Genomic DNA, 72089 nt, shown 5'->3' on the forward strand with positions numbered 1-72089 from the left:
ACGCCACTGTCCTTGAAAGCTGGCGAAATACTTCTAGAGTCCCAACTTCACGCTTGCTATAGCGACCGCATCCTGAGTAACCTGCTCTAAAAGGGTACAACTACGGACTACTACTCTAAACTCATGGTATGCAGATGGCATATAACTCAATCATAAGCAGGAAACATAATATTCTGACATACCCTTATTAACCTTGATGCAGTACCATAACAATAAAATCATAAAGAGAAGCTGAATTTGGAAAACATACCAGTGATCTATTGCGGCTCGATCTTGACTTCCTGCGGAATCATGGGCGTTGGAACCTGAACCCCCCCTCTCTGTCGAAGTATCTGCGATGAATCCTGAGCTGGCTTAACCCCTATACGGGGGCAGCTTGCCTGATATGTCCGGGCTGATGACAATGATGGCACAACTCTACTCCCAATGTGCATTCCCGGCGTTTGTGTCCCTTCCACCCGCACCTGCCGCACTTAGACCTAATTCAAACATTCTCATGTGTCCCTTTATCCCTTGCACACCCTTCTCGTCCACTCGGGTCTCTTGTGGCAACTATAGCAGCGTCCGACCGCTTAGATTGCTGGGCTTGAGTAGAAGTCCGCTTCCTCTTCCTTAACTGCACACCTAAACCAATCTCTTCCTCCCGAGTTACCCCAACTACTTCATCAACCGCCTACACAGTCGATGTCTGACCTTGAAACCTGGCGGTTACCCTATCAGTAACACGCTTGATAATGTCGGGTAACTCCTCACATACGGCTTGCGAAACCTCCACGGCGATCCAATCCTGTAGTGAACTCTTCTGAAAACAAGGTGCATAACCCACCTCCGACCCCTGACGACCAGAGCTAATAACTGGATCCTTTCCTCCCGAGGGATCCTAGAGATCCATAAACATCGGGCCCCAGAGGAGCCCCTAACTTCCCCGCAACAATCTCGGCCCGGAAGGCCTCGAGGCGGCTATACAAAAGCTCCAAAATTCCATCCTTGACTATACCGAAGATCAAAGGAGTCTGATCTAGAATACTACACGTAATCTCGGTTGATACAAACTCTCTCATCTGCTCCTCGAGCTGACTGACTCCTAAACCTGAGTCTGATCCCTCACCGGCACCTGAACCGCCAACTGGTCTACCCCGTAGTGTCACCACGCTGCAATATATCATAACAACCATCTAAATACTCACTACAATCAAGGGATCCCGCACACACTACTAGTTCCGTGGTTTCATCTCAGCCCTTCTTGAATCGAGTACAAATCCTCTGCTTTCAGTAGTATGGGCGCCTACTACCTTCCACATCTATCCGTACTTTCCTCAAGAATTGCCTTGACTCTACCAAGTCCCTTACTACTACTATTGCTCCCAGCACTACTCTCATCCTAGGCTTGCCCTAGGGTAACTTGCAACCCATTCCGTCCTCAGCTGCTGAAAGACTTCCCATTAATGTTAACTAGCTACCTCATAAATATACCCACATGCAACAGAGATCAAATAATCTTTCGAGTAATAGACTCATCATCCCTAGAACGGTTAGACTCAAACGAGAGCTGCGCAATAGGGTCAAATCCATCACTCTGAGATTATCCAGCCTGTGCCACATGTGACTTAGCATATTCACTTAATAGCTAGGTCACATTACTAAGAGTCCCACAAGCACAAAGCAAGCAGCATTCAGACAATGGGAAATAAACTAACAACATAATCCAATCAAACTGTTCTATCCTCCACTCAGGAATCTGTTCTAGCATGCAATTCATAAATCTCATACACATATAACAGGAACATAAGGCATCCTCCTAGATCCTTAGCCCTAATCTAGCATGTAATTCTAATAAGCATATCATAACATAACTTGTATGGGTATTTTGGGGTACTTACTTGAGCTCGGCTGATTGCATGCACCACACCCTTTTTCTTTTCAAAGTTCTTTTCTTTCTAAAATTCCTTTTCGCTTTTTCTAAAACTCTTTTCTTTCCTTTTTCTCAAAGCTCTTTTTCTAAAAATGATTTTCCTTTTGAAAATTTTCATACCAATTCCTCAGTTTGAGTCCAGACACACCCGGGCGCATGCTCGAATCCCTCAAACCAAGACTCTGATACCAACTTGTAACATCCCAAAAATCTTGACCAAAAATTTCTTTTTAAAACATTACTAAATCATAGCATCAAATCATTTCAACATACAAAAAGGGTTATATAATAAATCACAGTATCTTTTCAAAACACTTGTTCATTTTATTAGAGTAAACATCCCAGACTGAACTTCTTTGTTGTGTGTGTGTGCCATGCGATCACCCCGAGCACTTCCCTCCGCTACCGGAAGTACCTGAAACCAAAACTAAAAACTGTAAGAACGAAGCTTAGTAAGTTCCCCAACCTATCACATACCACATACTGGGCCTCGCCCACTGCATCGGGCCTTGCCTGGCATCAGACCGAAGTCCGGAACTGACTAGGGCCTTGCCCTCTGCATCAGACCGAAGTCCGGAACTAACTAGGGCCTTGCCCACTACATCGGACCGAAGTCCGGAACTAACTAGGGCCTTGCCCACTGCATCGGACCAAAGTCCGGAACTCACTAGGGCCTTGCCCACTGCATCGGACCGAAGTCCGGAACTAACTAGGGCCTTGCCCACTGCATCGGACCGAAGTCCGGAACTAACTAGGGCCTTGCCCACTGCATCGGACCGAAGTCCGGAACTGACTAAACATAGCATAACATAATCATAACATATAACAATAACACATATACTGCATACTGCATCCGACCGCAGTCCGGAACACATAACACATATCATAAAGCTAAACATACTCTACTGTACTACTGATGTAAGGCCTCGCCTATCATGGGCCCCGCCCCTGTCATGCTACTGGTGAGCCACGGAACCCCATCCACGCTCCTGCTGATAGTGAGATACGGGCCCCCGCCCACACTCACCTCTCTCCTAACTCGGGCCTCGCCCCTGCTCTGCTACTAATCAGATACGGAACCCCATCCATACTCGGCTAGTGATGAGATACAGGACCTCGCCCGACTTACCTCCCTACCAGGCACATACAAGTATCACAAAGACAACAAGTATAACTACACATCCACTACTGCCTCGGGTGCCACCCAACATCGGACCGAAGTCCGAAACATATAAACTGCACCGGGCTAACACCGGTAACGAATCTAAATCCGAACCAATCACAATAAGTGCCTAGGGCTAACCCCCGGGTCTTCCTACTACACATAACCATAAGCATAAACATAAACATAATGGGTCGGCATTGTGGCCGTAGACCCATGCACACAGTGAGGAGACTCACCTTGTACTGCTGAAACTGCTGATAACCCTCTGGCTGCTATCCAACAACTCTCCGAACTACTGCTCCTCTAGCTCCCCGAGCTACCAATACCAAATAATAGTAACACATAGCCTAACTGTCCTCAAGAAGTTAACTAAGTCAACTCTGGTTAAAGTCATGGTCAAAGTCAACCTTCCAGTTGACTCGACTCGTCGAGTTGTTCTGCCAACTCGCCGAGTCCATGCTCCTCAATTCCCAAAACAACCCCGACTCCACTCGTCGAGTCTAGCGAGAACTCGACGAGTTCTCCTTCATCTAACACTTCGGGACTATCTTCAACCAACTCGCTGAGTTCATCCTTGAACTCGTCTAATTTGTCATCATCGCATGAATGTCCAGACCATGACTCGCCGAGTTGTATGAACAACTCGTCGAGTTCATCTTCATAACTAAGAAGATTGTCTTGGACTCGCCGAGTTCCTCCGTGAACTCGTCGAGTACTAAGATCTTCATGTCCATTACGGACCCAGTCTGGCTGAATCCTTCACTAACTCCATTCACTGATACGAATCATAACAGAAGGGTTTGGGTTTACGACCCGACTCGCCGAGTCCATGAACGGACTTGTCGAGTCCACCTTGTGACATCTCTATTCAGTCGATTACAGTCCATTCCAACACTTCCAACTCATAGATCTGGACTCCTAATGCTAGCATTGCACGTAAAGTTGCTAACTTTACGTGCATGCAAGGTGCTATGAGGCTAGAACACTTAATCCAAGCTACAATGAAGGCCTAGTAATGAAATAGGACCTTAGCTGGATAAAGCCAACAACTTTGAGCCTCTAAAGCTCAAGAGTGTCCAGATCTGTTGTCCAATCCATCCTCAAAGGCTTAATACTCGGATTCTACTTGGAAATGATCAAATTGTGACAAAAAGGCAAGCTAGAAAGGGAATCTATCAATTGAAAGCTCAAGGTTCAGACTTTTTACCTCCTAACAGTTGCCAAGTCGATATGGAGGCTGGATCTACTCTTCCTTCCTTGCTCCTTTCTCTCCAAGCTTCCAAGATGCACTCTAGGGTTTTGGGTTCTGGACGAGAGAGGCTGTAAATGAACCCTAGGGAAGAGAATAAGATGCTTAAATAGGGTACCAAGTCCCGGAATTAGGGCTTCCTAACCCAGACCTGACTCGTCGAGTCCACTCTCCGACTCGTCGAGTCGGTCACTTAATCTTGCACCCGGATCCCGCTCCGACTCGTCGAGTTCTTCCTTGGACTCGACGAGTTGACCTCCTTTTGACTTAGGGTTTTCCTTCCTTTCTTGGCCTTTCTGATACTGGGTGTTACATAACCGCTCCTTCATTATCGCAGAACAGTTCCATAGGCTCATGGATGGTTGGAACAACGTCGAGATCTCGGATGAAGTTCCTCAACCAAGCTGCTTCTTTCAACGCTTCACTCGCTGCTATGTACTCTGATTCACAAGTAGAATCAGCCACCGTATCTTGCTTGGAAATTTTCCAAGTAACTGATCCTCCATTCATTAAAAATACCCAGCCTGATTGAGAACAGATGTTATCTCTATCCGTTTGAAAGCTGGCATCACTGTAACCATCTATTCTCAAAGTATATTTGCCACCAAGTACAAGGACCCAGTCCTTTGTCCTTCGCAAATACTTAAGTATATTCTTAATTGCTATCCAATGAGCTCTACCCGGCTTTCCCTGATAGCGACTGACCATGCTCAAAGCAAATGCCACATCAGGGCGAGTACATGTCATAGCATACATGATCGATCCGATAGCGGAAGCATAAGGTACACGACTCATGTCAGCTATTTCCTCATCTGTACTCGGGCATTGAGTCTTACTCAATTTGGTATTGATCTGGCTAAGTAGCTCTCCCTTCTTGGAATTTTCCATACTAAACCTGTCACACCCCAAAACCGGAACGGCAGAAACGTTCTGGGGTGGAGGACGTCATGTACAGTATCATAACAATGCATAATAGTAAAGACAAGCAACAACATCCATTGCATTAATATAATAATTTTAATACAAGCGTGTTCTGTATAGTTTGTAAGACACCAAAAGAATGATCAAAATAAAAGATGAGTCTTGTATATGCTCCATCTTCTCAAAAGCTTCATCGGTACCTGTCTACTGATGACCTGAGAATACAAGTTATTTTGAAAGAGTTTCTCAGCATAACGCTGGTGAGTTCATAAGTATTTAGTGTCCTTGCTTGTATGAAAATATATGTAACAACGTAGTGCAAAAGTTAGTAACTGATTTCAAATGTTTGTAAATAGTTATACTCCCTAGAAAACCCTATATTTTCTAGTGAAATGTAGTCTTCTACCAAGACCCCACTGTTTGTAATGTTTGTTCTTTTGCAAATGTAAGAGTTTTCCCCAGTGAAACTATCCTTATGAAAATATAGTTTAAGACCTCACTTATGCGAGATGATTTCAAATAACTGTAATAGGGGAAAATAATGTTTTACCTCAGCAGTGGCACTGCTGGCTGAAAATGATAAAAATGCAGACTCCAGGTAGTATTAAATGTACAATACACATCGGGGAGTCCGTTTGCCTTTAATTCTTAGATAGATAATTAAAGGTTTGAATGTGAACTCGTATGTAACCATGCTGATCGACGGTTGAATAACTGATGACCCTCCGGTGTCATATGTAGTGAGGTAACATTCTGTCACCCCTTGGCCTTATCGACTGGGACTGTAGCTAGCAGTCGGGATGTGGGAGTGTCTGTCCCGTATAGATCTATACACACAATGTCCGCTCTCCCTCCAGGAGACTCTGGTTACAAGGTGATACGATAATGCAGTGTCGTATCGAGAAGTAGTATGTCACATTCTGTTTATAGTATTCAAAAGTTTTGTATAGTAGGTCATAGTATAGTAATGTTTTCTCTGTACTGGTGTATAGTATATCCTCTTGTGTAGTGTATAGTATGTTCTCTTGTATAGTGTATAGTATGTTCTCTTGTATAGTGTATAGTATGTATTGTTTCTCAATGTACTACTTATGTAGTGACTCGTAAATGTACTGACTCTTGTATGTATCGTTGTAGTAGTAATAGTGGGTAGTAATCCCTTAACTATACCTATTAAAGTTAAATAGTAATGTTGTTTGTATGCCTTCGTTACACAAAGGTACTGAACTGAAACGAAAGCTTTTATATCCAACACATATATATATGATATATAACTAAGAGTTCAACGACATTCGGACAAATAACAGGATACCCTAAGTCCACAACCAAACAAGGAACATGAAATAAGGTGAGTTATCAGTCCTAAGTCCTTCAAGTCTTACTTATATAAATATATTAGTGTAGATATGAGTTTGAAAATAATGTAAGTTTAAGAAGGTTTGAAAACAGTTTTAGCATCTAAAATAGTTTGATAAAGGGTTTTGAAGTGCTTGAAATCCATAAGTTTGATAGTAATTTGAAAGTAATAGAAAGTCCTTCTGTTTGTTCTAGACATTAATCAATGTGATTAAAGCAATATCTAGAATGTTTCAACTTGTATTCCCCCCATAAAAGCATTTAAAATCATTTCAAAGGTTGATTAAGGGGTATGAACTCACCTGAATGAGTGATGCGAATGTAAGATCGGAAAAAGGATGCTAAGTGTCAAGTGAATACTTGAGCACACACGGATCCTATTTAGCATATAAAGACACATATATGCATGCAATTAGTGCTTATACAACTAATTAAGAAGGGTAACACTCTCATAGACTAGAAAACACTCTTATAGAAGTGTTACTATCATAAATGATTACATAAAATGAGTGTATGGTTACCAAACGGGGCTTTTGGTCTAAGTCGTATGTTCCTAGGAGCTTTCGGTCCTAATGGTATTTTCGGTCCAAATGGTTCTCGGTCCAAATGGTTCTCGGTCCAAATGGTTCTCGGTTTTTAGGGTTTTCGGTCCATGAGGTTATGACCAAAAACTCATGATATTTGGTGCATAAGGTGATTTTCAAGGGCTTTCAAGTATGTATAGGGGTTCTAAGTTTCATCCAAAGCCTTATGTGAGTTTAAGGTCTTAAAGGCACCTTTCTTTAGGGTTTTCGGTCAAGGGAGATGCACTTGACCGAAAACACCTATTGTTCTTGAGAAATGGATGTTTTCAAGGCCCTAAATCAAGTATCCTTACTAGATAACAAGTATAGGAGATAGATACTTAAAATATGGAAGCAAAGAAGGGTGTTTTCGGCCCAAAACACTAGTATGTTTTCTTGGTGTTCTTGGTTAAAAGAAGAACACTTGAAGATCTATGAAAACGAGAAGATTTCATGGATGAAATCATGTATAACTACTAGATGAAGTGTTGTATCAACAAATCAAGAGAAGAAACACTTACATTTTTGGAAGATTTGGAAGAAGCTCTTATGATACTTGAGAGAGAATGTGGGTGTTCTTGAGTTTGGAAGTAACAAATGAGGAAGGAAGGAGTAAACTCATGCCTTAAGCATGAGTTCTCGGTCAAAGGGGGGTTTTCGGCCCAAACCCCTCATGTTTGGCCGTAAACACCTCATTAAGGTGTTATTTGTTTTATTTGTTCCCCAATAATCCTAGAAAATACTTCCTTTCGTTTGTTCTCTCGAAGAATTAATATTAAAAACACCCAAACGGATTTTAAACCGAGCTAAAAATTAGCATAAATGAATTTGACTTTTAATTGAAGTGTTTGACTGTAGAGTTCGTACAAATGAAAATTTCGGGTTGTCACAAAACCTCTTTAGTACCTTATCCAAGTATGTGCTCTGACTAAGTCCAATTAGTCTCTTCTTTCTATCTCTCAATATTCTAATCCCAAGAATATAGGCAGCTTCTCCAAGGTCTTTCATGGAAAAACACTTTCCAAGCCAAGACTTAACATCTTTCAAGGTTGGAACGTCGTTACCAATGAGTAATATGTCATCGACATATAATACCAGAAAAGTTACTATACTCCCACTAGTATTGATATACACACAAAACTCATCTTCACTTCTAGAGAAACCAAACTCGTTGACTTTCTCATGGAAGCAAAGATTCCAGCTGCGAGATGCTTGTTTCAATCCATAAATGGATTTCTCAAGCTTGCACACTCTATTGGGAAACTTTGCATCAACAAAACCCTCTGGATGATTCATGTAAACATCCTCAGCCAACTTCCCGTTAAGGAAGGCAGTCTTGACATCCATCTGCTAGATTTCATAGTCATGAAAGGCAGCTATGGCGAGCAATATCCTAATAGATTTAATCATAGCTACTGGCGAGAAGGTCTCATCATAGTCAACCCCTGGGGTTTGAGTGAAACCTTTTGCAACCAGTCGAGCCTTGAATGTGTGCACATTTCCATCCATTTCTGTCTTCTTCTTGAAGATCCATTTGCACCCAACTGTCTTACGACCTGGTGCACTATCAACCAAATTCCAAACTTGGTTGTCATACATGGACTTAATCTCGCTGTCCATTGCCTCTTTCCACTTGGAAGCCTCTGGGCCTGCCATTGCTTCCTTGTAAGTAACTGGTTCATCTAAATTTACCAGTGTTCTATCACTGATGAATGTGTCACCATCTGAAGTAATATGAAAACCATACAACTTAGGTGGCACACTCACCCTAGTGGATCTTCGAAGAGGTAATGAGTTATCAATTGGTTCAACAGGAACTATTACCTCTGGTTGAGTGCTAGTGTCATCTAAGGTTCCTTCATTGGCTAACTCTTGAATTTCTTCAAGGTCAATGGTTCTCCCATTGTCCTCTTTGAATATGAGCTCTCTTTCTAGAAAGACTCCTCTTCGTGCTACAAAAACCACGTTTTCACTAGGTCTGTAGAACAAATATCCAAAAGACTGTTTTGGGTAACCAATGAAAACACATTTCTCACTTCTAGCTGCTAGCTTGTTGTGAGTCTCTCGTCTTACGAAAGCTTCACAACCCCAGACTTTAATATGTGCTAACGAGGGAACTTTCCCCGTCCACATTTCGTGAGGTGTTTTGGCAACCTTCTTTGTAGGGACAAGATTGAGGATGTGGGCGGCTGTCTCTAAGGCATACCCCCACAAGTGAATAGGAAGCGAAGCATGACTCATCATAGAACGAACCATGTCTAACAAGGTTCGATTACGCCTCTCAGCGACACCATTTAATTGTGTTGTCCTAGGAGGAGTTAATTGTGAGAGTATCCCACATTCTTTTAGATAGTCGTTGAACTCGATACTAAGATACTCTCCGCCTCTATCGGATCTAATTACCCTTATCTTCCTGCCCAACTAATTTTCGACCTCATGCTTAAACTCTTTGAACTTTTCAAAGGTTTCTGACTTATGTTTTATTAAGTAGATATAGCCATATCTGCTATAATCATCAGTGAAAGTCACATAGAATCGATTAGCATCCCTTGTAGTTGATCTGAAGGGCCCACATACATCTGTATGTATGAGGTCCAAGAGACCTTCACCTCTTTCACAAGACCCTGTGAATGGTGATTTCGTCATCTTTCCCAGAAGACAAGATTCACACATATCATTTGATTTTAGGTCAAATGATTCCAACACTCCGTCCTTTTGGATTTGGGCTATGCGTTTCTTGTTAATGTGTCCAAGATGACAATGCCACAAGCATGCCTTGTCTACACTATTATACAAGTCAATATTAAACACACTATTACCTAAGCTATCAACACAAGTCACTGTTTCATACACACCATCACAAGGTAAAGCTTCAAACACAAAGACACCATTCTTATAAACAGAAATTGAACCATTCAAATCATTAAAAGAATACTTAAAACCTTCTCTGAACAATGCATGAAATGAAATAATGTTTCTCGTCATCTCAGACGAATAGCAACAATTCAATAAATCTAATCTAACATCATTATTAAGCAAAAGTTGATAAACTCTGATCTTGGTTACTGGTGAAGACTTTCTGTTCCCCATGATCAAGTTTATCCTCCCTCGCTCTACCTCCTCACTTTCTTTTAGCCCCTTCAAATCAGAACAGATGTGAAAACCACATCCTGTATCAAGGACCCATGAACGAGAAGATAATGAGTTATTAGAAGAAATAGTGTAAATACCTGCTGAAGAAGGCTTCACTTTGCCATCTTTGATATCTTGCAGATATGTTGGGCAGCTTCTCTTCCAGTGCCCTTTGTCATTGCAATAAAAGCAATCAACATCCTTTGGATCAGAAACATAGGGAATTGTAGCATTGGGCTTAACCTTTGGGCCATTACTAGATGACCCAAATTGGGCCTTGCCCTTCCAATTTTGTTTAGGAGGACCTTTCCTCTTTTTACCCTTTCCCTATCCAATACCCAAGACAGGGGAACTTGCAGGAGTGGAGGCTATACTTTTAGCCTTCATCCCTGCTTCAGCTGTCTGCAACAAGTTGTGCAATTGGGCCAGTGTTTGCTCAGTGTTGTTCAAATGGTAAGTTAGGATAAACTTGTTGGGTTATGAGCATTCTAACACTCCTAAGTGTACATGCAACCCTAAATACCTTGGATCTATGTTTTCTCTATTATACATACAATTATAAAGATCCAAGGTATTATCCTAATCTAGCATACAAAATAATAAATATAACAAGATAGAATACATACCTCTTTGATGTAGAATGTCTTCATGAAGCTTGAGTGCCTAGTGCCCCAAGTGTGACACCTCAAATGGTTCACACAACACCAAATACACTTGGAATAACTTGAGAGAAACTTGAACACTCCTTGAAATCATCTAGCCCTCACACTCACACATTAGTGCACGATTTCTTGAGCCATGGGATTCTTTTATATGGTGGCTATTAGGGTTACACCATGTAACTCATAACTTTACCCATTCCTTATGCTCCATGGATTTTAACCTCCATAGAGTATCCATGGGTCACCCCATGGACTTAGTCCAACATAAGGAATCTTGGATCACAAGCCCACATATATAACAATGAATGATTTACACAATCAACCCATATATTTAATTAGTCTCCTTTTGATCACTTAATTAATTCGAAATTAATTCTTGATCAATACTAATTAAATAACCTTATTAATATATTAGAACTTATAATATATTAACCAACCTTAAGTGTTATTTCTCTCATTATAGTCTATCCAAATGCATGATGCCATGCAACCCAAATGGACCATGCCGGGTCGGGTCAAGTCTTACCAATTATAGTTATGGACTTAGACATTAATCCAACAGTCTCCCACTTGGATAAGTCTAAAACTATTATTGCGTATGACTTCAGGAACCGATCAGCAATCGTAGCTCTCAAAAGCTTCTGTCGAACTCTGACCTTGTCCATGAACTCTGACCTTTGTCAATGACTTGTCCATTAGATAGGGGATCATATATTCCTCCATTCTAGATATCATATGGACTGAGACATGGATTATCAATCATTCTCTCTGTCCATTTGTTGTTTCCTGATTTCCGATTCATGATGACTGACTGATTGAACAAATCAAATCAGTCCTGGCTTGGCCAAGCACTCACATGTATCATCTTTAAATCATCGAGGGGCCCACAGATATCGCTTTTATCCCGAAGGTAAAAGGAATGGATAAACTTCGACTCATATGGCTTGTTCTACTACTTGTTGAATCATACACAAAGGCACGTTTTATAACATCGAGTTACCAATGCGTTTTCGTGCAATCAATGTATAACCAACTCATGGTAACAACTCATATCTCTTGGTTTGAAGAATATAAGATATTATCGTCTCATGATCACTCGTGATAAAATCCATGAAGTGATTCAAATGAGCGCGGGTTGAATCGAATACTCAGAACTTATGAGCACTCATGAGTGTTGTAGCACCACTTTGTCCACCAACTTCAACCTCTACAAACCAATCCATGACAGTCTTGATTCATATCTACTTCCAACATATGACCGACTGTGGATGGTTTGAATAACTTAATCATTCAGGAAGAGCGACTTAGTTATTCTGGAAGTCAAAACATGCAAAGTGAAACACAAGAATAAATGAATCAAATATGGTATCAAACCCTATAAATATAAATAAACACTTTTATTTATCACCATACTGATTACTCATTATTCATTGTTTCGGTTTTATCAACTTTATACTTGAATTTAAAACAATAGTTGTCCCATGCTCCAAGCATGTACACTGTGTTTTCTAAACACTAGTCATGCCATACACCAAGTATGCATACTATGTTTGTCTATGATCTTTACTTTGTAAAATAGATCAATTGAACATCACTCCAATGATCCTCTTTTCACAGTCCCAAATCCTTACTACAAATGCAAGAATTCCAAATTCATGCCATTTACTGAAATCTGTTAGATTCTAAACTTATATGCATTGATCCTCTTAATGATTATGCACGAAGTCAGAAAGACTTGACAACAATCATTACAGAGCATTCCAAAGGAGATCAGCTCCTTGGAAACATCCTTCTTTCATTAAGTTTCCTAATCTTACACAGATTGAATAATTTCTAACTTTGAAACATTTCCATATTCCATTTTGACTATCACTTCTAAACAAGAGTTGCCTCCTTACAGATTATGTCAATATGGTCCTTCCAGAATTAACATTATACTTCCAACTGTCCTTGAGCAACCAATCTTTGGTAAACCTTAGATTGTCCTCGACAATTGCTTAATCATTTTAGTCATATCCAATTCTAGACCTTTTCCCTTCATAATGCCCCAGGCATTTGGAAAATTTTAGAAAGGATGAATATAGCACATGTAATCGATCCTATATCCGAAGCATATGAGACACGATTCATGATGTCTCACATAAAGACTAAACCAGTCTTTTGCTATAATATTTCCATTTCAATTTGCCAAGTTCACAAAATTCAGATTATGAAAAGGGATGCCGTAGTCATAATCGAATTTTAGAACGCAAATAATGGACCCATATATAGAATTTCCTTATGTTGAGCCATTCCAACATGAAATTCATATATATATCCTTGATTAAATACGATTAAAATCTCAATCTAAGCTTTTAGAATTGAAATGAAGTATAATTTCCTCTCCCTTAATTATAGCAAAACAACTTTTTCAACCCCTGCAACCTCACGAATTGAAACTTTTGTTTTCTATAATTAACATTGCTAACTTGCAACCTTTGTCATAATTATCATGCTCCCACTAACATGATGATTATTAGCATAACACTTATGCTCCCACTAGCTTTGACATGTACTCAGAAATCAGCTGACTTTCTTACCAAAGTTCAGATTTCTGATACTACATTGTTTTGATAAAACTTTATCAAAATCATACACCTCTCTTAGATAGCTCACATGTGTGTCTAAACAATTTTAGAACTATGAAAAGGGATGCCGTAATCATAGTCTCAATTGTTTAGGCCTTTGCCACTTCTCACAAGTCCATGTTAGTGTGCCGGTAAACCACACACGCTCCACTAACGACTTTGAGAATGCAAATATCACAATTGCTATCTAGCTAAAATCTACTTAGTGAAAGTGTTTCCTCACCATCATTTTCATGAATCGGAGAGAAACCTTATGAAACTTAGATTTAATAGTGTATGTGTTCTTATCCATGTGAATTTGTCAAAACCATAATCACAAGACAAGGTTAGTGACAAATCCAAACTCATATTGATTAAACTTGTGCAATCATAAATTCTTGCCATTTGGCAGCTCAGGTGCCTGCCATTGCTTCCAAGTAGTTGTGCAACCAATTGAGAACTCTCAGAACTCCTATGCAAAGCCAACTTGAATAGGGAAAAAAATTTCAACACGATAGGTTATAAACCTCAAGTCGTGTGCTAGTGAAGGACTTTAGGTTTTATTCTTGATTAAGTCTTGAAACTTTCAAGAGCTTTAAGACTCCCACTGTCCTCTTCACATATAAGACTTCTTTGTCAAATATTCAAGAGATAGTGCAGATTCTTTATCAAGACTAACACTTTACACAATTGGCCTAAGTTGGTCTCTGTTTTATCCAAAACATCACAACTTACCCATTTCAAATGTACAAGAGTAGATAACCTTTTACTCTTACATTTGACTAGTGTTAACAAACCCTCTTTAAGATATGTCACTCAAGTTACAATCTTGGAGTATGACTCTAAGAATTGTTTTGGAACGAAGTATGACTCATCTTTTTGATTTAACCATTTCAACAATTCATGACTCCTCTTCTTAGTCATAAGAATGCACTAAGATGACTTTAGAGGACCAATTGTGATATGGTATCTTAATCATTAAGATGATCATAAACATGATACTAAAGTACTCTCCCATCTTTTCAGATTTGAGAAACTTTTATCTTTCTGCCATACTTTGATTCTTCTTATTCGTTCTATCTCACATTGAAACTTCTCCAATGCTACAGACTTATACTTAAACTTATAAGTATAACCATATTTACTGAACTTAAGTAAATCATGACGAATAGTCTTCTTGATCTTTTGTGGTGGACTTGACCAGTGCACAAGAATGTGTACTCGATCCCTTGGTCCTTTCCTTATTCACATAAGGAATTAGTCTTAATTTTCCAAGCTGAAAGTTCTCATTCATCATACTATACAACTTGCATGATTCCAAGTTTCGGTCCAATTGAACCTTGGGTGATGAGAATCTTTCCTTATTTGGTAATATTAGACACTACCACAACCGAAAGAATCAAATCCATTTTTCCAATATTGCTATCAATGGAATCTTATAAGCAACAACTTTTCACAAATGCCATTGTAAGGATACTTAAAATAAATAAAATCAAAACCTTTTTCTTTTATTTTAAAACTTTGCGGAAAAACTTATCCTTACAATCCATATGAAAACCTTGTTGTTATCTATTCCTAAGCAATATAAATATCATAACTCTTAAGTAATAGCCCAAAATTCTGATCACCGAACCATGCGATTGAAATCCATCTTCGCGATCAGAATCAGCATGTACTTAATAGAGTTAGACAATGGACTTTACCTGAAGTAGAGCCAAACTTATTGACTTTAACATCCTTAGGTAAATTTGGCAGCTTCGTAACCAATGCCCCTTCCTTTGGCAATAGTTACCTATGGACCCTTGATAATGGGACTATCTCAGACTTTGCCTCTCTCTTTACCATTGGGTCAATCGACTTGACTATGGCCGATCCCTTTCCATTGGGAAGAGAGAGCTTTACTGGATATCCAATGTCATCATTGTCAATGTCCATAGCGTTTTAGGAAGTTGATCTTAGCAAATAGATAAGATCATTAAGGGTCTTGTCTTAGTCTGTTTCATAGGATTCCCAAAAGAACTCACTATGTGACTTAGAAAGTAGTTGAGCCACCAACTTTCTCAAGACTTTGACACCCAACTCTCCCGGCTTGTCAATATGTGACTACATCTCCAAGATGTGATCACACCTAGACCTTGCCTTGCCAATAGGGCTTGAGTGACCTTAAACTTTTTAGGAACTTGTGGGTTAGGGAGAATAATTGGAGGAGGTGAAAGAAGTATGATATCCATGGGACATCATCTTCATTTAGGAAAGCTTGTTTCAAGAGATTTGGGAAGATCATAAATGTCTAGACCAGACATCTTTTTGGGAGATATTCAAGATAGTTGATTTAAAGTCCTTAATATGACACCTAATATGAAATATTAAGGCTAGGACCCAACAAACTATTTTATAACTTAGAAGAGGGATACCGTAATCCAAGCTATAAAATATTTGAAGGTAGGTGAATGACGATTCACCAATTTCCATCATGAAAAACGAAATAATTTATTAGGTTTTAATTGGATTTGAAAGTCCTAGATCTTTGAGATTCATTGAACTGTTCAAAGGCATGTTTCAATCTCGAGTGTGCCCTTCAGGTTTTGTGAATGGGATGCCGAGGATCACAAAACAAGGTGTGAATATCCATGCAAATATACTTGGTACCCTTAATATTTACCCCTTAATCAGTGTGCCGCTTAACCACACACGCTCCACCGATACTATGATAAATATTAAGTTACCCTTTGCCTACCTTGTTAAGTCCAGGTTAGTGTGCCGGTTAACCACACACGCTCCACTAACGACTTAAGCAAAGTGCAAAGTGTAATTTCATGGGTTAGCACCAAATTCACATTTTCCTAAGTAACTAAGATTGGGTATTAATAAGAGTTTAGTTACTTAGTATTTATCATTAATACTTTTAATGAAAGGAGAATTATAGTCCTTGTCCTACCCGTTCGGCTAACGACCCTCCACCAGTCAAGGAAGCGGTGGGTGAGAGTGGACACCCATTAAACTGCCATTTTATAGGCAGTAACCTTATACCCCCCTTATAGACCGGCTTCGTGAATGAGGCCTACTAACGGTAAGACTGACTTTACTCTTATACATATATATAAATATTATTAACTTATAATATTATAAAGTATAAGGGTTAAATTTTAACTTTTAAAATTCTAAGGGCTAACTTGGAATTAAAGTATTCATAAGTGAAAACTTTTCAAATTCCAAAACTTGAGGGCAAGTTTTGAAACTATTCAAAACTAATTAATTCCATAACTTATGAGTTTAAAGTAGTTTTAGTTAAAAAAAAATAAACTCTTCAAGTTCCATAACTTGAGGACAAGTTATGGAAGACTTTAAACTAATTAATAAAAAAAATAACTTTTTTTATTGTAACTTATGGAACTAATTAAGGTTACACTTTTTTTTTAATTTAATGAAGAGACTCTTGAACCTCCATAACTTGAGGACAAGTTATGGAGTCATAAAACCATTTAATTAGAACTAGACTCTTCATTTTGTAACCTTTGCCAACTTTTATGAGTTTTATGATTCTTAAATGTGACTTTTCATATAACTTGAGGACAAGTTACAAAAACACACTTTGGAATCAACTCTTAGATTAAAATGGATTGAAAACAACTATTTCACACAACTTTTCTATTAATCTAAGAACCTCATAAGAACAAGATAATTCAAATCATCAATCTTCAAGAAATTAGCATGAACATACAAACTAATACAAATCTTGAAATTATGACAATTATCTTAGAAATTGGATTAGCATGAACATTACCACATCAAAAACAAGTTTATAAGTCCAAAAACATCTTAGGGTAATGTTCCTAGTCCAATTCCAGCCAAAACAATCGAATATATGCATCCAACTCGATTTTTCAGCTACTTTTGCAAGTATAACAAGAAAACAAGCCTAGTCTCTGATACCACTGTTGGGTTATGAGCATTCTAACACTCCTAAGTGTACATGCAACCCTAAATACCTTGGATCTATGTTTTCTCTATTATACATACAGTTATGAACATCCAAGGTATTATCCTAATCTAGCATACAAAATAATAAATATAACAAGATAGAATACATACCTCTTTGGTGTAGAATGTCTTCATGAAGCTTGAGTGCCTAGTGCCCCAAGTGTGACACCTCAAATGGTTCACACAACACCAAATACACTTGGAATAACTTGAGAGAAACTTGAACACTCCTTGAAATCGTCTAGCCCTCACACTCACACATTAGTGCACGATTTCTTGAGCCATGGGATTCTTTTATATGGTGGCTATTAGGGTTACACCATGTAACTCATAACTTTACCCATTCCTTATGCTCCATAGATTTTAACCTCCATGGAGTATCCATGGGTCACCCCATGGACTTAGTCCAACATAAGGAATCTTGGATCACAAGCCCACATATATAAGAATGAATGATTTACACAATCAACCCATATATTAAATTAGTCTCCTTTTGATCACTTAATTAATTCCAAATTAATTCTTGATCAATACTAATTAAATAACCTTATTAATATATTAGAACTTATAATATATTAACCAACATTAAGTGTTATTTCTCTCATTATAGTCTATCCAAATGCATGATGCCATGCAACCCAAATGGACCATGTCGGGTCGGGTCAAGTCTTACCAATTATAGTTATGGACTTAGACATTAATCCAACAAAACTGACCATAACAATCGGGTAATGAGTTCAAGACCATGTCAATGGCCAATTCCTCATCAAATTGAATGTTAAGCTTGACCAAACGCTCTATGTAGCGTTGCATTCTTTGCACATGACTAACAACCGACTCCCCTTCCTTCATCCTACAAGCCATGAGTGACTTGACTACCTCAAACTTTTCTTGACGAGCTCGCTTATGGTATTTCTCCATAAGGTCCTTGTTCATCTTAAAGGGCCAATAGTCCTCATAGTACCTCTGCAGTTCTGGGGACATGGTTGCGACCATGATGCGTGCCACTTTGGTGGCATCGTCATAGTGCTTCTTATAGGCAGCATATTCTTCAGGAGTAGCTTTAGATTCATCAATTTCTTTGAGCTCATTTTCAAGGACATATTCTTTGTCCTTAAAACGAAGCGCCATCTTGATGTTACGCATCCAATCGTTATAGTTAAAGCCATCCATAACGACTTTGGAGCAAATGTTGAGCAAAGAGAAGTTGTGGTTGGAGGATGATGAAGCAGAAGTGTTTCCAAGAGTAGACATCTGAAAAGAAAGATAGTTTTAGTTAGATTTCAAAATACCTTAATATAATAACCCAAAAATATAATATTAAGGTTAGGATCCAACTATGAGGATTCACAACTTAGAAATGGGATGCCGAGATCCAAGTGTGAATTTCATAAAGGTAAGTGAATGACGATTCACTAATTTCACCAAAAGACGAAACGAATGAAGTGAAATTCCTAATTCCTTTTGAGATACATTGAAACTATTCAATGGCATGTTTAAATCTCAGATTATGCTCTTCTATTTGTGACTGGGATACCGAGGATCACAAACAAGATGTGAATAACCATGCAAATGTGCTTGGTAACCTCATTGTCTTTATCATTAACTATTGATGTGCCGGTAAACCACACACGCTCCACCAAAATGATAATTATGAGATACCCATTACTACTCTTTATCAGTGCCTATTAGTGTGCTGGTAATCCACACACGCTCCACTAACGACCAAGAAAGCATAATGTGCAATTTCATGGATTACCATACTTTTCACATTTTTCCTAAAGTAACTAGAGTTGGGATTTTTGTAAAATAATGTTCTAGTACTTTCTTTAATAACATTATACTTTTAATGAGATGTAGTTGTCCTATCAAATCCGTTCTGCTAACGACCCTCCACTAATCAAGGAAGCGGTGGGTGAGAGTGAACACCCATTCAACTACCATTTTATAGGCAGTTTCCTTATACCCCCCCCCCCCTTATAGAGTAGCTTTGTGAATGAGGCATACTAGCGATTTGACTGATCATATTCTTATACATATATAATATTTAACTTTTAATTATAATACATATATAAGGTGTGTTTTAAACCTTTCAAAACTTCAAGGTTTATATAAATTTCGAAAAATTAAACTATTAATTTAAATTTAAAATAAACCAAATAACTAGATTTAATAATTATCTATTAATTAACTTTTAATTAATTTATTAAATCTTGTAAGGATTATCTAATCAAATTAAACAATTAATTTAATCCTAATCCTTATCCCTCTAGATTTCGAAAATCAGGGTAAAGGATAATTTCCTTATTTTTCTCAATTATCCAATTAGGCAATAATTATCCAATAAGGCAATAATTATCCAAAATAAGATAAAACCCTAAAATAAGAAGCAAATTTCGAAATTCAAGGGAGGAGGCTAGGGTTTTCCAAAACCCTAACCCTAATTTCGATTAGGGTTCATGGAGACTAGGGTTTTTCGAAAAACCCTTTGAACCAAAAACCCTAAAAACGAAACCATGGCCTTTTAGGGTTTAATAGCTATAAACCCTAATTTGCAAGTCAACTATTATAGCTATTCAATTTAAAACAAAACCAATGGCTCTGATACCACTGATGGGTTTTGGGTAAAACAAATAAACTAGAAAACAATTCCTAAGTTCACATGCAACCTACTTTGGATCTATGTTTTAACTATTGAACATATAACTTTGAATTGCAAAACAAGAACCCTACGGAGAGAGGCTATTTTCAAAATTAACCAACTAGGGTTTTAGAGTTACATACCTTTCAATTGTTATAGTAAACAATTGGTAATCCTTTGATCTTGATCTTTTTGGAAGCCTAGCACCACAATTGTAATGCCTCTAATGGAATCACACCCAAGAGCTAGCAAGAAGGAAACTTGTGAGGAGAGAGGCTAGGGTATGCAAAAATCAGACTAGGGTTTCTTCAAGAGAAGGAGTGCCAATTTTGGGAGCCAGGAGGCTCCTTATATAGCTGAGGGATCTAGGGTTTAGGGAAAACCCTAATGTTCCTTTGCTTGGGGCCTAAGCTTATCCAAAGGCCTTATCCAAGCCCCTTGGACGAAATCATTAGGGTTTCCCCTATAGATTTCGTCCACCCCCTTCCAAGGAGGTTCTGGAACCTTCTACTCAACTATTAGATAATTGCAAACTAGTCCCTGCACTTTATAATTAATACAATTAACCCCAAAAGTAATTCTAATTAATTTCTGGCTAACTATTAATTAAATATTATGATTTCTAATTAATATATTAACCTTTTAACATATTAATAAATCATTTATATTAATTTATTAATCTTATAATAAATCAATATTTCTCCTTTCATAATTTCCTTGTCTAGTTGCTAGGTTTGAGGGCAACCCAAAAGGACTGTGCTGCTATCAATTCAAGTACATATCAATTATAGTTATGGGCTTAGACACCTAATCCAACAAGTGTGCACGTCCCTGACTGGATGGACGCCAAGTCACTCATGAATGCCCGGAGGCGATCCTCCGTCAGCTCGACAATCCCTTCCTTGATCGACCCGAAAATGACCGGGGTCGACTCAAGGATACTTCTCGTGATCTCAGACGCGATGAACTCGCGTAGCCCGTCATCAACCTGCTCGGATCCCGCACTCGAGCCTGATTCTGATCCTGATCCAGACCCTGAACCTCCTGATCCTTGACGCGTAACCACCATTTTGAAATAAACACATAAACGTCAGGGTCATACATACTCTCGAGAGTCTCACACACTCTTCAAGTTCCTTGGTTCCATCTTAGCCCTCCTTGATTCAAGTACAGATCCTCTGCTTCCAGTAGTACAGGTGTCACACCCCCAAACCGGAACGGCGGAAACGTTCGGGGGCGGAGGATGTCATGCTTAGTATCAGAACACATGCATCATAGTAATCAGAGTAACAAACAACCATTGCATTAATATTAAAGTGTTTACAAAGTATTTGATTCACAAAATATTGACTCCAAAAGTAAATAACAAAACAAAGACATGAAGCTACTATGCTCCAACTTCTGAATCCCGGTGCATGTACATGTCTACTAGTTTCCTGAGAATACAAGTTATTTTGAAAGAGTAGATCAACATTTAAGCTGGTCAGTTCATAAGTAATTTAGTTATAAGAAGTATATTATAAGTTCTTTAGAAAAAGTTCTCTTGTTCCTCCAGAAAGTTCTATATTTTCTGATATGATGAATGATAAGTAAAAATGACTCTACAATTCCTTCTATGAGTACTAAATGGATACAAGTTATATACAATCAGGAGTAAACAGACAATCGATTGTGTGAATCTGCCCTAAGCCCACAACCAAACAAGGAACAGGAAATAAGGCGGAAGTCACATATCCCATTGTTTGTTAGATCTTCATTGTATATAAACTTGGCGTATTCATTTGGTACTTACGGAGTTAACTGTAATAGTTCTATTATATTTGAAGAAAACACTCCTTAAGAAAATCATATATTTCCTTTAGTAAAATGGTAACCACAATAGTTCCTTCTATAATCACTTAGTTTATATTAGTTATATATAATCTAATATCGAGCAGACAGTTAAATGTATGAATCTGCCCTAAGTCCACAACCAAACAAGGAACAAGAAGTAAGGCGGAAAACACACATTCAACTACCTATCGGATATTAATTATATATAACCCTGATGTATAAACTAAGGTATTATAGAATTAACCATTTAAGGTCCTTTAAGTTATACTGGTTTAATAATGCGTATCAAACCTTTTATAAATAAGTTTCTAGTTTCACCTACTTAATGCTCTATCCGAAAAGTATGTTTTTGTACTAGAAAGTAGTATGCTGCATTTGTATGTTATGACCTGACCCATACCTGTTACTCCCTATGATTACTTGGTGTATACGGGTTACATATATATATATATATATATATATATATATATATATATATATATATATATATATATATAAAACTAAGATTGAATAGATAGTAGACAGTGTGAATATGCTCTAAGCCCACAACCAAACAAGGAACAGGAAATGAAGCGGGAAGCACACATCCTACTGCCTGTCAGATCTGATTAATATATAACCCTAATATATCTACCTAGGAATCATAAAGTTAGCATTATAGGCCCCTTTTTAACTGTATGTTTATGTTACTAGGAAAGTTATGTGGCGTAGTTCTATTGTTTAGGAAGACCGCTAGAAGTTATGAAATCCCGTACTCTAAACGCCTTAGTCGATATCGTTGTGATTTTTATATATTGTTATGTTTTATTTATTATTGTCCGGTACTTTGTAGATGTACCCTTTTTAAATAAAACCTGGTACTTTGCAGATGTACCCCATATATAACCCGGTACTTTGTAGATGTACCCCATCTATAACCCGGTACTTTGTAGATGTACCCCATATATATATATATATATATATATATATATATATATATATATATATATATATATGTGTGTGTATCATCATATTTTGTTTTATACAAAATGAATTAATGATACGTTCCTTTCCTAGTTTACTGGGATTGTAAAGTATATGTATGTGAATCATGTATTGTTCCTCTGTTCTAGAATATAATATGTACTGAAACCCTAAACTATACCTATTATAGTTTACTAGTATGTTTGCTTGAACTATTCCTGATTTGAAGAAAAGACTCAATTAGCTACTGAGTTAAACATGTACTTTAAAAATGGGATTTTATAAACAACAATCTAACATCTTTTAAAAGAGTTTTTGAATTGATTTAATAACTTATAAAAGCATAAGAATTCCTTTAATGTGATGGTTATCATAGATAAATATTAACACAATTTGATTGTGTTTAACTTGTATTCCCTCCCCCCCCCCCCTTAAAAGTATTTAAAACCATTTAAAAGATAGATTATAGGGGTATGAACTCATCTTATGTGGGTGATTCAACCGAAGATTCGAATAAGGATGATAAGTTCCACGAATGAAGTCTCGAGACACAAATGAGTCCTATTTAGCATATTATTACACATATATGTATATAGTTAGAGAATATAACTACAAAGGTGCTTAGGAAACAACTAAGGATGAAAGGATAGCTCACCAAAAGAGTGCTAGAAGCAAGTTAGGAGGCTGAAGTGGTGTTCACGGCCCTAAGGAGGGTTCAGGGCTCAAGAACACATGAGTGTTAACGGCCCATGTTGAAAGGTTCACGACCCAAAGAGTGGTTCACGGCCCAAAGATGTGAAGAACACTTGGATGTCTTGTGGATTGGTGAGTGTTTGAAGGCCCTTTCGTGGTATACCAAAGAGATATAAAAGAAAAGGGGTGTTTAAGGGATGAAAAGGATGTTCTTGAATATGATACTTAAGAGAGAATTGGAAGGATTCACGGCCAGAAGATGAATAATTAAAGAATATGAAGTGAACTTATATATATGGGAGTGTTTGCGGCCGAGGAGTTCACGGTCCGAGTTCATGGCTGCAAGGTTCACGGCTTCGGAGGCTCATTGTGTTGGATTAGTGTCTAAGCCCGTAACTATATTTGGTAAGTACTTGACCCGGTTGTGCATGGTCCTTTTGGGTTGCCTTCACCATAGCAACTTGACAGGGTGATTTATGAAGAGAGAAGAGATATTATTATATTAATATATTATGAGAATAATATATTAAAGGAATAATAATATTATTTAATTAATATTAGTCATAAATTAATTAGGAATTAATTTGGTGACTAAAAGAGGTTAATTGAATAAAGGGGCTTAAACTGTCAAATGTGTGATAGTTGAGTTTTTGGGCTATGGATCCTTATGGGATATAGGGTGGCCAAAATTAAGGGGTATGGGCTCCTTGAATTCATCCAAGCCTTACTCTAGAAGGATCCTTGGATTGCTTAAGGCCTAAGTTATTCAATTAGGGTTAAGGAGGTAACCCTAGTAGCTCATAGTATAAATAGACCCTATGGGTTGGAGAAATCGAAAAACGTTGCTTCCTTGGGAACCCTAGAGCCGATTTCTACACCTCTCCTCTCTCTCCAAATCAACCTCTTGCTAGTTGGTGTTTGTAAGCCATTAGAGGAGTGACAATTGTGACTCTAAGCTCCAAGAACAAGAAGATTCAAGCAAGCAACTTAAGGTATTCATCTAGATCCGATTTCATGTGTTATGTTTCAATTGTATTCTCTAGATCTAGCATTGTAAGCCTTGGATACATTGCATGTTCAATTTGAGAAACCTAGATCCAAGCATTAGGGTTTGCATGTGCACATAGGAAAGTTCTTATGGCTCAAACCCATCAGTGGTATCAGAGCTTAGATTGATTTCTATTGAATAGATGCATTGTTTGATTTCTTCTTGCCATGAAAAATCGTTTTTTTGTGCCCCTGACTGACAGACTCGGCGAGTCCCATTGTGGACTTGGCGAGTTCATGCTGCTCGGCGAGTCCAAGCGTCTGTCAGAGTGATTTTCGGGATTTCTTGCTGTTTTGCTTGAGGATACTTGCCTTAATCGTTTTGGGTCAATAAAATCCGAATTTTATCATATATTTGACTATATCCTTGACAAAACAAAAGATAATTACCATTTAGTTAAATAATAATTTCCTTATGTGATAATAATTGATTATTTGAATTAATTGGTAGATTGTCTTGCAAGTAATATTGACTAGGTCAAATTTAGATAACCACTAAATTAATTAGTTAATTTATATTATTTGCTATTTGATCCTTTATATTTTGAAAAGTTCAAAACTTGTCCTCAAGTTTTGAAATTTAAGTTTTGTGATTAAAAGTTTTAATTTGAACCATTTAAATTTCAAACCTTAGAATTTTACAAGTTTTAAAATTCAACCTTATAGTTATAGTATTATAAGATTAATATATATACGTATAACTTAAATGCTAGTCTTACCGTTAGTAGGCCTCATTCACGAAGCCGATCTATAAGGGGGGTATAAGGTTATGGCCTATAAAATGGCCATTTAATGGGTGTCCATTCTCACCCACCGCTTCCTTGATTGGTGGAGGGTCGTTAGCCGAACGGGTAGGATCGGGCAAACCTTTCCTCATTAAAAGTATAATGAATCTATATAAAGTAACTAGAACGTCTTCATAAAATTCCCAATCTTAGTTACTTTAGGCAAAACTGAATTGATGCAATTCCATGAAATTACACTTTGTGCCCTTGCTAAGACGTTAATGGAGCGCGTGTGGTTAACCGACACATTAATTGGATTCTAAGCAATGGTAGCAAAGGGTGACTCATTGTTTGTCACAGTTCGATGGAGTGTGTGTGGTTAACCAGCACATCGAATAGGTAACTGTAACAATAAGGGCACCATGTACATTTTCATGGTATTCACACCCACTTTGTGATCCTTGGCATCCCAGTCACAAACGAGAGGGGCATATCGAGATTTAAACATGCCATTGGAAGGTTCAATGTATCTCAAAAGATCTAGGAGTTTTCAATACATTTAAAACCTAATTTCTTTTTCGTTTTTCATGGTGGAGAATTAGTGAATCGACATTCACTTGCCTTCAAATTATTTACTTGTTAGATTACGGCATCCCTTTTCTAATTTGTAAATAATGTTGTTGGTTCCTAGCCCTAATTTCTTATTTGGGTGATTAATTGGGGAAATTCATTTCTAATCAACTTTTTTCTTTTTCCTTTTCAGATGTCGAACGCAAACAACAACGCTTCAGGGTCAAACTCCTCTGGTTCATTCTCACTCATGAACTTGTGTGGGAAAGTGATCTTCGATGGGACCAATTTCAGTAATTGGATCCGCAACATTCACATGGTCACTCGCTACAAGGACAAAGAATATGTCCTCGACGAGAAGCTAAAGGAGATGGATATCAAAACTGCTACTATCGATGAGATCGCGGCCTACGAGGCCCACGAGCGTGATGCCACGAACATCCATTGCATCATGCTCGCGACTATGACTGCTGAACTTCAAAAGTCCTATGAGGACAAGTACCCCTATGAGATGCATCAGGATCTGCTGGAACGCTACCACCAGAGCGCTAGGCAAGAGAGGTATGAGATCATCACTTCGATGATCACTACCAAAATGGGCAATGGAGAGTCCCTTACTTCCCATCTGCAAAAGATGCAGAGATATGTTGATCGACTGCTGAAGTTGAATGTGAACTTTGATGAAGAGCTGGCAATTGACATTATCCTTCACTCATTGGCTTCCTGCTATAGCCAGTTCCGCATGACCTACCACATGAATAAGGAAGAGATCTCCTTGAGCAAGCTTCAGGGCTTGTTGAGGACTGCTGAGAGCAACCTCAAGGATAAATCTGTTGCATCACCTCCCACTCCAGCTGCTGCCCCTATCTTGGCCAGAGGGCAAGGGAAGGGTAAGAAGAGGAAGGCCTCATCAAGGGGCCACCACAAGGGAAAGTCCCAAGATGGCACCTCTTCTAGTGGAACCAAAGTTGGTTCTGCTAAACCCAACTCTAACCCTAAGGAGGCAGAGTGCCACCACTGCCACAAGATAGGGCATTGGAAGAGAAGCTGCCCAGAATATCTGCAAGCCATCAAGGATGGAAAGATCAAGCCATCTTTCGCAGGTATTTACACAATTAAATCTAATAGTTTATCACATGCTACTTCTTGGGTTCTTGATACAGGATGTGGTTTTCACATATGTTCTGATTTGTAGGGACTAAAAGGAAATAGGGATATGGAGCGTGGAAGGATGAATCTGATCATGGGAAACAGAAGATCCTCGCCTGTGACCAAGATTGGAGTTTATTCCTTAGTGCTTAGTAATGGCTTAGATTTAAATTTGAATAATTGTTGCTATTCGCCAGATATGGCTAGAAACATCATTTCATTTCATGGTTTATATAAACAAGGTTTTAGATATTCATTTGATAATGAAAAGGGTTCTATTTACGCTTATTTTAATAATGTTTTATATTTTGAAGCATTGCCTTGTGATGGAATATATGAAACTGTGATGGTTGTAGACAATTTAGGAAATGATGTGTTGTGTGTGGATTCTTCCAATAGTATGGATAAAGCATGCTTGTGGCATTGTCGTCTAGGACATGTCAACAAGAAACGCATAGCCCAACTCCAAAAGGATGGAGTGTTGGAGTCATTCGACCTTAGGGACGATGACGTGTGCGAATCTTGTTTACTTGGAAAGATGACCAAGTCACCCTTCACTGGCACTTGTGGAAGGGGTGAGGGTTTATTGGATCTCATACATACAGATGTATGTGGACCCTTTATATCCACCACGAGGGATGTGAATCGCTTCTATGTGACTTTCACAGATGATTATAGCAGATATGGGTATATCTACTTAATCAAGCACAAGTCAGAAACCTTTGAAAAGTTTAAAGAGTTTAAACAAGAAGTGGAGAATCAGTTGGGCAGGAAAATCAAGATGCTTCGATCTGATCGAGGTGGAGAGTACCTAAGTCTTGAGTTCCACGACTACCTCAAGGAATGTGGAATAGTTTCACAATTGACGCCACCTAGGACACCATAATTAAATGGTGTAGCTGAGAGGCGTAATCGAACCTTGCTAGACATGGTTCATTCCATGATGAGTCGTGCTTCACTACCTATCTCATTCTGGGGGTATGCCTTAGAGACTACCGCCCATATCCTTAACTTAGTACCTACGAAGAAGGTTCCCAAAACACCTCACGAGATGTGGACAGGGAAGGCTCCCTCGTTGGCACATATCAAGGTTTGGGGTTGCGAAGTTTTCGTAAGACGAGAAACTCATGACAAACTCGAACCTCGTAGTGAGCGATGTATTTTCATTGGCTACCCACAGAAATCCTTTGGATATCACTTCTACAGACCGAGTGACAATGTTGTCTTCGTTGCGAGGAGAGGGGTTTTCCGAGAGCGAGAACTCATAAGCCAAGGAGACAGTGGGAGGCAAATCGATCTTGAAGAGCTTCAAGAGTCGAGCGATGAAGGAACCTCTAACATTGGCGCTCAACCCGAGGAGGAAACTCCGGTTGAACCGATTGACGAGTCATTACCTCTTAAACGTTCTGCAAGGGTTAGTGTTCCACCCCAGTTCTATGGTTTTCATATTACTATGGAAGGGGATACGTCCATTAGTGATAGTACACTAGTGAATATGGACGAACCTAACAGCTATAAGGAAGCCATGGCAGGCCCAGAGTCTGCGAAATGGAAAGAGGCTATGGACAGCGAGATTCAATCCATGTATAAAAACCAAGTTTGGAATTTGGTTGACAATGTACGAGGTCGTAAGACGGTCGGGTGCAAGTGGATCTTCAAAAAGAAGAGTGACGTGGATGGAAACATGCACACTTATAAAGCGCGATTGGTTGCGAAGGGTTTCACTCAAACTCCTGGAGTTGACTACGACGAAACCTTCTCACCAGTTGCGAATATAAAGTCTATCAGGGTGATGCTGGCCATTGCTGCATTTCATGACTATGAAATATGGCAAATGGATGTCAAAACCGCTTTCCTTAATGGGAAGTTGGCTGAGGATATTTACATGGCTCAGCCAGAGGGTTTTTTCAATGCAAAGCATCCCAACAGAGTGTGTAAGATTGAGAAGTCCATTTATGGACTTAAGCAAGCGTCTCGCAGATGGAATCTTTGTTTTGACGAGAAGGTCAAAGAGTTTGGCTTTCAGCGAAGCGAAGATGAATCGTGTGTATATGTCAAGGCCAGTGGGAGTGTAGTAAGCTTTCTCGTATTGTATGTCGACGACATACTACTCATAGGAATGCACCTGATCATTACTATGGTTTCCATATTACTGAGGAAGGTGATACATTTATCAGTGATAGTACACTGGTAAATTTGGATGAACCTAACAGCTATAGGGAAGCCATGGCAGGTCCCCAGTCTGCTAAATGGAAAGAGGCTATGGACAGTGAGATATAGTCCATGTATGACAATCAAGTTTGGAACTTGGTTGAAAATGTATCGGGTCGTAAGATGGTCAGGTGCAAATGGATCTTCAAGAAGAAGACCGACATGGATGGGAAAGTGCACACTTATAAGGCGCGACTGGTTGCGAAGGGATTTACTCAAACTCAGGGAGTTGACTATGATGAAACCTTCTCACCAGTAGAAAAGATTAAGTCTATTAGGATTATGCTAGCCATTGTTGCATTTCATGATTATGAAATATGGAAAATGGATGTCAAAACCGCTTTCCTTAATGGAAAGTTGGCTGAGGATGTTTACATGAGTCAGCCAGAGGGTTTTGTCAGTGCAGAGTACCCTGATAGAGTGTGCAAGCTTGAGAAATCCATTTATGGATTGAAACAAGCATCTCGTAGCTGGAATCTTTGTTTTGATGAGAAAGTCAAAGAGTTTGGTTTTTCGAGAAGCGAAGATGAGTCCTGTGTATATGTCAGAGCTAGTGGGAGTATAGTTAGCTTTTTGGTACTGTATGTGGATGACATACTACTCATAGGAAATGACATCCCAACCTTGCAAGAGGTTAAGTCCTGGCTTGGGAAGTGTTTTGCTATGAAGGACCATGGAGAAGCTACCTATATCCTAGGGATAAGGATATTGAGAGAAAAGAGTAAGAGACTAATTGGACCTAGTCAAAGCACCTATGTGGACAAAAGTGTTGAAAAGGTTCAACATGCAGAATTCCAAGAAAGGTGACTTACCGATCCAACATAATGCCAAACTGAGCAAGGCTCAGAGCCCGAGTACAAAGGCTGAGATAGTTGAGATGAGTCGACTACCATATGCTTCCGCTGTTGGCTCGATCATGTATGCTATGACTTGTACCCGCCCTGATGTGACCTTTGCTTTGAGCATGGTGTAGCACCTGGTTCCTGGTACGTATTTTCATTCAAGTAATTATAACATTTTGGCCTGGGACTAGGCGAGTTGAAGGTCCAACTCGTCGAGTAGAATCGACTTTGGACACGGGAGTTTAGTGACCTACTCGACGAGTCGGAGAATCGACTTGACGAGTAGGCGCTGTTTGGACAAAACCCAAAATCTGAGGGATTGCACCCTATTTAAACGTCTTAATGCAGCCTCTATCGTCCCTTATGCTCCCAGCACACCTCCTACTGAAACCCTAATCGTTTTGTGAGATCTAAGGCTCTTTTTGGTGATTTTGGTGGTTTGTGATCACAAGAAAGAAGGAAAAGCTTGAGGAGCCAAGAGGAAAGCAGAAGATTTCGAGTTTGTGAGGCATCTACAGTTCCTTAGAGGTATAAAGCTTATACCTTGCTTATTCATGTTCTAGATCCCTTTTTGGAGTGAATTACGGCTTTTAGGAACCATTTTGGTGACCAATCATGAGTGCAAGCATGGTTGGGGTTAAGACTCCAGATCCAGGGTCCTTAGGGGACTACATGGCCTAAAGTGGCCAACCTTGTAGCCATAGAGAGCCACATGCACCTTTAGACCTCATTTTTGGGTCCATTAAGCTTATACTCCCATGCATGCACGTAAAGTTCATAACTTTACGTGCTAGATCGATCTTAGAAGCCCAGATCTGTCTTTTGGATGAGTGTTGTACATCAGAAATCGAGATATAAGACTTGGACAACACCGACTCGTCGAGTCCAGGGCTTGAGTCCCCAGTCTGTTGAGGTTCAAAGGAACGCAGTTGAGTGTTAGAAGGGTCTTAGAGGGGTCCAGGGGAATGACTCAACATATTAGACTTAGCCATGGACCTGGCAATCATAGGACTCGGCGAGTGTATGAACAGACTCGGCGAGTCCTAGGCAATCTCCCAACCCTTTGAAGATGGACTCGACGAGTTGTTCATACAACTCGGCGAGTCGTAGACTGGACATGTTCATAGGATGAAGGTGAACTCGGCGAGTTGTTCATACAACTCGGCGAGTCGGATGAAGGTTCATTCCATGATATTATAGAAGGAGAACTCGTCGAGTCTTTGCTAAACTCGACGAGTAGAGTCGGGAGGGAGTTAGATGAAAGAATAGGGACTCGGCGAGTTGGCGGCCCAACTCGACGAGTCAGGTCAATTGGAAGTTGACTTTGACCAGGATATTGACTTTGGCCAGGGGTAAAATAGTCATTTTACCCTAAGAGTAGTTATCAGCTTCTGACTAAGTGTCTTTATGGGAATTATAGCCGGAGAATCGCCGGAGCAGCAGACAGAGACTTCTCACTCGGATTTACAGCATTCATTCATACGAGGTGAGTTACCTTCCAGTAGCGGTGGGTCTACGGCTACAATGTCGGCCCACCAGTAGGAGTTGTATGTTAGATGATTGTCTTTGTGATATTCATCTAGGTTTGCTACTACCTGATGTAAGTCCCTAATCTGCTTGTGTATCAATCAGATCCAATTGATGGTGCGGAATCCCAATCAATTGGATGATGTCAGATCAAATAGAAGAGAAGGAGAAGAAGAAGATGATGAATCTTGAATGTATTGATTAGAATGAAGTTCCCTTACACAAGATTCACACACTTACACACACTAAAACTTCTCGCTTCTCTCTATTCCGTACACTCCTTTTCTGTTTATCAATCCCTCCTCAACCACCTAACACCTATATATATATATATATATATATATATATATATATATATATATATATATATATATATATATATATATATATATATATATACTTGGGGAATATGGGCCATAAATGGGTTTACGGCCGGGCCGTAAACACCCCCTCAGACATAAACCTGACCGTAAACTCATAAAACATTACAGAAAAATACAATTGCCTAGAAAAGCAAAGTATAAACCATATTTTTGATCCAACAATCTCCCCCTTGGTTTATTTCTTTCTTTTCTTAATTGACCCAACAAGCTCCCCCTAAAAAGTAGCTGGCTTTTCTTGTCAATTCTTCACAACTTCAAGATGAACTTGATGAATCTTCAATGAATGACTTCATCTTAAGCAGTTGGGCTTTCTTCAGAATTTGACATTGAACGCACATTGGGTGAGGAGGCTTCTTGTACTGATTCTTGAAAGATAGTGCTTTCAGCTTGAGAATCTTCAGAGAGAACAAATCTTCTGGATCACTTCAGCAGGTTCAAGATAGCAGCAGACTAATTGAGGAGGCTTCAATACAATCCGTCGTATAATCTTCAATTTCAGCTTCACCTTGCTTCTGGGGTTGAAAGATTGAATGTCGAAAGAATAATCTTCATTTCTTGCTCCTTCGAATGAGAATTCTTCGATGATCACGGATGAAACTTTGGCTCAGAAATCTTCGACACAAACTCCATGAGTTTCATCTTCACCTGAATTCACTTTTCAATACAAAACAAAACTAAAAGAAAACTTAGCACACAATTTTTTTTTTTTTGGTTTTTTCATATTTTCTGAAAAAATAAAACAGAAATAACACTAATTTTTTGATTTTTAATTTTCTGATTTTTTTTGTTTGATTTTGTTTTTAATTCTCCCCCTAAATTTGTGCATAGAGGAAAACTATGAACAAATTTAACAAAAACAAAAAATATTTGGGATCAAAGTTGTGAGACAGCCTGAACTTGTTTATCAGAACCTTCACCTTCATGAATAGATCTGGTCAATTGTCGGTATTGTGGTCCACTTAAACACGAAAGATATCGACAAACTTTTCCAAAGTAAACCATTTAGCTGACGACGACCACGGGTATTGTTTTCCACTTAAATTAAGCAACGAGATCTACAGGCAACCTCTTAAATGGTTCAATTTTAGTTGCACTAGAACGTGTTCCCCACTTCCCGATATACCCTGGTTATCAAGAACTTCCTAAGGACTCCTTACTTTAGGTGAGTAAACAATTATTAAGGAGGAAGTCAGATTTAGAAATAGGTGCATATGTTGTGTCCCAGGTCGGATATATTTCAATCACGCAGAGGGGACAACATATGGCTAACTAGGATAGAGGGATTGAGAAGTAGAATGTTGCATATGCTGTGTCCCAGGTCGGATCTTCCGATCACGCAGAGGGGACAGCATATGGCTAACAGATAGAAATAGTTTCATAGATAAGAAGGTGCGTAGAAATAGAGTTGCATATGTTGCAATCCAGGTCGGATCTTCCGATCACGCAGAGGAGGAAACATATGACTGACATATAGAAAGCAAGAAAATAATTTCTACAGACCTACTTTATCAAAACCCCCCAGTCGCCCTATCAAAACCTGAATTAAGGACATAAGTCCGTACATCAAGGAAAATTCGAGCCACAGTTCTATATGCATATTAATTTAGTGTATCCCGTGGGTTCCCGTGTTTATCTCACTGCTCAATCTACCCGAGCGTCGTATGGTCAGTCCAAACAGTCCTATCTAAATCCACACTGTCAAATCCTTCGTGCCTACCAGCACATTGATCACAGAGTCTAGACAATTCAGATTTAGTCCTTTACATATGTTTTAGACTTCCCGTTATCACATTCTTGATATCACTTCCCAAATAATACCTACTAACGAAAAACTATAAGAAAATGAAAAATTGTCTTTGAAAAGAATCAGTTTAAGATAAACTCAAGAGTATAGAGAGCAAAATGCAAACCGTAATTCACTGATTGAATTTGCATCCAGAAGGTCTGAGAACAGCACGCATAATCTCAGAACATATCCGAAAATTCTTCATGTCATTAAGCACTAACCCCATGTGTGATCCCTTCTTTTCTTCCTTTCCCGCAAAGGACACATACTCCCAAACAAAGTTATGAATGTTGTACAGTTGACAGATGTCCCCTATCATGTGCCTAGAATAGCCACTACCAACAAACCGAAGTCTGATGATCTGCCTCCATAGCTGCTCCGACACAGAGCGGGATTAGTTGGTCTTTGGAACCCAATCCATTTTGAAACTGGGTCGACCTTTGTCATCATTGCAGGGTACTCTCTCCCATGACATATCCTGTTTATCACAAACAGAAGATGAAGAAATATTAGAATCGTTAGAAGATTTGGGAGAGTGAGCCCTTGGAACCCATTTGTAGTTGGGTTTAACCCATTTCTTTTTCGATCTGATGGGTGGCTCGGTACTTGCTTTTGATCTTGATGTCGACCGTTGAGATGACTTTGACCTAACCGGTCTTTGTTTTACTGGAGCATCTCTTGGATTGGGCTTCTTGGCCGACATTCCCTTCTTGCCCTTGGGATTCGGATTCTTGGCCTTGTGGGTTTGATTCTTGGCCTTCTACGCGTTCCAGTCACCATTGTCTGAACGTGACCTTGAGGGGTTTCTTTTGGAGTATCTCCCTCTTGGCGCGTTCTGCCACCCTTGTGCATAGTAGGGAACGTATGCGCGATTAGGATAATTTCTGGCAATGTGTCCAGGTGTTCCACAGTGAAAACATGTCTTTTTCTTCACTGTGAAGTTGTTTCTTCCTGTCCCTGGTGGCGTATCCTTGCTTTGTCTCTTATTGTTCCCACAAGCACAATTACAACAGGCACTCTGTTTCATTGGAATTGGTGGCCTGTATTTCTCAACAACAGGTTTATTAGAAGTAGTTGAGTTCGAAGCAACAGATTCAGAGTTCAAGGAGATGTTGGTTTGTTCAATGGTGTTCTCCTTGTTCTCATCCTCTGCTACTTTACCTGCACATGAAGTAGATGTGCTAGAAACAGGAACATCAGTATTTTCAAACAAATCATCAAATATGTCAAAAAAATTTAACTCAACATGATCCGATGCAGAAGCATCACAAGATGTATCATCAATTTTAACATCAGAAACAATAGAGTTTTCATTTGAAACAGAAACAGCAAGTTCAGACACAATTTTATTATCAGAAACATATCCTTCAGCTTCGTGCTTTGACTGATCTAAGGATTGGTCTGCAGGGGAAGTAGAAACATTAGTACTTTCAACATTAGTAAATCCTCCTGAAACAAAACCAGATGGCTTGCCATAAACCATGAATGGTTCGTTGGCAATCTCCTCTTTCGTCAAAGGGTGATACTGATATGTATGATTAAAAGGAGGAGGTACATTATCGTATCCTAAACCCTTTTGCTGGTTTCGTTTGAACTGCAGGTAATGGTCAATCATGTTGGCAACTACCTCGCTTGATACATCAAACCTTTTAAAATCAAAATTTGCAGTTTCAAATTGCCCTTTTAATGTATCAAGCTCAGTAATTAACTCAACATTTTGTCTCTTGATATAATCATAATTTTCACATTTATTACTGTAATCTTCCTGAAGCTTCCTAAAGTCTTTGGTTTTTGCTTCTAATTCAGCCTTCAGTGGTTTCTGTCCTTTCCTGAGTTGATATCCTTCATATCTCAGGTCCTCAACTTCTCTTTTTAATAAATCAATTTGTTCCCGAAGAAATTTAATCGTAGTTTCACAAGCTGGAGTACATGAAACTTCATTTACCAGAATGGATTCGGAACTCATTTTTTTTTAAAAAAATTATTTGACTAAAAACTCAAAAGTCAACCTTAAAAGTCAAATTTAAAAGGTCAAACTTAAAAGTCAAACAGAAAAGCTAAATTTGAAAATTTAAAAGTTAAATGAGAAAGTCAAAATTTAAAGTCAAAGGTCAAAATTGTAAGTAAAAAGTCAAAAATAAAAGTCAAAATTTAAAAACTAAAATTTTTGGTTGAATGGAATTTTAAAATAAAAGATTTTGAATTTTTGGGCTGAAATTGACAATTTTGCGAAAATAGATGCGAAAAGGAGTGTTTTTTAATGCAAATCGGAAGGAATGGAACAAGAGGCTTGGTAGATCAACTGGTAAGGCGCAGGGGAAAGGAGGTGGGTGATCCGGATTCGATTATTGGCAACCCCAAAACTCCTCGAATTTTTTTAATGAAAGCTGCGAAGACTGAGCTGACCAGGACCTCCGACCGAAGACTAGCACACCGTTCGAAGTCGCTTTAGCCGTGAACACCGTCCCAAGCCGCCTAACCGTACACGAGACCGAGTCGCACACGTCCGAGGCTGGCCGCAAACCGCCGCCGTAAACCGCCGCCCGCAAACCGCCGGCCGTAAACTCCGGCCGCAAACCGCCGGCCATAAACTGTTTATGGCCGTAAACTCCGGGAAACCCTAGCCGTAAACGCCGCCGACCGTAAACCCTTCAAAGTCCGTAAACTCTTCGCAGATTACGTGAAAAACAGTGTTTTTCACCTCTTTTTGCTCCAAAACTCGATCAAAAACTCGTTTTTATCAAAAACGCGAAGAACAAACCCCCCTTAATTTTCAGAGATCTATCCAAAAACGCAAGAATCTTTCAAAAATAAGATCAAATATGCTCCAGATCTGACAAAATTGACTGATACAATCCAAACTTTGATACCAATTGTAAGTCCCTAATCTGCTTGTGTATCAATCAGATCCAATTGATGGTGTGGAATCCCAATCAATTGGATGATGTCAGATCAAATAGAAGAGAAGGAGAAGAAGAAGATGATGAATCTTGAATGTATTGATTAGAATGAAGTTCCGATACACAAGATTCACACACTTACACACACTAAAACTCCTCTCTTCTCTCTATTCCGTACACTCCTTTTTTGTTCATCAATCCCTCCTCAACCACCTAACACCTATATATATACTTGGGGAATATGGGCCATAAATGGGTTTACGGCCGGGCCGTAAACAAGGTTTGCTGCCGTAAACCTGTTTACGACCGTAAACACCCCCTCAGACATAAACCTGACCGTAAACTCATAAAACATTACAGAAAAATACAATTGCCTAGAAAAGCAAAGTATAAACCATATTTTTGACCCAACACCTGATATGTTATATGTTGGCATGATATGTTATATGTGATAGTGGTAGTAGGAGGGGAATAGTCCCCAAGTTCGGTTATTAGGACCGAAGGGTAGTTCGGACATCCCAGATATGTCCGATAGTATGTTTATGTTATGATATATGTGATAGTAGCAGTAGGGGTGGAATAGTCCCCAAGGTTCGGTTGTTAGGACCGATGGGTAGGTCAGCACCCCATAATGGCTTGACATGGGTAGGTCAGCACCCCACAATGGCTTGACACGGGTAGGTCCGCCCCCCAGAATGGCTTGACATGGGTAGGTCGGCACCCCAGAATGGCCATACCCGGTAGGTCGGCACCCCAGAATGGCCGTACCGGGTAGGTCGGGCACCCTAGAATTGCTCGGCAGTATGTAGGCTATGTGATTGTATGGTATGTGGTACGATGGGGGAACTCACTAAGCTTCGTGCTTACAGTTTTTAGTTTTGTTTCAGGTACCTCTTCGACGAAGGGGAAGGAGCCGGCGCGGTAGCTGCACATCATACACACGCATTGGATTTCTACACTATGTGATTTCTTGGGATTGTACTCTGACATTGTTACTAATTTTACGATACGAATTCAGACATGAGATTATGGTTTTACGAAATGATATGACTTGATGATATTTTCTTATAAATGTTTTCTAAATCGTTATATCAAAAATTGAAATTTTTGGACTCGAAATTTGGGATGTTACAAGTTGGTATCAGAGCCCTGGTTTGAGGGATTCGGACACACCCTCAGGAGTGTCTGGACTCAAACTGAGGGATTAAAATTTTTTTACAAAGAAACTGGTTTTCTAAAATTTAAGTTAAAGAGTTTTGAGAAAGAACAAGGTGTGTGATGTGTGTGACCGGCCGAGCTCAAGTAAGTTTTCCCCAAATTACCCATACAAGTTTATGTTATGATTATCAGCTAGTAGAACAGCATGCTAGATTAGGACTAAGGATCTAGGAAGGATGCCTTATGTGCCTGTTATAAGTGCTTTTGAGCTGCATGATAGTGTTGGTTAGACAGAGGTAGGATAGCCTGTTTAGGTTATTCCTGATTATATGAGCTTACATCGCATGCTAGTACAGATTCTTGTTATGAGAATTGCTTGAGTTTGTTCCCTTTTTTCTGAATGCTGCTTGCTTTGTGCTTTGTGGGACTCTCAGTAATGGGAGTTAGCTATTAGGTGAATACGTTAAAGTCACATGCAATCAGGGTTGAATAATCTTAGAGTATTGGATTTGACCCTATTGTGTAGCTCTTGTCTGAGTCTTAACCGTTGTAGGGATGAGTCCCTTACTCGAAGGATTATCCGAGCCTCGTTGCATGTGATAGTATTCGGGTGATAGCTAACTGGCATTACGAACAGGCCTTCAGCAGCTGAGGACTGATTTGGAATCGGAGATTTTCCTAGGGTAAGCCTAGGATGAGAGTAGCAGAGAACATTAGTAGTAGAAGGGACTTAGTGGAGTCAAGGCAGTTTTTGAGGAAAGTACGGATAGATGTGGAAGGTAGTATGGGCCCGTACTACTGAAAGCAGAGGATCCGTACTTAAGTCAAGGAAGGCTGAGACAAGACCAGGGAACTTGTGGTAGATGTGATCCCTCTAGATATATCAGTATTTCTGGCGGTTATCATTATGTGTTTACAGAATGGTGGTACTACGTTCTAGACCAGCAGTTGGCAGTTCGGGAGAGGGATCGGGTTCGAGTTCAGGTTCCGAACCAGTGGATGAGAGGCTACGCGAGTTTATCGCGTTGGAGATCACGATAGGCATCCTTGATGCGACCCTGATTATCTTTGGGTCAATCAAGGAAGGGATAGTAGAGCTGATGGAGGATCGCCTCAGGGCGTTCAGGAGTGACATGGCGACCAGCTAGTCAGGATCACGCACACTGTCCTTTAAGGACTTCAGGGGCAGTGGTGCGCCGGATTTCCATGGGGCGAAGGACCCCATTGTTGCCAGACGATGGATTGCAGACATTGAGTATGCACAGTTGACTAGCTTCTGCCCCGAGGGGTCGAAGGTTCGATATGCGGCGGGATGCTTGAGGGACAGGGCCAAGGATTGGTGGGAGTCGGTTGGTGACTCTCTGGGAGCCTCGGCTATTGAAGCTATGACATGGTCGGATTTCGTGACCCGGTTCAGGGCTGAGTTCGCACCCACTGTGGAGCTCCAGCAATTGGCCCAGGAGTTCCTAGATATGAGGCAAACGACTGAGACAGTGGCGGAGATCACCGCCAAGTTCCAAGAGAGGGCTTTATTGGTGCCCCAGTATGCGGGAGACGAGGATATGAGGAGGACCCGCTATCACGACATGCTGCAAGCCGATATTCAGGAGCATGTTAGCTTTTCAGCTTCTCCTACCCTGGATTCCATGATCGCCATGGCAAGAGAGAGAGAGAGAGAGAGAGAGAGAGAGAGAGAGCGAGAGATTGATTTGGAGCATATCCGTAAGAGGAAGGCAGAGGAGGGACATATGACTGGGGCTTCGGGGAAGAAGCCCAAGGGATCAGACACTAGGCCGAAAGGCCAGTCGGGACAGGGCCGCTGTAGGAAATGCGGCAGGCCACATGAGGGAGCTTGTAAGTTGGGATCGTCGGGCTGCTACAAGTGCGGCAAGACAGGGCACTTCAGCAGGGCTTGTACCGCTCCTGCACCCACTGTTCAAACATCCGAGTTGTTGTGTTTTCACTGCAACCAGAGGGGCCATAAAAAGGCCAGTTGCCCCCAGTTGACAGCAGCAGCGCCAGTGAAGGCGCCAGCTCCAGCGACCCTGTGGATTACGGATGGACGGCAGGGCAAGATGGAGGCTCCAGTGGTGAGGAGCCAGGCCTTCCAGTTGACTACCGAGGAGGCACGCACCGCACCCGATATGGTGACGGGTATGATTCCTTCTCCCTAGTTTTTTTTATTTGATGCTTATGATATTGATGTCCTATGTGTATACATGTTTAGGATCGTTCCATGTGAACGGTATCCCAGTACAGGTGTTGTTCGATTCAGGTACCACTCGATCATTTGTTTCTCTTGCATTTAGCAAGAGGTTCCCTGAGTCTACGGGTATGTTGGATTGCCCTCTAGAGGTTGAGATCACCGATGACCGATCGGTACGAGCATCAGCAGTTTTCAGAGATTGCGTACTGAGGCTATTCAAGGAGCGCTACCTGGTAGACTTGGTTCCCATTCCGTTGCGTGGGAACAAGGTGATTATAGGCATGGATTGGTTGAGCCCTAATGGGGCAGTGATAGACTGTGCACAACAGTTAGTGCGAGTCAGGACCCCAAGTGGGGGAGAGTTGGTAATCCACGGCGAGAGGCCACAGCGTGGACCCACATTGTGTTCAGCAACGAGGGCTAGGCGCTACCTACAGCAGGGCTGCGATGGGTATGTCGCCTATGTTATGGATACCCGGGAGGCGGGTAAGGCGACGGTGAGCGATGTTCCGGTGGTGCGGGACTACGCAGATGTGTTCCCAGAGGAGCTTCCTGGGATACCTCCGGAGCGACAGGTGGAGTTCAGGATCGACCTAGTCCCTGGTGCGGCTCCGATAGCCAAGGCACCATATCGGTTGGCTCCTCCCGAGATGCAGGAGTTGTTTACGCAGCTGCAGGAGCTGCTAGACAAGGGATTCATCAAGCCGAGTAGCTCGCCTTGGGGAGCCCCGATTCTATTTGTCAAGAAGAAGGACGGGTCGCATCGCATGTGCATAGATTACCGGGAGCTGAACAAGGTAATGGTGAAGAACCGTTACCCACTTCCGAGGATAGAAGATTTGTTCGACCAGCTTTAGGGAGCGTCTTGGTTTTCCAAGATAGACTTGCGGTCAGGCTACCATCAGATGAGGGTCAGAGATGAGGATATACAGAAGATTGCTTTTCAGACTTGCTATGGCCACTACGAGTTCATGGTGATGCCCTTCGGGCTCACCAATGCTCCTGCTGCGTTCATGGACCTCATGAACCGCGTATGTAGATCGATGCTGGGTCGGTCCGTGATAGTTTTCATTGATGATATCTTGGTCTACTCCAAGACACAGGAGCAGCATGAGGAGCATCTGCGAGAGGTTTTGGATATTCTGAGGAATGAGAGCTTGTACGCCAAGTTCTCCAAGTGTGAGTTCTGGTTGCGCGAGGTGCAGTTTCTTGGGCACCTTGTCAACCAGAATGGTATTCTGGTCCACCCGACCAAGGTGGAGGCCGTGATGAGATGGGAGGTTCCAAAGTCTCCATCTGAGATTCGGAGTTTCCTGGGATTAGCCGGCTACTATCGGAGATTCATCCAGGATTTCTCCAAGATAGCCGTACCCTTGACTCGGCTAACGAAGAAGGCCATAGTCTTTCGTTGGGGGCCTGAGCAGCAGGCAGCGTTCGAGACACTGAGACAGAGATTGTGCGAGGCGCCGATCTTAGCCCTGCCAGAGGGCGTGGAGGATTTTGTAGTATACTGCGACGCGTCTATTTCGGGATTGGGCGCAGTACTGATGCAGAGAGGGCATGTCATCTCCTACGCCTCGAGGCAGTTGAAGCCCCACGAGGCGAACTACCCGACGCACGATTTGGAGTTGGGGCGGTCGTCTTCGCCCTCAAGATTTGGCGACACTATCTCTATGGGGTTCGATGTACCATTTACACGGACCATAAGAGTCTGAGATACCTCATGGATCAGCCGAATCTGAACATGAGGCAACGTCGGTGGTTAGATGTGGTGAAGGATTATTATTGTGAGATCCTTTACCACCCGGGGAAGGCCAATGTGGTGGTCGATGCGCTTAGCCGTAAGGCAGCGCCGATAAGAGACATTTGCATGCGGATGACAGTAGTGACTCCACTGTTGGAGCAGATCCGAGAGGCCCAGCAGGAGGCTATGAAGGAGGAACATCGGAAGAGCGAGCGTATAGTGGGTCAGGTTTCCTCCTTCGACTATGATAGTCGAGGGTTATTGACTCTTCACCGTAGGGTGTGGGTCCCCTATCATGGAGGCGTGCGCCAGATATTGATGGAGGAGGCGCACAAATCCAGGTTTTCTATCCATACCAGAGCGAAGAAGATGTATAGAGATCTTCGTCTTGACTATTGGTGGCCCTGCATGAAGCGGGATGTAGCATGGTATGTGGAGCGGTGCTTGACCTGCAGGAAGGTCAAGGCCGAGCAGCAGAGGCCACATGGAAAGATGCAGCCGTTAGATATTCCCATGTGGAAATGGGAAGATATTACCATGGATTTCATTACCAAACTTCTCAGGACCGCGCGGGGAGTGGATTCCATATGGGTCATCGTGGATCGATTGACAAAGAGTGCCCATTTCATACCGATGCAGGAGAGTATATCGGCCGAGAAGCTGGCCGACATCTACATTCGAGAGGTGGTGGCTCGGCATTGAGTGCCAGTCTCCGTGATTTCCGACAGAGATGTGCGGTTTACTTCCAGATTTTGGAAGAAATTCCACTACGAGTTGGGTACTCGTCTACACTTTAGCACCGCTTTTCACCCGCAGACGGATAGACAGAGCGAGCGGACCATCCAGACTCTGGAGGATATGTTGCGGGCATGTGTGCTAGACTTCGGTGGTAGTTGGAATACCTATCTCCCATTAGTTGAGTTCTCCTAAAACAACAGCTACCACGCGAGTATCGATCGTCCTCCCTTTGAGATGTTATACGGGAGGAAGTGCAGGACCCCGATATGTTGGGGTGAGGTGGGCCAGAGGGTCATGGGGAGCACCGAAGTGGTGCTCAAGACGACAGAGAGGATTCAGCAGGTCAGGAGCAGGCTTCAAACTGCTCAGAGTCGGCAGAAAAGTTATGCCGACAAGCGCCGCTCGGACCTGGAGTTCCAGGTCGGGGATATGGTCCTCCTGAAGGTGTCGCCATGGAAGGGCGTCATCCGATTCAGGAAGCGGGGCAAGCTGGGCCCCAGGTATATTGGACCCTTCAGGGTTATAGCCCGGGTGGGCAAGGTGGCGTATAGGCTGGATCTGACAGCGGAACTCAGTCAGATCCATAGCACTTTCCATGTCTCCCAGCTGCGGAAGTGCTTGGTGGATGACTCGGTAGTGGTATCTCTGGAGGATATTCAGGTGGATGACAGCTTGAACTACATTGAGCGGCCTGTGGCGATCCTCAATCGAAAGTCGAAGGATCTGAGGAACAAGAGGGTCGAACTGGTGAAGGTGCAAAGGCAGCACCGAAAGGGCTCGGAATGGACGTGGGAGCCGGAGGACGAGATGATGGAGCATTACCCAGAGCTTTTTCAGGATCGAGCAACAGACTTCGAAGACGAAGTCTAAAATAAGTGGGGGAGATTTGTAGCACCCGATTCCTGGTACGTATTTTCATTCAAGTAATTATAACATTTTGGCATGGGACTCGGCGAGTTGAAGGTCTAACTCGTCGAGTAGAATCGACTTTGGACACGGCAGTTTAGTGACCGACTCGACGAGTAGGCGATGTTTGGACAAAACCCTATATCTAAGGGATTGCACCCTATTTAAACGTTGTAACATCCCAAAATTCAAGACCAAAAATTTTGTTTTAATTAAGTTAATATATAAAACCATCAGTATAAAAACATTCATACTAATATCTCATGTCAAAACCAAAGTGTCAATAATCAAAGCATTTTATCATAAAACCATATCAGAGTGTAATCCCAAAGATCTCATGTGCGGAAAACATAGTGTGATGCGTTGCGATCCAGCCGACTCCTTTCCTTTGAAAACGAGTACCTGAAACCAAAACTGTAAACCGTAAGCACGAAGCTTAGTGAGTTCCCCCATCATACCACATACCATACAATCACATAGCATACATACTGCCGGGCAATTCTGGGGTGCCCGACCTACCCGGTCCGGCCATTCTGGGGTGCCGACCTACCCATATTAAGCTGTTCTGGGGTGCTGACATACCCGTGTCAAGCCATTCTGGGGTGCTGACCTACCCATGTCAAGCCATTCTGGGGTGCTGACCTACCCGCGTCAAGCCATTCTGGGGTGCTGACCTACCCATCGGTCCTAACAACCGAACCTCGGGGACTATTCCACCCCCTACTGCTACTATCACATATATCATAACATAAACATATTATCAGACATATCTGGAGTGTCCGAACTACCCTACGGTCCTAACAACCGAACTTGAGGACTATTCCCCTCCTACTACCACTATCACATATAACATATCATGCCAGCATACAAACATATCGTAACATGCTGTTAGACATAACTGGGGTGTCCGACCTACCCTTCGGTCCTAACAAACGAACTTGGGGACTATTCTACCCCTACTACCACTATCACATATAACATATCATGCCAGCATATAACATATCAGGTAGTAGCAAACCTAGATGAATATCACAAAGACAGTCATCTAACATACAACTCCTACTGGTGGGCCGGCATTGTGGCCGTAGACCCACCGCTTCTGGAAGGTAACTCACCTTGAACGAAGCTGCTGATAATCTGCGCGGGGAAAATCTCTATCTGCTGCTGCTCCGGAAATCCTCCGGCTATAATCCCCACAAAACACTTAGTCAGAGTCTGATATCTATTCTCAGGGTAAAATGACCATTTTACCCCTGACCAAGTCCAAGACAAAGTCAAAGTCAACTTCCTGGTCAAAGTCAACTTCCTGGTTGACTCTACTCGCCGAGTCCTACTATGAACTCGCTGAGTTCCCGGACTCACACTTCTCTAACTCGCGACTCGACTCACCGAGTCGGGACGTGGACTCGCTGAGTCCCTCTACTTCCAGATCCTTGTTCTAACTCACTAAGTCCTCTTCCACTCGCCGATTCAACTCACAACTCTAAAATCGGAGAAATCAGGAGTTTGCGCTCCGGCTCGCCGAGTCCAAGAACAACTCGTCGAGTCCTATGCATGTCCTCACTAAACATTTGATTCTAATCGATTCCAGTGCATCCAATTCATAGATCTGAGCTTCTAGGGCCGATATAACACGTAAAGTTGCCAACTTTACGTACATGCATAGAGGTATGAAGCTAAAACACCAAAATAAGCTAGAAATGGGAATCTAGGGTTTGGAACAAGGCCTTGCTTTGCATAAAGGTAGCTACTTTGAGCTCCTGGGGCTCAATGATGTCCAGATCTATAGCTCACTACCCTAAGGGAGCTCCAATCTCGAGTTTGGACCTTGAAATGTCCCAGAAGTGGCAAAACAAGCATATATGAAGATCTACTAGGAAAATGAACAAGGTAGAGGCTTTATTACCAGATGAAGTAGCAAATGGAAACTAGCTTCTGGATCTCCTTCTTCTCCTTTGCACCTTCTCTCTTTCCTTTTCTTCTACACTTCCAAGAATACACCAAAACACTCAAAATCAAGAAGGAATCACTCAAACTCACCAATGGGGGATAGGGTTTTGAGTTCTGGACTATAGGGGCCGCAAATGAACCCTAGGGAAGAGAATGAGATGCTTAAATAGGGTACCAAGTCCCGGAATTAGGGTTTCCCGACCCAGACCAGACTCGCCGAGTCCACTAGCCGACTCGTCGATTCGGTCACTTAATCTTCCACACGGAGCCCGCTCCGACTCGCCGAGTTCTTCCTTGGACTCGACGAGTTGACTTTTTCGACTTAGGGCTTTTCTTTCCTTTCTTGGTCTTTCTGATTTTGGGTGTTACAACTCTCCCCCACTTAAACTAGACTTCATCCTCGAAGTCCGCCACGGCCAACCGTCCTCCAATCTGCTCACAACCTTCCTGTACGATGCACACTTTATCTACTCGGTTCAACCCTCGGAAAACCGCCTTTAATGGCCTTCTGCCCGGTCATTCCGGCTAAAACTAGTTCTTGCAGCTTATCACCTTGAGTGCACTCTAATCGCCAACAATCCTGAGAACACATCTTACCCAACTGACCATCCCTCTGGTACTTCCCGAGTACTTATGTTGAACATCCTAGGGGCTCACCCCCCCCCCCTCTTTCCTTGCACGTTTTTTGGCTTTCTCAGGCAACTCCCCATAACTAACCACCTCCCCTGCCACTGCGAAGGACATACCTTTCACGCTATCCATTACTCCAGCCATTTAAATTAGATTTCATCCTCGAGTTCATTCCTTACCATTCCTTACATGCTAACTACTCCAGGTTCCCACTAGAGCAACAGAATTCACAGATCCACTTATCCCTGCGATTCACTTATACTTGACCATAACTCAGATAATCATGCTGTAAGTGACTTAGCATAACCCAAGCTATCTGTGACTCTAACCGCACATAAAATCCGAAAATACCATTACTGCTGGAGACCCAAAACTGTCTGAAACACTGATCTGCCTGAAACACTGAACTGCCTGAAACATTGAACTGCCTGAAACACTGAACTGCCTGAAACACTGAGCTGCCTGAAACACTGAACTGCCTGAAACACCGAACTGCCTGAAACACCGAACTGCCTGAAACACCGAACTGCCTGAAACACCGAACTGCCTGAAACACTGATCTGCCTGGAACAACATGCTGCTTCATGGCTGCTTTCCAAAATCTATCGAGACCCTCCTGGTCTTAATTTATTTGTCAGTCATCCGAAATACCGGGTTCCGGCCCGGCTGCGGAGCCAAAGGACTCCCACTTAGTCGCCTCACACATCTTCTGAACGAATTCCTTCTCTAGAACTAGTTACCATGCCCCTGAGGCTCTAATAACTTTCTGATCTAACTGATCGAGTCCATACGTTAAATCCTGATGTCACCAAACCCAAGGCTAAAAGTGATTGCTACATGGCCATTGGTAGCCTCATGTCATGAATGACCTTAAGCAGATCCCTGCTTCCTTGCTCTCATAGCTGTAGTGGCGCTTCTATAGTCTTATCACTGGCTTAACCAGGTCTAATCCGTCTAGGTAATTCCGAAATCCAATCCGTGGATTTCCATATCCTCACTGCTACACCCGAACTGGTGGGTACTACTGTTCCTTCCGCGTGTTAACAACGCACTCATGCTATCTACCAACCTAGTGAATGTCACAGCTACACCCGCAGACTTACAGAACTCTAACACTATCTGGCTGCTAGTGAATGCTACGGCTACACTCGCAGACTTACAACACTCTAATACTGTCTGGCTGCTAGTGAATGCTACGGCTACACCCGCAAACTTACAACACTCTAATATTGTCTGGCTGCTAGTGAATGCTACGGCTACACCCGCAGACTTACAACACTCTAATACTGTCTGGCTGCTAGTGAATGCTACGGCTACACCCGCAGACTTACAACACTCTAATACTGGATCGACACGCGCTTGACCCGCACTCAACTGAACTCATGTCCTGACTGGAATCCCCAACTTGATTCCCTAAGGCTTGCTAGCAAACATTCCAAGAATTCAATCTCATCCTTGGCAAGTTTTTCCGAACTTCCATCTCACATTCTCCTCGAACCCTACAACCACATAGGTTGTCTTCCTTTTAGACAAGGGTGCAAAACTTATCCTAGTCTCAAAACTGCTCCTACTTCTGAATCCTTGGATGATTCTCCCCCACTTTGATTCAGCTAATGCCTTACAGCACACAAAACTGGAAGAATTCCCAATCCTTCTCACCACCCATGACTAATCTGCTAGAAACCACGCTTACCATTGCTAGTGTTTTCAACACCAGTCAGTCCAAAATATCACACCACTTTCAAGAACCCGAATAAATCTCCGGTAATAACCCGCTAGACCCAGGAAACTCCGAATCTCAATTGGAGACCTCGGAATCTCCCACTGCATCACGGACTTCATCTTGGCCGGGACGACTAGAATAGCCTTCTGATTGACAAGGTGCCCAAGAAATTGCACCTTGCGACACCAGAACTCACATTTGGAGTACCCTGCAAAAAGTCTATCCTTCCTCAAAGTCTCTAGCACCTCGCTCAGGTGCTTCTCGTGCTGCTCCTCAGTCTTGGAATAAACCAAGATGACGTTGTACTCTCGCAATCCCGCGATTTGGAATATGATCTTTCGCTATCCGCTAATAATTCTCGGTATGCAATTGGCATATAACTCAATCACAACCAGGCCACAAAATTCCAAAATATCATTATCCTTACTGATGCAGAACCATAACAATAAAATCATAACATAAGCTGATAGAGAGAGGAAGATTCATACCCGCAACCTGCTCTAAAGAACCCCCGAATCCTCCTTCCTTCCGAGGCCTACGATGATACTGAGGCTGCCCCATCCGCTGAGCGGGGCAATTTGCGCTGACATGACCAGGCTGATGGCAACGATGGCATAACTCTACTTCTATTGTGCATTCTTGGCGTCTATGACCCTTCCATCCGCATCTGTCGTACTTAGACTTGCTACGCATGTCATCCCGTGCTCCCTCCTTCCTCGTGCAACCATCTCGACCTTGCGGGTCCCTGAAACCAACTACGGCAGTGTCCACCTGCCCATCTTGCCGAACTAGACCGGAAGACCGCTTCCTCTTCCTTAGCTGACTATCTGAACCAATCTCCTGTTCCCGGGTCACAGCGACCATTTCACCCATCACCTGGATAGCTGAGGTCCGCCTTTCAATCCCGGCGACCACTCTATCAGTGACTCGCCCCATGGTGTCTGATAACTCTTCGCGGAGGGCCCACGAAACCTCTGCAGTAATCCAATCCTGTAATTGACTCCCTTGGAAACATGGTGCACCATTCACTTTTGACCCCACGCTACAAAAGCTAGGGGTAGGATCCTCCTTCCAGAAGGATCCCAGAGGTCCACAAGCTTCGGGCTCCAGATGAGTCCCCACCTGCTCTGCTACAATCTCGGCCCGAAAGGCCCCGAGGCGGCTATCCAAAAGCTCCACAACGGCCTCCTTGATTGAACCGAAGATCACAGGAGTCAGATCAATGATGTTGCGCATAATTTCTGCTGAAATAAACTCTCTCATCCGACCATCAAGCTGCCCGGCTCCAGAGCCAGAGCCAGATCCCTCCCCGGCACCTGAACTGCCAACTGGTATCTCGCACAACGTCACCATGCTGAAAACATATCACAATAACTGTCAGAATACTCATCGCTGCTGAGGGATCTCACACATATTCTACAATTTCCCTGGTTTCGTCTTGGCTCCTCTTGAATCGAGTACGGATCCTCTGCTTTCAGTAGTACGGGCCCATACTACCTTCCACATCTATCCGTACTTTCCTCAAGAGTTACCTTAACTCAACCGAGTCCCTTCTACAACTACTGATCTATGCTACTCTCATCCTAGGCTTGCCCTAGGGAAATCTCTGACTCTACCCAAACCAGTCCTCAACTGCTGAAGGCCTCCTTGTAATTCCAATTAGTCATCACCTGAATACCATCACATGTGACGAGGCTCAGATAATCCTTCGAGTAAAAGACTCGTCCCTACAACGGTTAGACTCAAACGAGAGCTGCGCAATAGGGCCAAATCCAGCACTCTGAGATTATTCAATCCTGATCACATGTGACGTGACGTATTCACCTAATGGCTAACTCCCATCACTCAGAGTCCCACAAAGCACAAAGCAAGCAGCATTCAGACACAGGAAACTACTCAAGCAATTCTATCCTCGTAACAAGAAACTGTACTATCATACAATGTTAAGCTCATACTATCAGGCATAACCTAAACAGGCTATCCTATTACTGTCTACTCAATACTAGCATGCAATTCTAATAAAGCGGAAACACATATAGCAAGCACATAATGCATCCTCTTAGATCCTTAGTCCTATTCTAGCATGCTGTTCTACTGAAACTGAAACCGATAATCATAATATAAAATTGTATGGGTAATTTGGGAGTACTTACTTGAGCTCGGCCGGTCGCGCACATCACACACTTCGTTCTTTCTCAAAACTCCTTTAACTTATCTTTTAGAAAGCTATTTTCTTGTAAAAGCTTTTAATCCCTCGATTTGAGTCCGGACACCCCCGAGGGTGTGTCCGAATCCCTCAAACCAGGACTCTGATACCAACTTGTAACATCCCAAAATTCAAGACCAAAAATTTTGTTTTAATTAAGTTAATATATAAAACCATCAGTATAAAAACATTCATATTAATATCTCATGTCAAAACCAAAGTGTCAATAATCAAAGAATTTCATCATAAAACCATATCAGAGTGTAATCCCAAAGATCTCATGTGCGGAAAACATAGTGTGATGCGCTGCGATCCAGCCGGCTCCTTTCCTTTGAAAACGAGTACCTGAAACCAAAACTGTAAACCGTAAGCACGAAGCTTAGCGAGTTCCCCCATCATACCACATACCATACAATCACATAGCATACATACTGCCGGACAATTCTAGGGTGCCCGACCTACCCGGTCCGGCCATTCTGGGGTGCCGACCTACCCATGTCAAGCTGTTCTGGGGTGCTGACATACCCGTGTCAAGCCATTCTGGGGTGCTGACCTACCCGTGTCAAGCCATTCTGGGGTGCTGACCTACCCGGGTCAAGCCATTCTGGGGTGCTGACCTACCCGCGTCAAGCCATTCTGGGGTGCTAACCTACCCATCGGTCCTAACAACCGAACCTCGGGGACTATTCCACCCCCTACTGCTACTATCACATATATCATAACATAAACATACTATCAGACATATCTGGGGTGTCCGAACTACCCTTCGGTCCTAACAACTAAACTTGGGGACTATTCCCCTCCTACTACCACTATCACATATAGCATATCATGCCAACATACAAACATATCATAACATACTGTCAGACATAACTGGGGTGTCCGACCTACCCTTCGGTCCTAACAACCGAACTTGGGGACTATTTTACCCCTACTACCACTATCACATATAACATATCATGCCAGCATATAACATATCAGGTAGTAGCAAACCTAGATGAATATCACAAAGACAGTCATCTAACATACAACCCCTACTGGTGGGCCGACATTGTGGTCGTAGACCCACCGCTTCTGGAAGGTAACTCACCTTGAACGAAGCTGCTGATAATCTGCGCGGGGAAAATATCTGTCTGTTGCTGCTCTGGAAACCCTCCGGCTATAATCCCCACAAAACACTTAGTTAGAGTATGATATCTATTCTCAGGGTAAAATGACCATTTTACCCCTGACCAAGTCCAATACAAAGTCAAAGTCAACTTCCTGGTTGACTCTACTCGCCGAGTCCTACTATGAACTCGCCGAGTTCCCAGACTCACACTTCTCTAACTCGCGACTCGACTCGCCGAATTGGGACGTGGACTCGCCGAGTCGCTCTACTTCCAGATCCTTGTTCTAACTCACTGAGTCCTCTTCCACTTGCAGATTCAACTCACAACTCTAAAATCGGAGAAATCAGGAGTTTGCGCTCCAACTTGCCGAGTCCAAGAACAACTCGTCGAGTCTTATGCATGTCCTCACTAAACAGTTGATTCTAATCGATTCCAGTGCATCCAATTCATAGATCTGAGCTTCTAGGGCCGATATAACACGTAAAGTTGCCAACTTTACGTACATACATAGAGGTATGAAGCTAAAACACCAAAATAAGCTAGAATGGGAACCTAGGGTTTGGAACAAGGCCTTGCTTTGCATAAAGGTAGCTACTTTGAGCTCCTGGGGCTCAATGATGTCCAGATCTATAGCTCACTACCCTAAGGGAGCTCCAATCTCGAGTTTGGACCTTGAAATGTCCCAAAAGTGGCAAAACAAGCATATATGAAGATCTACTAGGAAAATGAACAAGGTAGAGGCTTTATTACCAGATGAAGTAGCAAATGGAAACTAGCTTCTGGATCTCCTTCTTCTCCTTTGCACCTTCTCTCTTTCCTTTTCTTATACACTTCCAAGAATACACCAAAACACTCAAAATCAAGAAGGAATCACTCAAACTCACCAATGGAGGCTAGGGTTTTGAATTCTGGACTATAGGAGCCGCAAATGAAACCTAGGGAAGAGAATGAGATGCTTAAATAGGGTACCAAGTCCCGGAATTAGGGTTTCCCGACCCAGACCAGACTCGTCGAGTCCACTAGCCGACTCGTCGAGTCGGTCACTTAATCTTCCACACGGAGCCCGCTCCGACTCACCGAGTTCTTCCTTGGACTCGACGAGTTGACTCTTTCGACTTAGGGCTTTTCTTTCCTTTCTTGGTGTTTCTGATTCTAGGTGTTACAAACGTCTTAATGCAGCCTCCATCGTCCCTTATGCTCCCAGAACACCTCCTACTGAAACCCTAATCGTTTTGTGAGATCTAAGGCTCTTTTTGGTGATTTTGGTGGTTTGTGATCACAAGAAAGAAGGAAAAGCTTGAGGAGCCAAGAGGAAACCAGAAGATTTCGAGTTTGTGCAGCATCTACAGTTCCTTAGAGGTATAAAGCTTATACCTTGCTCATTCATGTTCTAGATCCCTTTTTGGAGTGAATTAGGGCTTTTAGGAACCATTTTGGTGACCAATCATGAGTGCAAGCATGGTTGGGGGTTAAGACTCCAGATCCAGGGTCCTTAGGGGACTACATGGCCTAAAGTGGCCAACCTTGTAGCCTTAAAAAGGCCAGTTGCCCCTAGTTGACAGCAGCAGCGCCAGTGAAGGTGCCACTGGAGGCTCCAGTGGTGAGGAGCCGGGCCTTCCAGTTGACTACCAAGGAGGCACGCGCCGCACCCGATGTGGTGACGGGTATGATTCCTTCTCCCTAGTTTTTTTTATTTGATGCTTATGATATTGATTTCCTATGTGTATACATGTTTAGGATCGTTCCATGTGAAAGGTATCCCAGTACAGGTGTTGTTCGATTCAGGTGCCACTCGATCATTTGTTTCTCTTGCACTTAGCAAGAGGTTCCCTGAGTCTTCGAGTATGTTGGATTGCCCTCTAGAGGTTGAGATTGCCGATGACCGATCGGTGCGAGCATCAACAGTTTTTAGAGATTGCGTACTGAGGCTATTCAAGGAGCGCTACCAGGTAGACTTGGTTCCCATTTCGTTGCGTGGGAACAAGGTGATTATAGGCATGGATTGGTTGAGCCCTAATGGGGCGGTGATAGACTGCGCACAGCAGTTAGTACGAGTCAGGACCCCAAGTGGGGGAGAGTTGGTGATCCACGGCGAGAGGCCACAGCGTGGACCCACATTGTGTTCAGCAACGAGGGCTACGCGCTACCTACAGCAGGGCTACGCTGGGTATGTCGCCTATGTTATGGATACCCGGGAGGCGGGTAAGGTGACGGTGAGCGATGTTCCGGTGGTGCGGGACTACGCAGATGTGTTCCCAGAGGAGCTTCCTGGGATACCTCCGGAGCGACAGGTGGAGTTCAGGATCGACCTAGTCCCTGGTGCGGCTCCGATAGCCAAGGCACCATATCGGTTGGCTCCTCCCGAGATGCAGGAGTTGTTTACGCAGCTGCAGGAGCTGCTAGACAAGGGATTCATCAGGCCGAGTAGCTCGCCTTGGGGAGCCCCGATTCTATTTGCCAAGAAGAAGGACGGGTCGCATCGCATGTGCATAGATTACCGGGAGCTGAACAAGGTAACGGTGAAGAACCGTTACCCACTTCCGAGGATAGACGATTTGTTCGACCAGCTTCAGGGAGCGTCTTGGTTTTCCAAGATAGACTTGCGGTCAGGCTACCATCAGATGAGGGTCAGAGATGAGGATATACAGAAGATTGCTTTTCGGACTCGCTATGGCCACTACGAGTTCGTGGTGATGCCCTTCGGGCTCACCAATGCTCCTGCTGCGTTCATGGACCTCATGAACCGCGTATGTAGATCGATGCTGGGTCGGTCCGTGATAGTTTTCATTGATGATATCTTGGTCTACTCCAAGACACAGGAGCAGCATGAGGAGCATCTACGAGAGGTTTTGGATATTCTGAGGAATGAGAGCTTGTACGCCAAGTTCTCCAAGTGTGAGTTCTGGTTGCGCGAGGTGCAGCTTCTTGGGCACCTTGTCAACCAGAATGCTATTCTGGTCGACCCGACCAAGGTGGAGGCCGTGATGAGATGGGAGGTTCCGAAGTCTCCATCTGAGATTCGGAGTTTCCTGGGATTAGCCGGCTACTATCAGAGATTCATCCAGGATTTCTCCAAGATAGTCGTACCCTTGACTCGGCTAGCGAAGAAGGCCATAGTCTTTCATTAGGGGCCTGAGCAGCAGGCAGCGTTCGAGACACTGAGACAGAGATTGTGCGAGGCGCCGATCTTAGCCCTGCCAGAGGGTGTGGAGGATTTTGTAGTATACTGCGATGCGTCTATTTCGGGCTTGGGCGCAGTACTGATGCAGAGAGGGCATGTCATCTCCTACGCCTCGAAGCAGTTGAAGCCCCACAAGGCGAACTACCCGACGCATGATTTGGAGTTGGGGCGGTCGTCTTCGCCCTCAAGATTTGGCGACACTATCTCTATGGGGTTCGATGTACCATTTACACGGACCATAAGATTCTGAGATACCTCATGGATCAGCCGAATCTGAACATGAGGCAGCATCGGTGGTTAGATGTGGTGAAGGATTATGATTGTGAGATCCTTTACCACCCGGGGAAGGCCAATATGGTGGTCGATGCGCTTAGCCGTAAGGCAGCGCCGATCAGAGACATTTGCATGCGGATGACAGTAGTAACTCAACTGTTGGAGCAGATCCGAGAGGCCCAGCAGGAGGCTATGAAGGAGGAACATCAGAAGAGCGAGCGTATAGTGGGTCAGGTTTCCTCCTTCGACTATGATAGTCGAGGGTTATTGACTCTTCACCGTAGGGTGTGGGTCCCCTATCATGGAGGCGTGCGCCAGATATTGATGGAGGAGGCGCACAAATCCAGGTTTTCTATCCATACCAGAGCGAAGAAGATGTATAGAGATCTTCGTCTTGACTATTGGTGGCCCTGCATGAAGCGGGATGTAGCATGGTATGTGGAGCGGTGCTTGACCTGCAGGAAGGTCAAGGCCAAGCAGCAGAGGCCACATGGAAAGATGCAGCCGTTAGATATTCCCATGTGGAAATGGGAAGATATTACCATGGATTTCATCACCAAACTTCCCAGGACCGCGCGGGGAGTGGATTCCATATGGGTCATCGTGGATCGATTGACAAAGAGTGCCCATTTCATACCGATCCAGGAGAGTATATCGGCCGAGAAGTTGGCCGACATCTACATTCGAGAGGTGGTGGCTAGGCATGGAGTGCCAGTCTCCGTGATTTCCGACAGAGATGTGCGGTTTACTTCCAGATTTTGGAAGAAATTCCACTACGAGTTGGGTACTCGTCTACACTTTAGCACCGCTTTTCACCCGCAGACGGATAGACAGAGCGAGCGGACCATCCAGACTCTGGAGGATATGTTGCGGGCATGTGTGCTAGACTTCGGTGGTAGTTGGAATACCTATCTCCCATTAGCTGAGTTCTCCTAAAACAACAGCTACCACGCGAGTATCGATCGTCCTCCCTTTGAGATGTTATACGGGAGGAAGTGAAGGACCCCGATATGTTGGGGTGAGGTGGGCCAGAGGGTCATGGGGAGCACCGAAGTGGTGCTCAAGACGACAGAGAGGATTCAGCAGGTCAGGAGCAGGCTTCAAACTGCTCAGAGTCGGTAGAAAAGTTATGCCGACAAGCGCCGCTCGGACCTGGAGTTCCAGGTCGGGGATATGGTCATCCTGAAGGTGTCGCCATGGAAGGGCGTCATCCGATTCAGGAAGCGGGGCAAGCTGGGCCCCAGGTATATTGGACCCTTCAGGGTTATAGCCCGGGTGGGCAAGGTGGCGTATAGGCTGGATCTGACAGCGGAACTCAGTCAGATCCATAGCACTTTCCATGTCTCCCAGCTGCGGAAGTGCTTGGTGGATGACTCGGTAGTGGTATCTCTGGAGGATATTCAGGTGGATGACAGCCTGAACTACATTGAGCGGCCTGTGGCAATCCTCGACCAAAAGTCGAAGGATCTGAGGAACAAGAGGGTCGAACTGGTGAAGGTGCAATGGCAGCACCGAAAGGGCTCGGAATGGATGTGGGAGCCGGAGGACGAGATGATGGAGCATTACCCAGAGCTTTTTCAGGATCGAGCAGCAGACTTCGAAGTCGAAGTCTAAATTAAGTGGGGGAGATTTGTAGCACCTGATTCCTGGTACGTATTTTCATTCAAATAATTATAACATTTTGGCCTGGGACTCGGCGAGTTGAAGGTCTAACTCGTCGAGTAGAATCGACTTTGGACACGGGAGTTTAGTGACCTACTCGACGAGTCGGAGAACCGACTCGACGAGTAGGCGATGTTTAGACAAAACCCTATAACTGAGGGATTGCACCCTATTTAAACGTTGTAACATCCCAAAATTCAAGACCAAAAATTTTGTTTTAATTAAGTTAATATATAAAACCATCAGTATAAAAACATTCATATTAATATCTCATGTCAAAACCAAAGTGTCAATAATCAAAGTATTTTATCATAAAACCATATCAAAGTGTAATCCCAAAGATCTCATGTGCGGAAAACATAGTGTGATGCGCTGCGATCCAGCCGACTCCTTTCCTTTGAAATCGAGTACCTGAAACCAAAACTGTAAACCGTAAGCACGAAGCTTAGTGAGTTCCCCCATCATACCACATACCATACAATCACATAGCATACATACTGCCGGGCAATTCTGGGGTGCCCGACCTACCCGGTCCGGCCATTCTGGGGTGCCGACCTACCCATATCAAGCTGTTCTGGGGTGCTGACATACCCGTGTCAAGCCATTCTGGGGTGCTGACCTACCCGTGTCAAGCCATTCTGGGGTGCTGACCTACCCGTGTCAAGCCATTCTGGGGTGCTGACCTACCCGCGTCAAGCCATTCTGGGGTGTTGACCTACCCATCGGTCCTAACAACCGAACCTCGGGGACTATTCCACCCCCTACTGCTACTATCACATATATCATAACATAAACATACTATCAGACATATCTGGGGTGTCCGAACTACCCTTCGGTCCTAACAACCGAACTTGGGGACTATTCCCCTCTTACTACCACTATCACATATAACATATCATGCCAGCATACAAACATATCGTAACATACTGTCAGACATAACTGGGGTGTCCGACCTACCCTTCGGTCCTAACAACCGAACTTGGGGACTATTCTACCCTTAGTACCACTATCACATATAACATATCATGCCAACATATAACATATCAGGTAGTAGCAAAACTAGATGAATATCACAAAGACAGTCATCTAACATACAACTCCTACTGGTGGGCCGGCATTGTGGTCGTAGACCCACCGCTTCTGGAAGGTAACTCACCTTGAACGAAGCTGCTGATAATCTGCGCGGGGAAAATCTCTATCTGCTGCTGCTCCGGAAATCCTCTGGCTATAATCCCCACAAAACACTTAGTCAGAGTCTGATATATATTCTCAGGGTAAAATACTATTTTACCCCTGACCAAGTCCAAGACAAAGTCAAAGTCAACTTCCTGGTCAAAGTCAACTTCCTGGTTGACTCTACTCGCCGAGTCCTACTATGAACTCGCCGAGTTCCGGGACTCACACTTCTCTAACTCGCGACTCGACTCGTCGAGTCGGGACGTGGGCTCGCCGAGTCCCTCTACTTCTAGATCCTTGTTCTAACTCACTAAGTCCTCTTCCACTCGCCGATTCAACTCACAACTCTAAAATCGTAGAAATCAGGATTTTGCACTCCGACTCGCCGAGTCCAAGAACAACCCGTCGAGTCCTATGCATGTCCTCACTAAACAGTTGATTCTAATCGATTCCAGTGCATCCAATTCATAGATCTGATCTTCTAGGGCCGATGTAACACGTAAAGTTGCCAACTTTACGTACATTCATAGAGGTATGAAGCTAAAACGCCAAAATAAGCTAGAAATGGGAATCTAGGGTTTGGAACAAGGCCTTGCTTTGCATAAAGGTAGCTACTTTGAGCTCCTGGGGCTCAATGATGTCCAGATCTATAGCTCACTACCCTAAGGGAGCTCCAATCTCGAGTTTGGACCTTGAAATGTCCCAAAAGTGGCAAAACAAGCATATATGAAGATCTACTAGGAAAATGAACAAGGTAGAGGCTTTATTACCAGATGAAGTAGCAAATGGAAACTAGCTTCTGGATCTCCTTCTTCTCCTTTGCACCTTCTCTCTTTCCTTTTCTTATACACTTCCAAGAATACACCAAAACACTCAAAATCAAGAAGGAATCACTCAAACTCACCAATGGAGGCTAGGGTTTTGAATTCTGGACTATAGGAGCCGCAAATGAAACCTAGGGAAGAGAATGAGATGCTTAAATAGGGTACCAAGTCCCGGAATTAGGGTTTCCCGACCCAGACCAGACTCGTCGAGTCCACTAGCCGACTCGTCGAGTCGGTCACTTAATCTTCCACACGGAGCCCGCTCCGACTCACCGAGTTCTTCCTTGGACTCGACGAGTTGACTCTTTCGACTTAGGGCTTTTCTTTCCTTTCTTGGTGTTTCTGATTCTAGGTGTTACAAACGTCTTAATGCAGCCTCCATCGTCCCTTATGCTCCCAGAACACCTCCTACTGAAACCCTAATCGTTTTGTGAGATCTAAGGCTCTTTTTGGTGATTTTGGTGGTTTGTGATCACAAGAAAGAAGGAAAAGCTTGAGGAGCCAAGAGGAAACCAGAAGATTTCGAGTTTGTGCAGCATCTACAGTTCCTTAGTGGTATAAAGCTTATACCTTTCTCATTCATGTTCTAGATCCCTTTTTGGAGTGAATTAGGGCTTTTAGGAACCATTTTGGTGACCAATCATGAGTGCAAGCATGGTTGGGGGTTAAGACTCCAGATCCAGGGTCCTTAGGGGACTACATGGCCTAAAGTGGCCAACCTTGTAGCCATAGAGAGCCACATGCACCTTTAGACCTCATTTTTGGGTCCATTAAGCTTATACTCCCATGCATGCACGTAAAGTTCATAACTTTACGTGCTAGATCGATCTTAGAAGCCCAGATCTGTCTTTTGGATGAGTGTTGTACATCAGAAATCGAGATATAAGACTTGGACAACACCGACTCGTCGAGTTGTTCTTGGAACTCGGCGAGTCCAGGGCTTGAGTCCCCAGTCTGTTGAGGTTCAAAGGAACCCAGTTGAGTGATAGAAGGGTCTTAGAGGGGTCCATGGGAATGACTCAACATATTAGACTTAGCCATGGACCTGGCAATCATAGGACTCGGCGAGTGTATGAACAGACTCGGCGAGTCCAAGGCAATCTCCCAACCCTTTGAAGATGGACTCGACGAGTTGTTCATACAACTCGGCGAGTCGCAGACTGGACATGTTCATAGGATGAAGGTGAACTCGACGAGTTGTTCATACAACTCGGCGAGTCGGATGAAGGTTCATTCCATGATATTATAGAAGGAGAACTTGTCGAGTCTTTGCTAAACTCGACGAGTAGAGTCGGGAGGGAGTCAGATGAAAGAATAGGGACTCGGCGAGTTGGCGGCCCAACTCGGCGAGTCAGGTCAATTGGAAGTTGACTTTGACCAGGATATTGACTTTGGCCAGGGGTAAAATAGTCATTTTACCCTTAGAGTAGTTATCAGCTTCTGACTAAGTGTCTTTATGGAAATTATAGCTGGAGAATCGCCGGAGCAGCAGACAGAGACTTCTCACTCGGATTTACAACATTCATTCATACGAGGTGAGTTACCTTCCAGTAGCGGTAGGTCTACGGCCACAATGTCGGCCCACCAGTAGGAGTTGTATGTTAGATGATTGTCTTTATGATATTCATCTAGGTTTGCTACTACCTGATATGTTATATGCTGGCATGATATGTTATATATTTGATAGTAGTAGTAGGAGGGGAATAGTCCCCAAGTTCGGTTGTTAGGACCGAAGGGTAGTTCGGACACCCCAGATATGTCTGATAGTATGTTTATGTTATGATATATGTGATAGTAGCAGTAGGGGGTGGAATAGTCCCCGAGGTTCGGTTGTTAGGACCGATGTGTAGGTCAGCACCCCAGAACGGCTTGACGCGGGTAGGTCAGCACCCCAGAATGGCTTGACACGGGTAGGTCGGCACCCCAGAATAGCTGTACCGGGTAGGTCGGGCACCCCAGAATTGCCTGGCAGTATGTAGGCTATGTGATTGTATGGTATGTGGTACGATGGGGGAACTCACTAAGCTTCATGCTTACAGTTTTTAGTTTTGTTTCAGGTACCTCTTCAGCGAAGGGGAAGGAGCCGACGCGGTAGCTGCACATCATACACACGCATTGGATTTTCGCACTATGAGATTTCTTGGGATTGTACTCTGACATTGTTACTAATTTTACGATACAAATTCAGACATGAGATTATGGTTTTACGAAATGATATGACTTGATGATGTTTTCTTATAATTGTTTTCTAAATCGTTATATCAAAAATTGAAATTTTTGGACTCGAAATTTGGGATGTTACACATGGTTAGCATATATCAGGGGAATCCTGGCAAGGCTCGCTAGACTGGGGTGAAGAACATTCTCAAGTACCTACGGAGGACTAAGGACTGGGTCCTTACCCTTGGTGGGAGTGATGACTTGAGAGTAGTGGGGTATAGTGACGCTAGCTTTTAGACTGATAGGGATAATTTCCGCTCTCAGTCGGGCTGGGTCTTTACCATGAATGGAGGAGCAATTACTTGGAAAAGTTCCAAGCCGGAGACAGCTGATTCGACTTGTGAATCAGAGTACATAGCAGCGAGTGAAGCGGCGAAGGAGGCGATATGGCTGAGGAACTTCATCGGAGATCTTGGAGTTGTACCAGCTATAAAGGAGCCTATGGAAATTTTCTGTGATAGCAATAGTGTGGTTGCCTTAGCCAAGGAACCGAGAGATCATGGCAGATCCAGACACATTGACATAAAATATCACTTCATAAGACATAAGACAGAAGAAGGACTCCTCGTGGCAAAGAGGGTATCGTCAGAAGAGAAACCAGCAGATCCCCTCACGAAGGGACTGACTAGGGTTAGGCATTTGCAGCATGCGAGGCGCATCGGGCTGAAGGACGATATTAGTTTTACAGATTAGATAGATATTTATGAAACTTGTAAAACGTAATTGACATTCGATGATTAAATCAAATTTGTTGTTTATTTATAAGTAAGGTGTTGCTATCTTGTGTCAATCGTTTACTATTGTTTCAACTTTGCATGTTTTGACTTCCAGAATAATTACTTTATTCAAACTCTCCACAGTCAGTCATATGATGGAAGTAGGTATGAATCAAGACTGTCATGAATTGGGCTTGTAGATGTCTAAGGTGTTGGAAATATCAAAGGGTTGCTACAACATTCATGAGTACTCATAAGTTTTGCGTATTGGATTAAACCCACGCTCACTTGTATCACTTAATGGAATTTATCTCGAGTGATCATGAGACGGTAATATCATATAAGTCTTCAAACCTAGAGATATGAGTTGTTGCCTATGAGTTGGTTGTGCATTGATTGTATGAAAACGCATCAGTAACTTGATGTTATAAAACGTGCCTTTGTGTATGATTCAACAAGTAGTAGAACAAGCATATGAGTCGAAGTTTATCTGTTCCTTTTAGTCCTTGAAGGATTAAAAGCAATATCTGGGCCCCTCGATGATTTTGTTTTGACCTATGTGTCGGGCCCAGTCAGAACCAAATTGATGTGTTCAGTTTAGTTCTATGTCAAACAAATCGGAAATCGGGAAACAAATTGCTGGACAATAAGTATGACATTGTTCCATGTATTTGTCTGGCTGATATCTAGAACACAGGATTATATGATACTTATCTAAAATGGCACTTCATAGTTCAACAGAGTTTTAAGAGCTACGATTGCTGGTCGGTTCCTGAAGTCATACTTACAACTATAGTTATCAGACTTATCCAAGTGGGAGACTGTTGGATAAGGTGTCTAAGTCCGTAACTATATTTGGTATGTACTTGACCCGACCCGGCATGGTCCATTTGGGTTGCACTTCACCGAAAAAAAATTTGTATGGATAATCTTTTGAGAATAGTATAGTTATGATTTATTAATATATTATTAGTTATAATATATTAATATGAAATCATATTATTTAATTAGTATTGATCAAGAATTAATTTAGAATTAATTTAGTGATCAAAAGGAACTAATTAAATATGGACTCTTATATATATAGAATTGGCCAAGTTCATTTAGGTTGGGCTAAGCTTGCATGGATAGTCCAGGGAGTTTTTAACCCATGGATCATATGGAAATGAAAGGTCATGGGTATTAGGGTTTACATGAATGTAACCCTAACCCTCCATACAATATAAAGAGGTCTTTGGCACATGAAATGGCATTAGTGTGTGAGTACAAATGGTGGGCCGATTTCTACTTGGTGCATACTAATCTCTCAAGTCTTCCAAGGTGTTTTGGTGATTTGTGATTCCACTTGAGGCATCCACATTATTGGTGCTAGGCTCTCAAGACTCCAAGCAATCAACCACAAGAAAAGGTATGTTATTCCACTAAGTTTTTATATTACAAGTACCCCATAACATGCTAGTTAGGTTGAGAACCTTGGAAAATGAATATTTGCATGTATAATAGAGAAAACATAGATCCAAGGTTTCTAGGGTTGCATGTACACCATAGGAGTGTAAGAATGCTCAAAACCCATCACTTGTAACATCTCAAAATCGAGACCCAAAAATTTTTGTTTAATTATAGTACTTATAAAAATAGTTTACGGAAAACATCGTTATTATCATTTCAAAACATCAAGTCACAAATCACAAGTTTCGAAAACCATAACATCAAATAGTAAAACGTCAGAGTACAATCCCAGGGTTCTCAAAGCGGAAATCATGTGTGTGCGATGCGCTGCTACCCTGCCGGCTCCTTCCCCTTAGTTGAAGAGGTACATGAAACCAAAACTAAAAACTATAAGCACGAAGCTTAGTGAGTTCCCCCATCATACCACATACCATACAATCATACATACTGACGGGCAATTCTAGGGTGCCCGACCTACCAGTGTCAAGCCATTATGGGGTACTGACCTACCCATGTCAAGCCATTCTGGGGTGCTGACCTACCCGTGTCAGGCCATTTTGGGGTGCCTGCCTACCCTCCGGTCTATCTCACCCGGTCACGGGGACTATTACACCCCTACCACTATCACATAATAACATATCATAATCATGCTGTCAGATATATCTGGGGTGTCCGACCTACCCTTCGATCCTAACGACCGAATCATGGGACTATTCCCATCCTACTACTACTAACACTTATAGCATATCGTACTGGCATATAGAGCATATCAAGTAGTAGCAAACCAAACAATTATCACAAAGACAATCATCTCAATTATAATCAACTACTAGTGGGTCGGCCTTGGTGCCTTAGACCCACTTCTACTGGAAGGTAACTCACCTCAATGTCGTGTAGTGTCTGCACTGCCCTTGGCGTGAAAATCGACTCTCCTCGACTCCTCAATCCCTACACGACAACTTTTCTAAGTTATCAATTCATACTCATGACCCTTACAAGGGTCACTCAAGTCCAAGTCAAAGTCAAAGTCAAAACCCTGGTCAAAGTCAACTTTTGGTCAAAGTCAACATCTAGTTGACCAGACTCGCCGAGTTGGTCCACCAACTCGTCGAGTCCCCACGTCCACAACATGCCAAAATCCCGTCCCTACTCGTCGATTCTAGCAAGAGCTCGACGAGTTCGCCTTCAACAACACATCGGGCTATCTTCAACCGACTCGCCGAGTTCCTCCTTGAACTCGTCGAGTCCGTCTTCATTCGTATGAAGGTGTTCTGTCTATCACTCGCCGAGTTCATCCTTGAACTCGTCGAGTCCGTCTTCATGTGGTTGGGACATTGTCTTGAACTCGCCGAGTTCCTCCTTGAACTCGTCGTGTCCTTTGATATTCAAGTCCATAACTAACCCCAACATGCTGAGTTTTCCTTCAACTCAACCAAAGACCACTTCCAGAAGTCGTTTTGGGGGAAACTGTGACCCGACTCGCCGAGTCACCCGAACGACTCGTCGAGTCCCCCTTTGTCCAAAACTATACAGTCGATTTTAATCGGTCTTAACACATCCAAACTATAGATCTGACCTCCTAGGGTCCATATTATACGTAAAGTCACAAACTTGATGTCCATGCATGGGGTTCTTAGCTCAAAAAGCCATAAAAATGGATTTATATGTTGCATGGGTCTCCCATGGCCATAAAGTTGGCACCTTTATGCCATGGGGACCCTCAATGGTTCCAATTATGAAGTACAACTCCAAATATACACACAAATCCGAGTATAGCTTCACTAAAGCTTAGAAAAAGGTAGAAAATAGCCCCAAATCAAGATCTAAGTAATGAATAGCCAAGGTAACAGCTTTATACCTCAAATGAACAGGAAATGTGCCATGACTTCTGGATCTACTTGCTCTCTCTTGATCTCCCAAACTTCCTTCTCCTTTTCCAACTTCAAACACACACACAAAAGGCACCAAAAAGCTCAAGAACACTCAATAAAGGCTTAGGGTTTCGAGTTAGGGTTTCTCTGGGTTGGGAGGAACAATAGAGGATGGGTTGAGGCGTTATAAGTTGTTTAAATAGGGGGCAAGTCCTAAATATTAGGGTTTCATCCAGACAGTCCAACTCGTGGAGTCTGTTTCCCGACTCGTCGAGTATGTCACTTATCCTGCCGATCCAAAGTCGAGTCTACTCGACGATTTGGGCCTCCAACTCGCCAAGTCCCAGAACAAAACATGAGTTTACTTTAAGTAAAATACGTACCAGGAACCGGGTGTTACATACACCTTATGGACCTCCGATATATTTCCATCAATATGCATGACCCGCCCAAATCCTACGTCGAACAACACAAGCGCCCCATAGTTAGCCAAACACAATGATCACTCAGCTCTGAAATCCTGAAGAATACTCTTGTATTCTTAACCAATCGGATGATCCCAATCACTTCCCAAGACAACCTTCTACCAAAGAAATCCGAAGGCAATTATAAATTTTCCACCATCTTACCGCTTCCTAGGGACGGATAAATGCTACTGTCTACCCACAGTATTACAACACTCTCGCCTCATCACAACTGCTCAAAACCTTACCGCCGATCCATCAGATGGGTCACACCCAGGGTCGAACACCCACTCGTAATGTCGCCTACTGACATAATCAATCCTGCTATGCTAGTAGCAACCTATACTCGTGGAGTGATAACTCCATTGTACGGTTTCTCGCATGCACCATACGGATTCCGGCCCTGCTGGCCTTTCAAACGCTGCTCCAAGTCTTGGGTCTCTTCCCGATACCCTCCACTAAACGAACATGACCTGAACCTCTCTTCTCGGGTTATTCCAAATCGATCTTCCTCCCTCGGGCTCTGGGATCCACATCATTCAGGGTCTCACACCCTGACACACTCACCAGCACAGTCATCAATGGCTGAACTTGCAATAGCTAGAGCAACCTCTACTCTAACCGGGCTACAAACTACCCCCGAGACATAGTCTCCAATCCCGAAAGTGCAATAGATCGCACCATCAATCCTTGCCACCTGATACAAGAGATCCAAGGCGAACTCAAAATTCTGGCATTCCTTCCACTAACTGCCCCACCACCGGAGCATGGACTAAACCCTGGTCCTTCCCCATGTGTGCTCATCCTCATTCTGCACAACAGCTATTTCCACGGTCCAAGCATAACCAAGAATTCTCCTTCCCATAGGCTTCTTAGATTCTCCAAGACTCTCACCGATTCGAGTATGGATCATGTGCTTTCAGTAGTACGGGCCCAATACTACCTTCCACACCTATCCATACTTTCCTCAACAATCCTCCCGAATCCTCTAAGTCGCCTACTCCAGTGATGCACCAATTATCCGCTAAACAGCAGCACAATACCCACCGAAGCAACTCCTAGGCTCTCCCTAGGTTCCCAACCTCACCGAACCACCCCACTAAACTCATTGGAGCATAACCTAGGCTTTCCTAGGTTCCCAATCTCACCCTGCGCTCAGCTGCTGAAGAATTCCCATTAATGTCAACTAGCTACCTCATGAATATAGCCACATGCAACAGAGATCAGATAATCCTTCGAGTAAAAGTCTCAACCCTAGAACACACCAACAATATTTTATGGACCTAATGAATCAGGTCTGCAGGCCGATCCTCGATCGCTCGGTCATAGTGTTCATAGATGATATCTTGGTGTACTCCAAGACTTGAGAGCAGCATGAGGAGCATCTACGGGAGTTATTGGGAGTTCTGAGGCGAGAACGGCTTTATGCCAAGTTCTCTAAGTGCAAGTTTTGGTTATGAGAGGTTCAGTTTCTTGGACACCTCGTTAACCAGGAGGGGATTTTGGTCGACCTGGCCAAAATCGAGACGGTTATGCAGTGGGAGGTTCCGAAATCTACCTTATACATCAGGAGCTTTTTAGGATTGGCAGGGTACTACCGGAGATTCATATAGGATTTCTCCAAGATTGCAGTACCCCTCACTCGTCTGACGAGGAAGGGGGTGGATTTCCGGTGGGGCCCCGAGCAGCAGAGGGCGTTTGAGACCCTCCGACAGCGACTATGCGAGACTCCAGTCTTGACACTCCCGGAGGGAGTTGAGGATTTTGTGGTGTTCTGTGATGCATCCATCACGGGACTGGGAGCGGTCCTCATGCAGAGAGGACGAGTGATAGCCTACGCATCGCGGCAGTTAAAGCCGCATGAGACGAGATACCCTACTCATGATCTGGAGTTGGGAGCGGTGGTATTCGCTCTCAAGATTTGGAGATATTACCTCTATGGGGTACGTTGTACCATTTACATGGACCACAAGAGCCTGAGACACATCATGGATCAGCCGAACCTGAACATGAGACAACGCAGATGGCTAGATGTAGTCAAGGACTATGACTGTGAGATCCTCTACCACCCAGGTAAAGCAAATGTGGTTACGGACACTCTGAGCCGCAAGTCAGCTGGATCTTCCACTCCAGTGACATGTATGAGGATTTCAGTGGATTCCCCACTTGTGGGCTTGATTATGGAAGGCCATGCTAAGGGTATGCGTCAGGAGAAGTGGAAACTTGAGAGGATCAGGGGTGAGAACACCCGGTTTGTTCAGGATAGCCGAGGATTATTGACCCGTTGCGGTCGGGTCTGGGTTCCGATTTCTGGTGGGGTCAGACAGACTATATTAGATGAGGCTCATAAGTCTCGCTTCTCTATTCACTCGGGGGCCACCAAGATGTACCGGGACTTGCGATTGAGTTACTGGTGGCCGTGCAGGAAGCGAGAAATCGCTTGGCATGTTGAGAGGTGCTTGACCTGCAGGATGGTCAAGGCCGAGCACCAGAGGCCGCATGGTATGCTGCAGCCTCTGGAGATTCCCATGTGGAAATGTGAGCAGATCATGATGGACTTCATCACCAAGCTGCCGAGAACGACAAATGGGTTCGACGCTATTTGGGTCATCGTGGATCTATTGACCAAGAGTGATCATTTTCTGCCCATCCGGGAGAGCTCATCGGCCGAGAAGTTGGCCGATGTGTATATACGCGAGATTGTCGCTCGCCATGGGGTTCCGGTCTCTAACGTTTCAGACCGTGATGTTCGGTTTACCTCCCGATTTTGACAGAAGTTCCACGAGGAACTGGGCACACGGCTGCACTTCAGTACATCCTATCATCCGCAAACGGACAACCAGAGTGAGCAGACCATATAGATTCTTGAGGATATGTTGAGATCCTGCGTTATTGACTTCGGTGGGAGCTGGGACTCCTACCTACCCCTTTCAGAGTTCTCCTACAACAACAGCTTTCACTCCAGTATTGGTGCTCCACCATATGAGCTGTTGTATGGGCGGAGATGCCGCACCCCAGTCTGTTGGGGTGAGGTGGGTCACAGGGTGATGGGTCGGACTGAGGTAGTCCTACAGACTACCGATATGATTCAGCAGATTAGACAGCGGCTGCAGACCGCACAGAGTCGGCAGAAGAGCTACGCCGAGCGGCGCCGATCTAAGTTGGAGTTTCAGGTCGGTGACATTGTACCCCTGAAGGTCTCGCCCTGGAAGGGTGTGATCCGCTTCAGGAAGAGGGGAAAATTGGGTCCCTGATACATTGGGTCGTTCAGGATCATTGCCAGAGTTGGCAAGGTGGCGTATAGATTAGAGCTACCAGAGGAGCTTAGTCAGATCCATAGCACTTTCCATGTGTTACAGTTACGGAAGTGCGTATTAGATGATGAGGCAGTGGTGTCCTTGGATGACATACAGGTCGACGAGCGCCTGAATTACGTAGAGAGGCCAGTGCCCATTCTGGAAAGGAAGGTGAAGGTTCTGCGGAACAAGGAAGTACCTTTGGTAAAGGTACAATGGGAGCACCGGAGGGGATCTGAGTGGACTTGGGAGCCAGAGGCTGAGATGCGGGAGCATTATCCAGAGTTGTTCACCGCAGCAGACTTCAAGGACGAAGTCTAGTTCAAGTGGGGGAGAAATGTAACACCCCGACTCTCAGGTATAAACTTTTCACTCTTATATTTCCATTTGAAAGGTCAACTCGACGAGTTGGATGCCCTGACGCGTCGAGTAGGCACAGATTTGGTCGCGTGTTTTAAGTGACCAACTCGACGAGTTGGAGGACCGACTCGACGAGTTGGAGCTGGAGGATGAAACCCTAAGTTCCAGGGTTTTGCACCCTATTAAAAGGGTCATTAGCCTCCCTTAGCCTCCCTTACAGCCCCCTTTGAGTCTAGAAACCCTAAATCGCGTTTTCTCCCCATATTTGTGTGTTTTAAGCTTGGAAGGTGGATCTTGGTGAGAAAGCTTGGAGATCAAGAAGCTTTGAGCAAGGAACACTTGAGGGATCAGAAATCTACTCCATTTTTCCAGCACTTGAAGGTAACAAGTCGTTACCTTGAGCTTCCTTCTATCTAGATCCCTTTATGTTTAAGATTAGGGCCAGTTTAGCTTGATTGGTGTTTCATTTCAGGTATTGAACATGATCTGAAGTTGCAACTTCAGATCTAGGCTCATCTTGGTTCTTATGGTCATAAAGTTTCAGCCTTTAGCAAGATAATGCCTTTCCCTCAATTATAACCTCTTCTCTAGCTTGATTTTGCCCATTAACACCTTGCATGTACGTAAAGTTTGCAACTTTACGTAGGAAGTATGCTCTAGGAACTCAGATCTGCAATATGGAGCTTTGGGGTAGCTTATAAGCATATGAATGGAGAAAGGACTGAAGAGACTCGACGAGTTGCATGGCCAACTCGACGAGTCTGATGAAGATTAACCTTGAGGGATTCTACATGAACTCGGCGAGTCAGTAGGATAACTCGACGAGCCAGTTAAGGTTTCCTCGACTATGAACATGCATGGACTCGACGAGTTGACTGGAAACTCGACGAGTCAACTTGGAGGTTTCACGACTTCTCGAGTTCTGGAAGGACTCGACGAGTCAGTGATCTGCACTCGACAAGTTGGGTCAATATGGTCTGTTGACCTTGACCGTTGACCTTGACTTTGACCAAGGGTTGACTACTTGACTTCTGGGGGGTATTTTGGTAATTTGGAAATTTATGAAAATGGTCTTATGGTAAATATAGGTGGTGGAGTTCGTGGCTGTGCTTCGAGAGTTTGAGCTTATCACTTCAGTTCGACAGTTGTGAGGTGAGTTTCCTCACTATGCTCAAGGGTCTAAGGCACCAAGGCCGACCCTTTTTGGATTGTTATCCTGATATGTTATGCTTGTAATACCCATAAAAAAATCATGCCAAATTTAAATTTTTAAAAATATTTCAAACCATTAAAATCGTTACAACTTTGTTTTCAAAATGCATAATATCAGAGTTTCCCAGAACATAAACAAATCATGAGGTGCTGTACGATCATGCCTTCGCCTTGCCGCGATCCCCTGATGTACCTGAAACAATAAACTGAAACTGTAAGCCCGAAGCTTAGTGAGTTCCCCCAAAATACCCATACCCGCAACAACACGCATGTAATCATAAACAACATACTATGGGTCCAGTCAACCATCGGGTTGGAATACCCCAGGCCCTCAACCATCCGGTTGGAATGCCAACATACTATGTGTCCAATCATCCTCAGGATGGAATACCCCAGGCCCACAACCAACAGGTTGGAATGCCCACATACTATGAGTCCAATCATCCTCGGGATGGAATACTCACGGCCCATAACCAACAGGTTGGAATGCCTAGGTCTATTGGCTTTCGCACAAAGCAGATAAGCCTCAACCGCTAAACAAACATGTGCACATATAACAGATAATCACATAATAGTCTATAGACACAACTGATCTAACAGATCATACCACATACCACATAATATCATCTTACCTTCTAGGATACCGATCTAACAGATCGTACTAGCATAACATGACCAATAACAATTCAAATGGTCGGCCTTGGTGCCTTAGACCCTTGAGTATAGTGAGGATAACTCACCTCACAATGTCGCACTGAAAATGATAGGCTCAAACTCTCGAATCACCAACACGAACTCCACCACCTATAGTTACCATAAAACCCTTTTTCCATAAATCTCCAAATTACCAAAATACCCCCAGAGGTCAACTGGTCAGCCCTTGGTCAAGGTCAAAGTCAACAGTCAAGTCCAACAGTCCATGTTGACCCAACTTGCCGAGTGCAGTTCACCGACTCGTCGAGTTCTTCCTGAACTCGAGAAGTCGTGAAATCCTAGGTTGACTCGTCGAGTTCCCTTATAACTCGTCGAGTATATACATGTCCAAAGTTGAGAGAAACCCTAGCCGACTCGCCGAGTCTTCGACTGACTCGCCGAGTCCAAGGCAATCTTCAACGGACTCGCCGAGTTGTTCATCCAACTCGTCGAGTACATGGCCATCTTCATGTGGCTCGCCGAGTTGACTATGCAACTCGTAGAGCCCCTTCAGACCTTCACCCATACAGACACTTTTTAAGCCATGCAGCGGCTCCATATTGCAGATCCAAGCTTCTAAGGCATGTTTATCACGTAAAGTTGCAAACTTTACGTGCATACATGGCTCTAAAGGCTCTAAATGACAAATCTAAGAATATAATGGAGTGTTACACTCAAGGGAGGCTTCATGCAGGACCAAGCTCGAAAATTTATGAGCCTAGAACCCGAGAAGGGTCCAAATCTGAACTTGCAACTTCAGATTTAGCTCATACACCACAATATCATCATAACCAAGCCACAAATAACCCAAAACTCCACCCAAATGAGATCTAGAAAGAAATGAGGTGAAGGTGACGACTTGATACCTTCAAATGATGCTAACTGAGGTAGATTTCTAATCCCCAGCTGTTCCTTGTTCAAAGTTTCTTGGTCTTCAAACCTCTTCTCACCAAATCCCTCTTCCAAGCTAAGAAGCACACCAATATAGAGAACAACACGAATTAGGGTTTCTGAATTCGAGGGGAGTAGTAAGAGAGGCTGAGGGGGATAAGTAATCCTTAAATAGGGTGCAAAACCCCGGGATTTAGGGTTTCATCTGCCAGGTCCTACTCGTCGAGTCCCTTCTTGGACTCGGCGAGTAGGTCATTAAAACGCGTGGACTAACCCGCTGCTACTCGACGGGTAGGGCAACCAACTCGTCGAGTAGCCCTTGAAATTAAGAAACTTTATATTAAATCAATACCTGAAAAATCGGGGCATTACAATTCTCCCCCACTTGAACTAGACTTCGTCCTCGAAGTCTGCCGCGGTGAACAGCTCCGAATAATGCTCCCGCATCTCTGTCTATGGCTCCCACGTCCACTCGGACCCCCTACGATGTTCCCACTGTACCTTCACCAGAGGTATCTCCATGTTCCTCAGAATCTTCATCTTTCTCTCCAGTATGGCCACAGGCCTCTCCACGTAATTCAGGCGCTCATCGACCTGAATATCATCCAGCG

This window comes from Lactuca virosa, chromosome 3 (genome assembly GCF_052849685.1).
Source record: "Lactuca virosa cultivar CGN04683 chromosome 3, Lactuca_virosa_CGN04683_v6, whole genome shotgun sequence".
Classification (NCBI taxonomy): Eukaryota; Viridiplantae; Streptophyta; class Magnoliopsida; order Asterales; family Asteraceae; genus Lactuca; species Lactuca virosa.